Below are 72089 nucleotides of genomic sequence, written 5' to 3' on the forward strand. Positions count from 1 at the left end.
TACCGTCCCATTTAGTTAACGGGACCAAACTTAGATCCCAGTCCTGATTACTAGCGGGACGGGACGGTACCATTTTTTAATTGGTTCTTGGCACTGCAGAAAAAGGGGGAAGAAGTTTAATTGTTTCTAACAAGGCGGGTTTATTAGTGTTGTGGAATATTTTCACCATCATGAAATCTAAGTTGTCTACTACTTTTTATAAAACAACTTAAATTATGAAATCATAGTTTTACTTCTTCAAACTCCCTAAGATCACATATAATAAGCTTCTCATTTTTTTAAATTTAGAGAAGTCCTACAAAATGGAAGAATCCCGTTGTGTTTCCTCTTTGATTTTCCCAAACAAAACTCTATTTATCACACATGTCACATGGTAGTATAGTACAAAGTACGAAGTGCAAAAAGGAAGAACCTGGTAGATGTAATTGGTCGAGGGAGGAGGGAGTAGCACTGTAGCAGGTTCTGTGAGGAGAGACTTCAAGCTACGACTGTTGATATGTTGTTCATCTTCGTATTCAAAAGGCAATTAGTGAAACCCTAACGAGCCGTAATTCTTATACCCTTTTTTTTATTTTTTATTTATTTAAAAGATCTTATATACTCTTTCTTTTTAAATGGTAGTAGTAGTTTCGGTACCATCCGGTACCTAATTGGTATTTCGGTATTAGTACCGTTGGGAATTCCATCTCAAAACCGTCCCGTCCCATTTATCATTTGGTACCAAAATCAGATACCAGTACCGTCCCATATACTAATGGGATAGTCTGGTACCGGGTTTTAGCGAGACGGTATTGGGACGGTTCCTGGTTCCAATCCCAAATTGACACCCTTAAATACAGGGTCTATCACATTCAATTCCAACTTCTCTTAAATTGTCCATTATTTTTATGGTTGTTTGTTATTTATTTTTGTGATATGGTTGTTTGAACCAAAAGAATGAGAAATGATTTCAAATTGGGAAGACATATTGGTTTTAAGTGTTCATGAATGCATAAGAAGATTGGAATTTAGTTGCAAAAAAATCAGTTTGCTCCTTGATTTTTTTAAGATAAACCCATATTTTTGCTTCCGCACTATTTCAGAGCAACCATATTAAAACACATATCGTATAATTGTCGTACACGTTTTATTGCGCTGAATTTTAAAAAACGAATTGTTGCCATGTGGCCCTATTAATTGTCGTACGTATCCATTCCCGTATCATTGCCATACTTGAACTTACTAACTATGATCTTACGTTAATATAAACTGAACTTGCAATTGCTTATTTGCCACATGATCCAAAAAAAAAAAATAAAGATCAATTTCTACATGCTTGGTGCTTAGCTGTGAACATTTTTGCACTTAGCTTAGACTAAACCAAACCTATTGCCACATCTAGGACTAAGAAATATCTCACAAAAACTGTAGCTTTTCCTCTCTCATTTTCATGGAGTATATATATCTTTGTGGGCCAATTTAGACATTTTTCAGGTTGGCATTTTTGTCATGTGATAGTATCAATTAGTTTTCATAATTTTTAGACGTTTGTTCATATTGTCAATAATGTAGAACTTTGAAGTGACTCCATTTGTTTCAACAATAGGCAATGTTAAAAGGAAGAAGTCTCGTACATGCATGATTTTAGTGCACGGTATCAAAATTTTATGATATCGATACGGTATCGGCTTGGATCGACTGTATCAGATAAAAATACCCTTGAATCTTTTTGAAAAATAAATTTTCTAACCATTTTACCCCTTGTCCGTACCGTGCTACCGATATGGTATCAGTATCGATGATTAGCAAAGCCGATACGTATCGCTCAATACAAACGATACGATACCGAGAACCATGCATACATGGTAATCAAGTGTGGGTCATACAATTGGGATAGATTGTCATATGCAAGCTGTAGTCAATCCGAGTAAGTCTCCCTGGTCCTTTGAATGGTTGGAATGACAAAGATTGTTGCCATGTTCCACATGGTAGAGAAAATCAACAAAAGGCACAATGCTTACCACCACAAGTAGAAGATAACTCGTTTTTTGTTAATTGTGTAAGCCAAAGATTTTGTCATTTCCTTCATCCATGTTGATTTGACACAATATTTAGGCTTCCTTGTCATTCAAGTATTCTATTTGGCTAACTTCTTAGGAATCCCTTATACATTAACAACGTAGTAGAGTACTTAAAGAGTTTGATAGTTACAAATAACTTTTAGGCCAAATGTTCTCTGTGGAGCAGCGCTGGCTGCACTTAGACACATGAGGGTGGATAAAATGACCACTCTACCCCCTTGAATGGACAGCCCGTGTCTGGACGTAGCCTGCGTTGCTGCACAGAGAACTTCCGCCCTAACTTTTATAAGTCTAAATTTTCTTTACCACATTTTACAATTCATAGTTCCATACAATTCTTGTTGAATGGGCAAGCGTGCCAAAGTCGTAGAGACTCAAGGAGTGTAGTTTGGCCGAAAACACCAGTCTAACTTCCTCTAAGCGAAAGTGAAGTGTTCTAGTGCCTCGATTGCTCCAAAGACTTTTCAATTGATATAGATTAACAAGGAGAAAATAAAAGGAAATGAAGTAGATGAGTAAAGATGACTAGAATTAATCTAATCGTTCTTTCGAAAGAATAAATACATAAGGATAATTCTTGAAAGAGATGATAACACTAAAGGGACTAAGAACTAAGGCTAAATTATAACTCCATGTTCTCCACTAGCGGTTGTAACTTCCACTCTTAACTGATTATGACTGCCAGTATTGGGATTTTGAAGACCGGCTGTAATCGTTTTAGTCATATCACAATAACTACCTTATCTCAACACAATTGAATCGCCCCATTTATTTCAAATTCCTCGACTTGGCCCGAATGGACCAACCAACCTATTCTGACCTCTCTTAACCTATGCTGCTTTGGGCTCAGTTTTACTGGCCCTACCTCTTGACCGAAATAGGGTACAAACAGACCTCTATAGAATTCAAAGAAAAAGGAGGAAGGAAAATAACTTTTTACATAGCAATAGCCCTGAGAATTAACCTTCGCGACCAGTGTTATGGCATGGCTGGTTCAAGTCCAAGGCTACACTACCAATTTATCCATATCTCCCCACTAGATAGAAAATAGCATATCCTAACCAAACCCTTTGCATGGGCTCGCCGTGCACTTGTATGGTCTGGGGAGGCTTACTTGTCTTATAGTTTAGGTGCTTTATTTGTCTTTGGTTTCATCGCTTGTTGCTTTGTACCAATTATTTAGATATCTACCCTTTAAACAAAGCATGATCCCCCAAATAGCTTGGCAAGCGAAGCGATTGATCGTGTAGCCGGCATTCAAGCCAGTGATAAAGAGGGAGCGGGCTGCCTGCCCGTGATCCTCTTATTCTTATCAACCTAGCTCAGAGGGCCGGGATCAAGTAGCTGAAGGATCTGAGCTAACCTGCCCGCAAATTCCGATTAAGTATTGGATAAGGGCAGCCTATTGAATGTTGAATGCACGAAACAGCTAGTCTTCCTGCCTTAAGTTCCTTGCTGAACTGAGAAAGGGCAGTCGTACTCTGAGCTATGAGCTAGTGAGCTAATCTTCCAGCTATTCTTGACTTCGAGGAAGGAATTTCCACATATACAGCCTTGGTTAATAAAGATTGGTCCGCCAAACCAAAGCTCATATTGATGAGTCGTAGAATTCCCATCCAACCATGAAGTGCCACGTGGAGGTACTGAGGCCGAACCCGAGGACCGAGCCAAGCCACCGAAAGTCAATCCAAACCGGTCAGCCGGTAGGTCACCATCGCCGTAATTCTCCATATGGCCAAGCATTGTGGCTGAGAACTAAGGCCACCGAGCACTGAGCCGTGTCCATCTAGATCGGGTATGCTGCCAAACTTCCCCGAGGATGGGTCAGCCAAGCCTGGCACCAGGACGTAGCAATGCTCGCCATCTGGGCCAAGCACAGAGCCGAGCACCAAGGGCACGGCCGTCCAAGGCCGAGCCCTCTCAAGAAGCAACAAAAATGGTTCACCGGGGATCGCGGAGCCATGTCAGTGTGTCCCGAGAATCATGGGATACGAATAGGGCCGCAATCAAATTACACTCCAATAAGGACTCTTACATCAACAAGAGCCCGACTCCGAAAATAACTCTCCACTTCGCTTTACGTGGAAGAGCCCTACCAATAGAGGACTCTTACCATACAAGGACTCTTCCAACCGCCTCATCTCATCCTATAAATACCCAGGTATGGAGCTCAAATGCTCATCTCACTTTTACTAAGCTGTTACACTATTGCACTCGAGACCTAACTTGAGCGTCGGAGAGTCCTTGGCCGGAGCCACACCAGCTCTCTTGCACTCACTCAGTTTTTGCAGGCTCATCTGTGGGCGAACCGGGCGACGGAGGTTTTCACACGCAACAGATTTGGCGCCGTCTGTGGGAACAACTTCAGCTAGCTATCGTCGTTTCTACCAATCAACAAAGCAAAGACAATGGTTGTGCAAACAAGATCGGGACAGCACAGCTCCGCCTCCAGTGGGGATGAGCCGTAACCCGATAGGCAGGCAAGACATTCGCCGCCCTCTAAAATGTCGCTGCAAGGTGCATCCAGAAGACCCCCTCGAGGGAGAGGAACTCAACACGGCGCAAGCGTCACTGCCAACCCCATTCCACCACTGAAGGGTGGAAATGGTGGAAGTGTGCTAGACACGACCGCAGCAGAAGGTCGGCCCTGGACCGAGCAGAACCCGAACGGGTTAAATTTATCGCCACCACTACCCATGTCGAAAAACTTGGATCCCAAAGCCCTGGCGAACAATTGGCAATTCATGGACCTTTAGCTTCAACTGCTGCACACTAACGAGATGTTGCGAACTTTCATAGGACAGATGGCCCAGGGCAGGTTGCTGGGTCAGCTGCCGGTGGCACCCCCCTTGGCATCAATACTCATCGAGGGAAATTTGCAGTAGAATCATGGCTAGCATCGGGCCGAGACGAGTCGAGTCGAGCAGCATCGTCTCATCCGTCCCATCAGAAAACTCCTCCACCGCGTCTTAATAGGAGCGCTCAGCGGGATGAGCTAGAGCATTGTCGGAGCCCGAGGGCAGGGTGAAAGATTGAACCAGCCGTGTTGGCCGCTAGAAGATCGGTATTTTTTGGCCGGCTCAGAGAGGACGGGCAGCAGGGAGGGCGTCGAGAACCACTGGAGGAGCCCAATGGGAGACGCGTCCTGAGGGATGGAGAAAGACCTCGCCATAGCCCCCGACGCCAAAGCCCGCCTCTCGGAGAAGAGCAGTCGAGAAGCCCCTGCGGGTCATACTTCCAAGGGGAAAGAAGAAAAAGAAGAAGTGAGGCTAACCGAGCCGACCATAATGGCCGACCTCGTCGAGACGACAGCCCGAGCCGAGGGTTAGAATGGCCGACCTCGGCCAAATGGGCAGGACGACCTGCACCAAGCTGACGATATGAACGGCCGAGCACCCGAAACTAAGTTGGAAAAGAGGCTACGAGAGTTGGCCGAGCAGGTTACAGGATTGAAGAAGCAGGCGACCCCGGACGCCTACTCACTGGTCGGATGGCACCCTTATCCTCCTGAGATTATGACAGCACCTCTACCGGTCGGGTTCAAGCTGCCTCCCTTCGACCAGTATGATGGAACAACTGACCCGACGGACCACATTAATTACTTCAATGTGATGATGACTATGTACGGGGGAACAAAAATCGTCTCATGCCAAGCTTTCCCTTCGTCTCTCAAGGGCGTGGCGACCTCGTGGTTCTCTTGGTTGCCGCCGAACTCCATCACAAGCTTTGCTCAGCTCTGCCGAGCCTTTGTCATGCATTTCTAAAGTAGCATGAAGCACAAGAAGACGAAGGTCAACCTCCTGAGCATGAAGTAAAGACCCGATGAGTCGATCCAAGCGTTCGTCTCACGTTTCAACAAAGAATCCTTAAAAATCAAGGATTTAAATGAGGCCACGGCCCATACGGCAATGACCAATGGACTTACAGACATGGACCTCATCAAGGACTTGGCTAAAAAATCGACCAAAAATATGGCAGAACTATTGGAGAGGTGCAACGAGTTCGCAAACATAGAGGAGGTGCTCTAAGCTCGGAAGGCGAGCGAAGGCAAGACCGAGAAGAAAAGGCCGACAACTGACGACCGCAAAGATGAAAAGCAGACCAAGACTGACCGCTGAGCCGAGAGGTCAAACCGAGCTTGGAGTCCCGAGTACACCCCTTTGAACATGTCGCGAAAGGAAATTCTGATGCAAATTCAAGACGATGAGTACATCCGTCGACCGCGGCCAATGCAAGTCGGGTCATCTCGGAACCCCAACAAGTATTGTCAATTCCACAAGGACACCGGTCATGACACCGAAGATTGTTATCAGCTGAAAAGAGAAATTGAAGAGCTGATCAAGGCAGGGCACTTGAAAGCGGTATGTCAAAGGAAACCGAGAAGAACGTGGAGGTCGGTGATCGGAGGACTAAGACCGAAAAAAGGCTGAGCCAAGGGCAGAAGGCCGAAGGGTCGAGCATGATGAACCTAAGGCCCGAACTGAGAAGAAACATGATGAATCAGGGCCGAGCAATGACAAGGGAGCGCCCATATACACCATCCTTGGAGGACCCGGGCAAGAATCTACTCGGAAGGCCAAGACGAATGCGCGCTTCATGGGAGTTGTGGAAATGCCAAGCAAGAGGCCAAAGTCCTAGGCGACAATCTCCTTCTCCGAAGCTGATCTCAAAGGTATAAGTTTTCCTCATGATGATGCTTCGGTGGTACAGGTAGAAATCGCGAAGAGACCCGTTCACTGGGTATTGGTTGACATAAGGGCATCAGTGGATCTTATGTTACTCGATGCGTATCAACAATTTGGCATCGGCGATGACGCACTCAAGCCTAAAAGAACCTCCCTCCACGGATTCTCAGGAGCCTCGGCTACAATCAAAGGGTCGATAGACCTACTGGTTACATTTTGAAAAGCTCCATGCCAAGCGACGATCCAAGTTAAATTCATGGTGGTACGGTCGGTGGTGGCCTTCAATGCCACACTTGGTCGACCATCACTCACCGCCCTCCAAGCTATCATCTCGTCGATGCATTTAAAAATGAAGTTCCCCACGAAGAACGGGATTGGAGAAATCCGAGGCGACCAAAAGAAGGCCCGAGAGTGCTACGCTACATTCGTCGAGCAGAACAAAGGAAATGTCCGAGGAATGGCTATGTGCATTGAACTCCTCCCCGAAGACCAGCGGGATGAGTTCACTGAGAGGCGTGGAAGGCTCGTGGAAGACCTCCGCCCATTCTCCCTCAGCGATGAAGATCCAACGAAGACAATCTAGCTCGGATCATTGTTGAGCGAAGAACAAAGAAATCGGCTTGGAAACTTCTTGAAGTTGAATGCCGATGTCTTCACCTGGTCGACTGCCGACATGCCCGGTATACCAAGGCACATAACCGACCATAGACTCTACATTGATCCAAGCCGAAAGCAAGTTCAACAGAAGAGAAGGAATTACGCCATTGATCGGCAAGCCGCGATCAAAGAGAAAGTGGAGAAACTCCAGCGATCCGGATTCATCGGAGAGGAAAAGTTCCCGACATGGTTGGCGAACGTTATCATGGTTCCCAAGCTGAACAGAAAGTGGAGAATGTGCGACGATTATACTGACCTCAACAAGGCGCGCCCAAAAGATGAGTATCTGCTACCGCGGATAGACCTACTGATAGAAGCCACGGCAGGGCACGAGATGCTGAGCTTCATAGATGCATACTCCGGGTATAATCAGATCCTGATGCACGAAGAGGATGAGTCCTACACGGCCTTTCAAACTGACCAAGAAAATTTTTTCTACAGGGTCATGCCGTTCGGGTTGAAGAACGTCGGAGCGACGTACCAACGATTGGTAAACCACATATTCTGTGATTAGATCGGTAGAAACATGAAAGTCTATGTGGACGACATGTTAATGAAAAGCTTGAAGGCCGAGCATCACTTGGCCTACCTAGAAGAGGCCTTCGGCGTACTGAGGAAGAACCAAATGAAGCTGAACCCCGCCAAGTGCGCTTTCGGCATAATCTCAGGAAAATTCTTGGCTTCATGGTCTTCATACGAGGTATCGAGGCCAATCCGACAAAAATCAAGACAATTCAAGAGATGAGCTCTCCAAGGACGATCCGAGAAGTGCAAAGGCTGAACGGAAGAGTCGCGGCGTTAGCACGATTCATATCAAAATCGGGCGACAAATGTCTCCCATTCTTCAAAACTTTGAAGAACATTCGAAGCCCGAAGGATTTTAAATGGATCGAAGAATGCCAGCAAGCTTTTGAAGACTTAAAGAAGTACTTGGAGAATCCGCCTCTCCTCTCCTGACTCGAGCCTAAAGAAGAGCTCCAAATTTACCTCGCGGCGACCCCAGTTGCGGTCAGTGCGGTATTGATCAGGGAGGAAGGCTGAGCACAAAAGCCCATATACTATATTAGCCATGTTCTCGTCGATGCCGAGACGAGATACTCTAAGTTTGAGAAGGTAGCATTTGCCTTGTCACGGCTACAAGGAAGCTGAGGCCATATTTTCAAGCTCATCCAATCACGGTGTTAACCGATCAACCCCTCAAGAAGATACTACACAAGACGAATGTGTTGGGTCGGTTAATCACGTGGGCAGTTGAGCGAATACGATGTAAGCTACCGCCCGAGGATGGCGATAAAGGGACAAGCTCTGGTAGATTTCATCACGGAATGCACTATACCCGACCCCGATTTGTAGGATGTCGAATCAACGGGGGAGACCGAAGCTGAGCTCGAGGCCGAACAGTCATGGGTCATGAACGTTGACAGCTTGAGCAATTCCGACGGGTGTGGAGCGGGCTTGATGTTGGTTAGCCCCGAGGAGTTTCGCATCCAATACGCCCTAAGATTCAAGTTCCTAGCCTCCAATAACGAGGTCGAATATGAAGCCCTCCTAGTCGGACTCCGAGTCAGCAGAGCCATAGGGGTCAACCGACTGAAAATACGGAGCAACTCGTAACTTGTGGTCAACCAAATCAATGGTTAGTATAAGGCCAAGGATGAAAGGATGATAGCATACTTGAGCTGAGCCCGAGCACTGATCTCTGAGCTCGAGCACTTTGAGATGGTCCGAGTACCAAGATAAGAGAATGCTGTGGCTGACTCCCTCTCACGGCTAGCAGAAGCCGACCTCCCAAATCTAAGCTGATCAGTCTACATTGAAAGTCTGTAAAGGCCATCCCCACAAGAAGAAAGCGTCAAGCAAATTGAAGAAGACGGGCCGACCTGGATGGACCCGATCGTCAATTATCTGGAGAACGATAAACTCCCAGAGAATCGAGATGAAGCAAGGAAAGTCAAGATCCAAGCCATAAAGTACACGATGATCAATGGCGTATTGTACAAGAGAGCTATCTCGGCTCCTCTCCTCCGATGTCTCGGGCCAAAAGGCGCCGAGTACACGATGGCAGAAGTACACGAAGGAATATGTGGGAGCCACATGGGGGGCCGAGCATTGACATATAAGATACTTTGGCAAGGATTCTATTGGTCAAGAATGCAAGAAGAGGCCATGAAATATGTGAAGACATACGAGAAGTATCACCTGTTCGCGCCAGTTCCGAGCCTACCAGCGACGAAGCTGACCCCGATGCTGAGCCTCATTCCATTTGCCATGTGGGGGATGGATATTCTTGGAGATTTGACCCCGTCGTATGGAAATCGAAAGTATTTGGTGGTTGCCATCGACTATTTCACCAAGTGGGTCAAAGCCGAGTCCTTGGCTACTATTACAGAGAAGCACATGGAGAAATTCTTCCGAGATAAGGTCATCTATCGATTCGGGCTACCCAAAGTGCTCATCACAAATAATGATGCGCAATTCAACAACCCGAGCTTTTGAGATTTTTGTAAGCACTTCTATATAGACTGTCGCCCGATGTTAGTAGCTCATCCACAAGCCAATGGGCAAGTGGAAGTGTCGAATCGAACACTGCTGGCGGGAATTAAAAGAAGATTGGATGAAGCCATAGGAAGATGGGTGGAAGAGCTCCCGAGTGTCCTATGGGCCTATAGGATGACAGTGAGAGTGCCAACAGGAGAAAGCCCGTTTCGACTGGCATAAGGAACGGAAGCCCTCACTCCCGTGGAGGTTAAGGCCTCATCGTATTGGATGCTCAATTTCGATGAGAAGACCTATAAAGATGGATTGAGAGTTAACCTTGACTTCCTCGACGAAATTAGGGAGAACGCGCTACTGAAGAACACGACATACCAGCATAAGATAGCAAGGTACTACGACTCAAGGGTGAAGGAACGACACTTTCACCAAGGAGACCTCGTCCTCAGAAAACTCAGTGCATCTCAGCCAAGGTAACAAGGAAAATTAGCACCAAATTGGGAAGGACCGTATATAGTCTCCAAGCAAATTCTCCTAGGGACGTATCGGTTGCAGACTCTAGGGGCAAGAAGGTATCGAGGCCTTGGAACTCAGAGATTTTGAAGAAATTTTTTCAATAAGTATTCTGTTAAGCTCGGCTCAGTCCTAACACCTATGTTTTTGGCTTCGGCCTCGACTTTGTATGGTTCAGCTCAGATGTTCTTTTTAGTTTGAAAGTCAATAAATTGAGATTCTCCTCCATTCTTTAGTTTGTTTTGAGTCTAAAACATGCCGATTTATAAGACTAGTCTTCATAGACTGGCCGACGTTGAAGATCGACCCCATAGGTCAACAGCCGAGTCACAAGACCAATCCTCATAGACTGGCCGACGTTGAAGACCGACCCTCATAGGTCGGCATCCGAGTCGTAAGACCAGTCCTCATAGACTGGCCGATGTCAAAGATCGATCCTCATAGATCGACAACCAAGTTGTAAGACCAATCCTCATAGGTTGGCTAACCACAAAGACCGATCCTCATAGGTAGACAACTAGGTCATAGGACCAGCCCTCATAGGCTGACAGACAGACCAAACCAACCTTCACCACGGTCGGGCAAAATGGAGGCTGAAATCAAACAAACAACCTCTAAGTCATGGAGCTCGGCCAAACGGACGGCTCGGTTACATAGCCCAACATAGTAATTGACTCGAGCTGGTAACTAAAACTAACGAACTGGCTAAGGGCTCGAGGGCGGACGAGAGCTCGACCTCAGTCCTCCATTACACTGCACGACCAAATGCCAAGGCCAAGCCGACAGCCAAGGATGAAGGTTGTTAAAAATCACCAAGTCCCTAACCTCGGCTGAGAGGGCAGACCGAATGCTAGCCTCGGCGCTCGCACACAAGAGCAGCGTTGACCAAATAACAAAAGGAGAACGACTGAATGCAAACACTTTGACAAAATTTGGAAGAAAAAGACATTTCATTCATTTAAAGCCGAAAGCTCAGCACAGTACAAAAAGCCATTCGGCTAGGTACATGCAAAAGAGAAAAAGAAAAACCCGATAGCTCGGCACAGTACAAAAGAGAAAAGAAAAATGATCAAAACCCTAAGCACAGGGGCATGTACATCAGAAACAGAAAGAGATAAAAAGTTTTAAAGTTCAGGGGCGTCGATGGGATCCTTGGCGGCTAGGTCCTCGATAGTGTCCTCGACGACGTCCTTAGAAGGTGATGTCTACGAGTCCTAGACAAAGGTGGACGGCTAGCCCCGGGGGGTGACCTCAGTCGGGACGGCTTACTCAACCTCCACCCCATCCTCCTCGCCTAACTCCTCAACCACTGTGGTTGCATCGTCGTCAAACTAAGAGAGGTTGAGGTGGGGGTAAGCTGCCCTGAATTCAGCCAGAAGATCGGTTCGGCCCTCGTTGTACCCAGACTTGTACGAGGGCTTTCGCAGATCGTGGCATAGCTCATCAAACTCCTTCGACCTGAGATACTCGTCCACTGCCTCGGCGCGAGCGTTAGCCAGATCGGCCTCGGTCTTCTTCTTCACCTGCTCCAGCTCGCCCTTCAAGGCTTGCATCTCCTTCCTATGCCAGGACCTAAGAGAGCTCGCCTCGTCTTGAGCGGCTTGGAGGTCAGACGTGGCCTTCTTAAGCTTCCCCTGTACCTCTCAGTGCGCTGGCCTCCTTCCCGGCTTACTCGCACTGAGCCTCCAGGGAAGCATTGTCATTGAGAGTTCGCTCGAGTCGGAGGGTCGCCTCGACTGCCTTGGCAAAACCCTGAAATGACGAGCCGAATGTGAGTAAAGCCTAGCCCGAAAAGAAATTACTCGGCAAGAAATGAGAAGAGACTCACCATCGCGAAGTCCTGGAAGAGGGTGTAGAGGAGCTCGGGATCGGACAGCTCCTCCAACATAGCCTTGTCTTTGGGAAGCTGACTCATGTCGAGCCACTCCTTGGCATGAGCCACGGAGATCAGAGCTGAGTCCCTCGAAAAAAGCCACCATTGGGGTCAGATCGGGACGTTGCTGGCCGAGGCCCTCCCCAAAGCCAGTCGAGTAATCCTTTGGCTCAAGGCGACCGTAGGAGGATTGCCACCCGTGGTGTTGAAGGAGAGCTTTTCTCGCTTAATCTCCCTCAGGGGGCTCCGTTCGCCTTGGTCCCTCTTAGACTTGTCCCTCTTTGTGGGGCTGAGGTCGCCCTTATTCTTCCCGGCCTCGAGGCTGACCACTGTCTCCATGGGGCTCAGCAGGACTGCCTTGCCCTTTTCGGTCTTGGAGGCCCTAGCCTAGGACTTGCCCTTCTCGGCAGCTCGCCTCTTTCTATCTGCAAGGAGCTCGGCCTTTAACCAAGCCGAGTCCATCTGAGGGATGTTGTCAACCATTGCAAAACAGGAGAGTAGAGTCAGAAAACGATGAGAAAAATTACAAGTAACGAGCTTGGCTCGGATTCCCTACCAGGGGTCAGCCTCCACACCTGCGGAAACTCCTCCTCCAGGAGTTGCATGATGTTGAACCGTGGGTGCTGCCGAATCAGACCGTATGAGGTCTGTTCATTCTTATTTAGAGGCAGCACTCGGTTGACGTACCTAAGCTTTATCTCCTTCTACTCGATTCAGAAGGGACAGTTAGGAATGGAAGCGTAGAAGAACCGAGGCTTCCAGTGCTTGTTGGAGGTTGGCACCCCGATTAGATACTTGTGGGTATTTAACGTCAAGCCCTTCAGTGTTCGGCGGGTGAAATAATACCACCCCTTCTCCGAGGACTTCTTCAGGTACCAGAGCCGAGAGAAAAGACACACGCTCGCGGCTCGGCCCATCTGGCAGAAGAAGATGTGGAAGCCGTATAGCAGCAACCACGCGTTCGGCGTCAGCTGGGCCGGGGAGAGGTGGAAGTGATCCAAAATTTGGTCCACCAGCCCGAGCACTAGGAACCTAAAGGCATACTTGAACGCGATCTCGTACAAGGCCACCTCGCCGGGCAGAATAAAACAGGCCATCTCCCCAGGGTTGGGAGCTCGGAGCTTGATCGCCTCGAGAATGGCATAAATCTCCCTTAACCGCCAGAGGTTGGCCTCGGTGACTGTGCTCTCCACCGTGTCGATGCTCCCATCGGCAGGTTCTAGGACGTCAGAAGATTTCTCTTCGCCCGATTCTTCGTCGTCTGTTGAGGACAATCCCGGGATCTCGGCTCGGTCTTCAGCAATAGGTTGAGGCTCATGGTCGGACTCTGAGGGCAAGGGGACTTCGGCAACGTCGCCCCAACGGGGTTCCACTGTGGCGGGCTCGTCCGAGGTTGAGCCCAACAAGTCTATGAGTGGAGAGTGTCTAAAGAGCTCTCAGCTCGAACTCATACCCTCACCCACCCTGGCGAGCACTTCGTCCTCGTAACCACTACCAACTGACATGCTGAGAAGAGAAGACTTACTGGTTGAAGGAGAGAAGAGTTGAGCATGAGATGAGCTAAAAGACTGGAGGACGCCGAGCGCTTGAAGAGCTGAAGACTCTGAGCTAGCCGAGCACTCCAAAGATTCGAAACAGTGAGAAATGAGGGAAGAGCCTTTGCCTATTTATAGCCACCGAGTGGCCCAGATCCAACGGCCGAGGAGAGTTCAGGGAAGGAGATCCAACAATTCTGATCCACCGACGGTTCGAATTCCTGAGCACCATTATTACACCGGGTGATGTGGCACTGACACCCAACTGTCTGAAGCCGTACAACGTCAAATCACCGCAGATATCGAGCTCGAACTAGATCTCGGGATGGAATAATTTGCACACCAAAAGACTATACTCATCAAGGATGAGCCGAGCCTTGATGAGTGGGGGGCCTGTGATGAGTCGTAGAATTCCCATCCAACCATGAAGTGCCATGTAGAGGTACTGAGGCCAAAAGCGAGGACCGAGCCGAGCCACTGCAAGCCGATCCAAACCGGTTAGTCGACGGGTCACCATCGTAGTAATTCTCCATATGGCCGAGCACTGTGGCCGAGAACTAAGGCCACCGAGCACTGAGCCGTGTCTGTCTAGATCGGGTACGCTGCCAAACTTCCCCGAGGATGATCGTCGAGCGGAGCATCCGCGTAGTCAGAGGACGGCTCAGCACAGCAATGCTCGCCACCTGGGCCAAGCATAGAGCCGAGCACCAAGGGCACGACCGTCCGAGGCCGAGCCCTCTCCAGAAGCAACAAAAACGGTTCACCGGGGATCGCAGAGCCACGTCAGCGTGTCCCGAGAATCATGGGATACGAATCGGGCCGTAATCCCGCGACAGAATTGAATTACACTCCAATAAGGACTCTTACCTCAACAAGAGCCAGACTCCAAAAATAACTCTCCACTCCGCTCTGCGTGGAAGAGCCCTACCAATAGAGGACTCATACCATACAAGGACTCCTCCAACCACCTCATCTCATCCTATAAATACCCAGGTATGGAGCTCAAACGCTCATCTCACTTTTACTAAGCTATTACGCTGTTGCACTGGAGACCTAACTTGAGCGTCGGAGAGTCCTTGGCCGGAGCCACACCGGCTCTCTTGCACTCACTCGGTTTTTGCAGGCTCATCCGTAGGCGAACTGAACAACGGAGGTTTTCACACGCAACACATATCAACTAAGAAAAACTTCTGTTTGCCTGACGTGCTCAAGCCTCTTACTCTGAGCCTCAGTTTTAGATTTTAGTGTTTAAAGTCCGAGTTTATATAAAGATACCTTGTGAACTTTTAGGATCAAATTCTCTCTTTGTATTTCCACTTTGTCAATATACATATCAAGCTATGTCAAGTAGCTTATTGATTTTGATCAATCACTGAAAGTAAGGGTGTCAAATTGCAACGGAAAACCTAAATCGGAACTGGACTGAATAAGTAAAATTGAATCGATTTAAACTGAATAAAATTTGGTTAGGTTTGAATATCAGATTGCAGAATTGATTCGGTTTTTGTTTTGATTCCAGGTTTAGTATAGGAAATGAATTCCAGAACCGAAACCAAAACCAAATTTCGATACTAGTGTATTATAGTATATTATTATATAACAATATGAATATATAATAGCATTATGATACTAATATATTATAGTATATATTACTACAGTTAGTATTAGATTTTATAAAATTGGTATACTATACTATTAACATTATAGTATAATAGTGTATTACCCTCTATATTGTATGATATAGTATATGAACCAATAACAAGAACTAGAACCGAGCCATGTAAGAACCGAGTTTCGTAACCGAAATCTAGTAGGTACGGTTTGAGTATCGAGTTTTAGAACCGATTTGATGTTCGGTTCGATTTCGGATCACATCAACCTTTTGGAACTGAACCGAAACCCAATCGAATAACCGATTCCAAAGTGATTTAGTGATTTACACCCCTTTTGATAAACCCCTTACCTTACCTCGAACAAATCTCTCTTTCACCTAAAATCTTTATTTTGTCCAGCCGCCTCTTGATATCTCCCCATAAAATCATAACCTCACTATACGAATAATTATCACCTCCAATTCACGGGCACCTCCAATTCCTCTAATAGGAGGGGGTGGACCCCACCTTGGGAGGATATATATCCTCTATTTTCTGCTTGCCTAGTACTGTCGTGCGCCCCTCGTACAAGCACAGTGGAAAATACCACCTTACCCCCACTCGGGCAAGGGTAAGGCGGTATTTTCCGCCTTGCTTGTGTGTGGGGCACACACGACAGTAGAGGCAGGCGGAAGTAGATGATCTCGATTGACCTTGGACAGTATTTTTTTTTTGGGAGGCAGGGGGGAAGTGGTAATTTCCGTCCTCATGTGAGATTGGAAGAATTGAAGGAGAAAACGATTCCTCACTATACATATTCAAAGAAGAACAATCTTTTACCATGTTACAGAAAGTTTGCACGTTTCTTTTAGGTATGTATTCAAAGCATGCTCCAACCGTCCAAAGTTTTGGTCTTCCAGAAAAAGAAAACTAAAGAATCAATTTGACCTTTTTTATGTCCATTTCACTTTTATCCATCAAACAAACACTGCCTTAGTACATAGATTTGCAAGGATGGATAGAACCGTAGAACTAAAGGACTTTATAAAAAAAAAAAAAAAAAAAAAAAAAGGTAGGACTATATATTACGGTGGATGTAAATATGTTTCGGGTCGTACCAAAAAAAAATGTTTCAGGGAAGTGTTTGCTGTCTAGTCATGTGGCCCTTGCACCAGCATGGATCCAATGAGGAGATACGAAGGGGCATCCAATAGGAGGGGTGGAATTGTCATTTCACCCCATAATATCTAGCAGCTGGGAACACTACTACACAATGTGTTTTTTTTTTTTCTTTTCCCATATGTTTCTTTTCTCTTAATATAATGTTTTTTCTCATAAATAAATCCATAATCCATCGTTTTGGCCTCGCAGAAAAAGTAAATTTGATAATCAATTCCATACTTCCACTGCTTGTATCGTTAAACAAACACTGCCTTGATTTTTTTTTTGTTTGGTAAAGACTTTGCCTTGATCTTCAAATGACATAGATTCACAAGGTTGGCTAGGACTGAAGGAAAAAAATACGATGGATGTAAATACATTTCGGGAAAGGGTTTGCTGTCTGCTCACGTGGCCCATGCACCAACACAGGGGCCAATGAAGGTGCACATAGGGGATCCAATACAAGGGGTAGAGTGGTAATTTCACCCTTTTGTGTGTAGGAGCAGGTGAACACTATACAATATGTTTTTTTTCTACCATATGTTTTTTTCCCCTTTTAATATAATATGGGAAAGAGAGCGCTACCTGGATGCTTGCGGTGTATTACCCCTCCTTCCCTCAAACACAAAGACGCACAAAATGACTGTTGCAACCCCATAGAAATGCAGAAAATCCCAAAGGTACGGTGGTCATTTTGTGTGCCCTTGTTTTTGGGTGTAGGGGCAATGCACCACACGGGCCCAGGTAGCTTTATTTCTCTTGTATAATATTTGTTTTTTCACAAAATAAATCCCTCTCCCATAAAAATAAAAAAATAACAAAGAAAAAAAATTCTCTGAGCAAACGGCAAAACACATCAATGAGATGCAATAAAAGCAATATCATGCATGGGCGGTAGAAAAGTCTTTTTTTTTTTTTTATGGGAAAGAAACAAAATATATTACTTCGAAACTGAAAAGATCAGATACCAGGGATTGATACCCTGTACACCCCTTTGGAATCATAGCCCAAACTCAGGCTCGAGAGACCTTTGATTGAGATACGGAGAGCAGTCGACTTGGCAGCCACCCTTTGCTCTTTCTTTGAACTCTCACTCACGGGTTCTTATCGGGGGATCAACTAGGCTGAGAGACCTGAGTGAGTTTGTTGAGTGCCTGTCCACAATAAACACTGTTTTTAAACTGAGCATATCTAGCTAGGTTGGTAGCTAAGGCTATACAAAAAGAATCTCCTTGTTTGTCAAAACATATATCATGAGATATATCAGTAATATAGATTAAGTCCTTTATAAGGTACCAAGGCCAACAAGAATTGATTGGAGATGGAAGAACATCAGTGATCTGTTGATTGGAACACCACACTTCTTTAATCTTCAACTCCATACTATTTGCATGATTCAGGACAGTACGTATGCTAAACAGTTCGGGTACCATAGATATATTAGATGTTATGTGTCCTGCAGCCAAAAAGCTAAACTTGCCATGTACCAAAAAAATGTAGGACCATCCTGCCAAACTTAATCCAGGTATATGGTATCCTGCACAAATTAAAATAGGAAAATCTAAGATTGGTAAGGCCAGCGAAGGGTTTATAAATAAAGCTTCCTCAGTACTAGGATACACATGAGGTGACGAAGTTGACCGGGGGGGGATAAATTTAAATCTACTAACCACTGATTGATTTGAGTCATTATCCATATTGGATTTGGATTTTCAGACCCAATGACCACTTTGTTTTTGACAGTCCAAATGAAATAACAAGTAATAATGAAAACACTAAAAAACCAGACTAATAAACGTTTGTCAAGTTTAAGATTGAAAAAAGTTGCTAAGCAGAAATCTTTCAGATTTGTATGGACCAGGTGTTCGGTTCTCATCCCCAGAGGTCCAGCCATCTAAATATGTTTAACCCAATCACAAGATATGAATAAGTGCTAGAAGGATTTGACATAATTTCCACATAGAGCACATGAAGGATCGATCTGAAGCCATTTTGAAAGAGTAGCCTTGATTGGGAGTCTTGCATTTAGCACACGCTAGAAGAAAATTTTAAATTAGGGTAGAAAAGTCATTTTACTTTGGAAGAGAGAGATCAAAGAAATGCTAGTGTATCCTACTCCAATGGTTTAGAGAACCTTTTCCAAAAAAAAGGAGCGTTCTCTGTGGAGGAGTGTGGCCTTTGCACGGGCTAATGAGATTGCACACAGAAGTATTAGGGGGCGGTATTTCCACCTTTCATAGGGGTGGGGTGGTCATGCGACCCCACTGTGTGGAATAGTTATCGTCTACGGTTCCCTGACCGGTGCGGTTCCCTAGTGCCTCTCACAAGAGGGGAGTGGGACCCACTCAGGGCACCTGCCCGAACACTTTGCCCAGGTGGGGTCCACCCTCCTCTTGTGAGAGACACTAGGGAACCGCACCGGTCAGGAACCGCATCCGATAAAAATTCCATTGTGTGTGGGCATGGGCGTGGGCGGTACACTTCCTTATACAGAAATTCTCCAATTTAAAAAAAAAAAAAAAAAAAAAAAAAAGAAAAGAAAAATAGAAACCTTCTCTTTGAGTCCTTTCTGCATTCTGCCTACACTGCTACACACTCTAGCACATTCAGAAGAAGACGAAGAAGCGCTCGATTTCGATTTTTCGCGGTGAAACAGGTAGTTTTTGTTCCTATTAACTGAAATGTATTGTTATTTTATACCCATTTTGGATCTATCTAAAGGATTAGAACTCGAAAATGGCAGGTTTCATTGTTGTCAGCTGGAGATTTTGATTATTGGAAGAAAAAAAAAGTTAAAATTTTGTTTGTTTGGGATAAAATTTAATGAGAACTTAAACGAAAGGACTATGAGTTGTTCATTTTAAGTTCAGTATCGATTCAATGAATACTCTCCATCAGAAACACTTGAAATGTGGATTCATCATCGCCGTTTTAAGGTGTGAGAAGTGAATTTGGTACTTCTGATCTATTTTAAGTTCCTATTGGCAAAATTCTTGACTTCAAATATTCTTTTGTTGATAATTTAATTAATTAATATGAGTTTAGGTTTTTCTACGAGGAGGGAATTTTACAGACTTTTAATTTGAAGAAAAAAAAATGAGAACAAGTTAATTAGAATTATGCAGAGACCCTAAAACAACCCAGATATTGAATCCACCGTGTGTATTGGTCTGGGAAATTATTTTACATTTATGTAGTAATTTGTTATATCTGGCCAACCATAAACCAATCCATAAATTAATTAATCTCATCAGGGTATGAATGGAATGGTGGATCTTTCAATACCTTCTCTAGTAGTTACATCGTGAGAGGTGATTATCTCATTTTATTTTATTGTTTCGAATAAATTTTCTGCTTTTTGCCCTAGAAGCAATGGATGCATGAACAATATAGATATTACAGTGGCATTGTTGTTTTAGTGCATTCAACAATCAGACTCAATTACTCAGATAGGAGTGGCATGGCATTACAAGCTTTAGAATGTACCTAAAATCATTAATTGAATTACACAGCACATTGTTCATGATACAAAGGATTTAACAATATTTAAACTGAAGAATTTCCTTTTTTTTTCGGGATCAGGTCTATATGACAACCCTTAGGAATCTGAAAATAAAAACGGGCACTTGCAAGTGCATCATTAAAGAACTGCGCTCTTATGAAAAAGAGGTTGAAAGAGAAGCAGCTAGAACTGCCAGCATGAAACAGAAAGGAGCTGATCCATATGATCTTAAGCAGCAGGTATTGTTGTCATTGCTTCAATCATTCCCTGTACATCATCATTAACTTGATCATACATCACTAATCCCCACTTCAAGTATCCAAAAGTGAGTCCTGTGCTTGAGAGAATCTGGTTTTGTACTTGTTCTGGAAATGCTGATGTTTGTTAAGTATATTAACATATCCTTGTCTGCTATGTATTTCTATGTTATTTTATCCAACTTGGCGTATTTAAGTTATTTCCGTTAGTGATATTGGTTGAGGCTCCATGCATTAATTGCTAGAATTATTAGTCAATCTATGCTTGTAAATTTTGCTTATGTAGTTTGCCCCTTCTAACATTTAGCAAAATAAATCTTCCTTTTCCTATCAGTAATAAAAATCAAAAGAAGTTGTAAATATGAACCACTAATAATAAGAAGCTGTGATGTTGAATAGATACTAGTATATGAAAGAGAGAGTGCTCATTTGGGAGGCAATATGGAAATTTCTCATACAAGATTATTTTGTCACATGGTAAAGCAACTAGAAAATATAGATTGAGGTCTATGACCCAAAATATTCATTAGATTAAAGGTCAATACATTATGGGCAAGATGAGAATCACCTGAGAAAAAGTTTGCGGCATTCGGGGTACCATCTCAACATATGACCCATCCCTTGTGATTCCAGTGGTCCAAAAATTTTCAAGAAAATTGACTCCTCAATCAATTTTCTCTCATTGACATGTTTAGAAGTTTAATCAGGCTGAACTTGACACTCAAGTAGATTGACGTGGACAAGCTGTTCCCAAAGTCTGAGTGCCAGCCAAGCTGCCACATTCCATATTTATACTACAGGTCAAAGAGGAGTATCATTCCCCTCTCTATAATATGATAGTCATGTTTCAAGAGGAGAACAACTAAAAATGCTATTTCTACTAGAGTAAACGAGCACATAACCTTTAACAACACTACCTATCCTTAACCTTTTTTAAATTAGTAATAAAAATGAGTAACTTTAAATAGATTTAGGAAATGTACACCAGATCCTAGTGGCCCTTCAAGAGTAGACCAAATGATCATTGACTCCTTAAACTTTGCTGTTTAATGTGGAGGTCGATGAAATGTAGCAAATGATGTGAATGGTAGCTGGTTGCTCCAACTGCTCCCACATGAACATGTATGTCACATCTCCATGCCCCTACATCAGATCTGGGGTTCAGAATTTTCATCTTCAAACTTGGAAGTACTTTGATAGTTCTCCTTTTGATAGGGAGGTTATCATTGCTCGGCCAGAAGTCCTGTTCCTGTGAATTTTTGTCTGTAATTTAATTAACTCAGTTCATCACCATAAGGGTGGAGATTCATTTGGCATGAGAAGAACCTCAGTCTTATTTCAAGTTAGTGGAAGCCTTATATGGTAGAGATATGGCCTCAGTTGTGTCTCTTCCACTAATGGTGTGTGAAGAGGTCCTGTATACATACCAACAAGCATTCTAGGTCAACAAACACCATTGAGTTTTCTGTATACAAAGGGTTCTATCTCTGGGTAGGACTAGAAACAGTACTTTCATGAATTATTGCTGGCAGAAGTAACTAAAATTTGATTTTCAGTAATTGGTTATAGCCACAAGACTCCAATGGGTTATCTTAAAAACATTAGAAAAAGGAGGAAAGGAGAAATGAATCCAAATATTCATTGAAAGATTTAAACTCTAAAATCAAGTTTTAGCATGTTTTGGATGAGTTTTGGTGGAGAAGTGGCATGTCTGTGATGTGGACGTCTGCCATATATCATGGTGGTAGTCTGGTAGATGATCTATGTCCTCCAACATGATTTTGTCATGTTATAATCACATTTTTCTGCGAGCTAACCAATTCTCTTTCTAGGATCAGAGTCTTTTAACAGGATAAAGATATTAGATTACCTTTTCACTCTTTTTGTATCTCTATGATTGCTTTTGTTGTTTCCATTTTGAACCTCCCTGAGGGCCTTTCTCTGTCTTCTCTGTTTCTTTCTGATATGACATTTTGTGAGGCCCTTTCTCTGTTTTCTCTCTTCTTTCTAACCAGAGTATGGTGATATGAAATGATGTACAACTAGGAACAGGAAATAGCAGTTATCCAAATAGCCCCACCAATAATGTGCTTTGCATGTTTGGCTTCCGAAGTAGATCCAACCTTGGAATTAATCAAAAGTTGGTATATGCATTATGCTCCGTCCCCTCCACCATTCCCCACCCCAGCAGCCACATTTCCTTTGTATACATGTAAATCCCACGTTCATTGAAGATGCATTTGAAAAAACCTATGATACTTTATTAAGTTAACAAATAACCCTCACTCTAATGTCCTATGATTGAGCCTAAATGAATTAACAAGTAGCATATCAAGCAACTTCAAGTAAAGTTTGGAAATGGATTCTAAACCCTCTTGAACTTTTCAAACATGATTGAAGAATGATCTTTAATCTGTTAACATCTCCCCCTTTTTGTCAAGGTTGATATAATGTGACCATAGTTGTCACGTCGTCACGGCGATCCAAGTCAGTGGAGGGGTGTCATGTCGATATATCGACATGTCGCTCGCCATGGCGATCATATTGACCATGTTTTATTTTTTATTTTCTCTATTTTTAATGTCATTTAGTATGCTATAATATATACCCTATAACATAAAAAATTAACATGAAAGTGTACTACTAATCTACTATGATTTAATTCATGAAAGTGTAATATCCATTAGTGTATATGAAATCATGGATTATCAAATAATTGATAGCAATAGTCTTGCTGATAATAAAGTTGAAAAATCATGAGAGTTGAGATATGATTCATATGAAATCATATGAAAGTGACTACAAAAGTAACAAAACAAAAAAACAATTACAAGAACGTAATTTATATTGAGGGAATAAAGCTAATAAACAACCCATCTAAATAAAAAAAAATTTGCTGATGTGATTGTGTATTAGTCAATAGTGTATTAGTGTTTTCTGTTTGATGTTTTTTTAATTTTTTTTATGTTAAGGAAAAAGCATTAAAATGAAAAATGGTTAAAAAAATTATCGTTAAAAAATTATGTTTTATGATTTGAAACAACCATGTCACCCGATATGGCCATATGTCGTGGTATGGCGTCCATGGCGACGACATGGAGGCCATATCGGTGGTCGATATGCCCACTTCTCCAGCGATATGCCGCCATGGCGTCGATATGGCGACGCCATGACAACTATGAATGTGACAGTATTGTATAGTATCCAGCTGTAACGGTGTGACTACTGCTCCCATGTAAACCTATCTCTCTGTCATTACTGCCAGTCTTGCTTCATTATTCATTTATCTTCTATTCAAGTTCTGTTTCCTAGTTCATTTCCTGTTGTTCTCTCTTCTAACTGATGGTACTCTAGCTTTACTTGCTCCTGAATGTTCTGTGTGAAACTGGACTTCCAGCTGACTCCATCAATCTTATCCACCTTTAATTTTCATCTTCTGCTAGTGATTTAACCAGGAAATCCTTGTAATGCACGTTGCGCCTTGCGTGCGAGGGCGATAGTTTCTTGTGTTGAATCAAATAGCAGTCCTTTTTCTCAGTGAATGAAACAAGAAATAGTCCTCATTGGAGTGTCGCTGCCCTTACATGTTAGCATCTCTTCTTTTCAAAGATAGGCTCTTGTTTTTATGGAATCATCCCTTTGATGTAGATCAAATTGATGGAAGATGATCTACTGGTGGTGGGTTACAAATCTAAAAATCAGAAAAAGAATGTGGAGATCGATTGGAAGAAAATATAGAGGAAAAGAGGGGGAACCTGTTAGCGATGGAGCCACAAGAATGAGGGGAAAAAGACAATCGTTAGGGGGGGGGGGGGGCAGAGAAAGAGAAGAGAGGGGATTGTGGGGAGCAGAGAAAGGTGAAACCATGGGGGGAGGGGGAAGAGGAGGAAGAAGTGATGCAGGGAGAAATTGGCTCACAAGTTTCTTTTCCAGAACCTGGTCCACATGTTGGTCCAAGACCACCACCGAGTCAACCCCAGACCTTGTGGATAGGCTGGCCAAGACCTGACCCTGATGAGTTTTTTTTATTTGGTTTTTTTTTTTTTTGTCCACTTGGGTCCATTATTTTGAAACAGTTGCTGGAGAAGACTTTTGGTATTCTTAAGTGTCTTTTAGAATTCCAAGAGTTAGTTAATGTTCTTAGTGTCTTTTAGAATTCCAAGATTTAGTTAATTTTCTTGGTTTATGTTTCCTATGTATTGGGGGTGGGGTTAAATGTTTTGGGTTTTGTTTTCTCTGTCTTGGGGGCAGATATCTATGTTTAGGATTTTTTATCTATGTATGGGAATTCCAAAAGGGTTTTGGAATTCTAAGGGTCTCTTTAATGTTATTTTGTTGTATTCAAGATTTTCCAAAATCTTCTTGTGAGAACCCTTGTGAGAAGCAAGAGCTGTGAGACTCAGGAACCTAGGTGGGACTCCTATGGCTTGTAGACTGAAGGGACTCCAGCTCTACAATGTAGCTATCTATTTTCATACCTACCTATTCTCTTCTAGGTTCGATCTTGGCTTGCTTACCCATTCGGGTTTGCATCAAGAAGAGGGGAGAGATCTTGGGGAGGGAAGAGGAGAGAGACAACCCCAAATCGGGGGGGGGGGGGGAAGAGAGAAGGGAGAGTGATAACAATCCCTTTCAAACGAACTAATTCAGGCTCTCTTTGGTTGAATTTCGATTTCAATTTCTGGGAGTATTTCAACTTTTGAGAGAGTTTGGTATGATTTTTGCACCTTATTTTTTTAAAACAGAAACCAATTTAAGTAGAAATCTTGAAATAGCTGGGGAGCTATTTTGAGATTTCTGTTATTATTTCTATAAAGGACAGGCCTCCCTTCTCTCTTCCCCCATTGCGACCTAGTGGTTGCGGGTTCGAGTCGAGAAACAGCCTCTCCATGAAGCAGGGTTAAGGCTGCGTACATTATGATCCTCCCAGACCTCGCAGTGTCGGGAGCCTCGTGCACTGGGTATGTCCCCCCTTGTGCTCGCAATGGCTCAATTTTATGGTAAAAAATGTAAGACCGAGGGATTGATGCACCCACCGCCTTCTCTGTGCAACCACCACCCCCATCCCCTTCTCTGTAACCCCTCCCCACTTCTCTGCAACATGTCACCTCAGCCCTTTCTCTACAATCAATCTGCTGCCGTAACCTCACTCACCTCAAGCTCTGGGCTTGAGACGAGTTGACTGATGCAGGCATGGCCATTGTCACTGTCAACTGCAAGGGTTTGAAGAAGCTCTCTTCTGGTTCCTGCAACTTTGGTGCCAAGGGCATGTCCTCGATCATGAAGAGCTCTCCATAAAGCGTCTTTGCAGCTTTACTGACGGTTCCACTGCCACGCCTGTTGGACCAGGTAGTGTTGTGTCTTGACTTAAGACCATCTGCATCAAGGAGCTCAACAATGGCCAGTACTTCAGACCCCTGATTATTGGCTCTAAGAATCTCAGTACCTTGAAGCGCTTCTGCTACTCTAGAGATTGGGATAAGCTCCTCAAAGCCATACGACTCGAGAAGGCACCCACTCGACATGGCTCGAGAAGGCGGACCAGCAAAAAGGCAAACCAAGGCTTCACAACCGAGGAGGCCATGTAAAATAATTTTCATTTTTTGGGCCTAAAACTACTTGAGTTCATTTATAAATTATAATAGAAGGTCACAAATCAATCTGTTGCTGCCCTCCGCTAACTTTTATTATCTCTTTCGGCTCAATCTTCCCCATTTTTTCTGACTTCATTTCTCGAATCTCAATTGCGCTGGACACTTCTCTTGCAATACTGACTGAGTACTGGATGGAATACAAAGCTGGCGAGCAATTCTTTGGGCATTGCCAACACACCTCAAAGATCATCAAATGTAAGAGTCATGCCCATACCGAGCATGGTGAGGGTAATGCCAAGGATTGTTCACTTGGGTCAAACCCAGTCAAAGGTGCTTGGTCTGAGGAAACCCAATAAGCATCCCAATGCTACCTAGACAGGAAATGTCGTCGACAACACTTCCCCCACCAATTCAATCCATCTCCAAAAGCCACGATAGCCGCCACCATCACATCAACACTGTGTTGGTGACGGTAATGCCGATGATGGTTCACTTGGGTCAAACCCAATCAAAGGAGCTTGGTCTGAGGAAACCCAATAAGCATCCCAGCACTAGCCAGATGGGAAATGCCGTCGGTAACACTTCTCCCACCAATTCAATCCATCTCCAAAAGCCACGATGACCACCACCATCACCATCAACACTGCGCTGGTTGAATTGGACAAGTGAGGAGAGAGTAAAAATGTTTTTACCTTTCTTGTTCCTGAGATGAGTCCACTCGTAGGGATCACAGAAATCTCTTGGTAGCTGCTCAAAGGTTATCTGAGAAAGCATGAAGCAGAGGAATGGAAAGAACGAGAGTAAAAGATCCGAGTAAAGCAGGATTTAGAACAGGAGGAAATTGGTAAAGGCATAATAATATTTGTAGAATTGGTTTTGATGGAGTTGGGATTTGGTTCAAGCGTGACAATGCTTCTCTTTGCAGTTCACAAAAGGGTGTGAGAGCCAAGCCTGCTCCATCTTTTGCCCTCTGTTCCTTCTTCAAGCATTTGTAGATTTGCTGACCTCTTGGGCTGTCACTAACTCAGACTTTAGTCGAGGAGTTTGCTAAACTCAATGGAGAGAGTTTATTTTGAAAATTGAACTACCAATTCAATTGGTGCAAGCAAACAATTTCAATTTTTTGACCAAAAAACTATTTTTTTTTGGACTTATTTTAAGAAATCAATCTAAAATCAAAACTGAAATCCAACCAAAGAGAGCCTCAATCCATTGCTCAAAATGTGGGTGAAGGCTAGCCTCATACAGTTATTTATAAAATAGAAGTCTAACTAACCTAAGCTTTCTACTTGATTCAAACAGTTAAATTATAAAAGAAATAACAATCTAAACCAAATCTAAGCACTTCCTCCCAGCTGTACTTATAAAAGAAATAAGGGAAATTATCAGCGCCACCCCCTGACGTTTGCCTATATATTAAAGCACACCCACTAACTACCATAATATCAACCGTTACCCATTTTTGAACGGTGTTAACCTATGAAATTACTTTGACCAAAATGCCCTTAACACTAAAACATAAAAAACCTATTCCTAAATCATTTCTTACCGTTGGAGACTTAAAAACCAGCTACCTGAGCTTCTCTCCCCCACCCCTTGCTGTCCAGCTACTTGAGCTTCTCTCCCCCACTCCTTGCTGTCCGACTACCTGAACTTCTCTCCCCCATCCCTTGCTGTCCGACTACCTGAGCTTCTCTCCCGCACCCCTTGTTGTCCAGCTACCTGAGCTTCTCTCCCCCACCCCTTGCTGTCTGACTACCTGAGCTTCTCTCCCCCACCCCTTCCCCTGCTATCTCTCCCCCACCCATTTCTGGCCACTGCTACCTGAGCTTCTCTCCCCCCGCCCATTTCCGGTCACTGTAAATAATTCTATACTCTCCATTCTATCTAGTACTGCAGTAGTAGGATACTTACAAGGAGCGTCGGTTATTCACTGGGAAATATGGAGTAACCAAACAGAAAAATAGGTGAAATAGGCTCAACCAGGAGCACTTCGATTTCAGTCCAAGAGAGCATGTACCGCAGATCGATTTTAGGCTAAGAGAGCAGGTGTCACAAATCAATTTCAAGGTATCTTAGCACAATTTCAGGTGTTGCAGCTCGATTTCAGGAATTCGATGGTAAAGCAGAGAAAGAGAGAGAGAGAGATTCTAGCCTTTAGATCGCCAGGTGGAACTTCCTCAAATGTTGCCATTGTTCCTCACAAACTTAGGGTTTGGACTCCTTCAATTCCACAGTTTTGAGAACCAGAGTTTTCTAGAGAAGAAATATAGGAATCACCTGCGATTAGATAAGAAAGAGAAGGAGTTGTAGAGTAGAGAAGATGAGTTGAAGAGGTACTGGTTGTCGAGGTATCTTCGGGGTAGTTGTGAATGCACGTAATGCATCGAGTAAAATTTACTAAGTTTTGTCGAGCAACGGTGGTGGGTTGATGCTGGGTTGCTTTAACTCTGGAGTAGGTTTCTTCAAGATGGTAGGTTGTAGTGGATTCTCCAAGGTTGTCGGTGAGTGTGAGGAAGAAGGTTTGTGGGTGTTTTAATTGAAAGGGTAGCTTAGGTACATCGGCCACTAAGAAGGGCAGAATTGTCATTTAAAGGATATTAAACTGCTGACATCACCACTTAACAGCTCTTAACTAATGGTAGAGGGTCAGGGTGGAATTAGTTTGGTAAAGCAGGGGAGACGGTTGATATTATTGTAGTTAGTGGGTGTGCTTTAAAATATAGGCAAACGTCAGGGGGTGGAGCTGATAATTTTCCAAGAAATAAAGGCGAACTAAAAACAAAACTTCTCTCTATCATATCGCAAACTTAAATGGGAGGACTCCTAAACTAAATAAATAACTATTCTACGTGTGTAATCTACATTATTACAATAAATACAAGTTAGTACAAACCAATGGCTCAAATAAAAGATCAAACCATATCCAGTGGTGATGATCATGCTCTTACATTACCCCTTTTTCAATTGAATGATTTATACCCTTACAAAAGCAAGTATGAAAAAGCAACTTGCATGCAATATATGTTTCACAATTTTGCAGGTAGGGTTGTTATAATGATTTATGAGCAAAGGTTGGTCTTACCAAAAGACCCTCCTTTGAATATATATATATATATAGTGTGCAGGTGGACCATAGTTTTTACAAGTAGTACCATACCTCATTTGAGTGCTGAAATTTTTGTAACAACCAAAAGGTTTGGTACAATGAGAGGAATGCTGCATATCACTACTACACAACTCTAGTGATTGAATCACCTTAGCTGTAATTCTCCTTGTGCATACATATCTGATAACTAATATTATTTTCTAAAGCTAACTTGGAATATATATAACTGGAATTTAATTATCCAAAAAAGGCTTGGAACATATCTGCTAACTGGTGTAGCACCACCTTTTATCCCATGAACCAATATGACACCTAAATGAACACAACCAGATAGTCACTTATTACGTACTCCAATTGTTTGAACAGGAAAATGGTTTGGCTGAGTCAAGGATGATCCATGATTCTGGATTGCCACGAGCGCCTGGAGACCTCACTAACTGACCTAAAAGGAACTCTGGTATGGTTTGTTTGTTTTACCTTTTATCACATAAATATAGACCAATGCATGGTTTGTTGTTTCTGTAGATGCTGGATGTACTAGCCATGCATGGGATGCACTACCAAATGTTGTGCAAATTTTTGAATCCCACAATCAAGTTGTTGCACGCTAGAAACATGTTGATTTTGGCAATAAATTAAGTAGTTGCTAAGATTAGCAACTTCCAACTCCATTGGTTTGGGGATTCACACTGTTTGGGTGCAGGACCCACATAGATATGCACTTAATAGAGAAACAGTAGGGATCAATGGTTCATGGGGGATGATAGGAATCAGTTTAAAAAGGGATGCCTCACATGGGGCTCCAATTCTAAAACTCATAATCACTTGAATCTTATCGATTCAAAACAACTTGCCATGCATGACACACAAAAGAAAAGAAATTTGGCCAATCAAATACAACAATAAATAGTGAAAGATTTGAAGAAATGCAAGAGAGCTATAAATGCAATATATATATATACACTAATAAATATGCACGTGTGACTGTATGTGGGTGTAGAGAAGAGATATTAGAGAGGGGAAGGTCACTTGTAAAGAAAGGGAGTTAAGAAAATAATTTGTAAGCATAGTAAGAGCTTTCCACGTATGAAATAGCAACTCAAATATGGTATTCAAAGCCCGGACTTATATTCCAACAAAATCTTGGAAAATATGGACGGGCGAAGCAAAGGCTTTGGTTTTAGGCCAAAGTTAACCCCTGCGATCAATTAAGAATGGATAAAATCCCAAAAAATAATGATAAAAGCCAAATACAGTCCCATTCAACATCAACCTTAGTGGGTGGCTGCAGTCCTTCAACATAAACCCTATTCACATATTATAGTATTAAGGGGAAGAAATATTCAAAAAAAGGATTTAGCTGAGATTCCCCTGATTTTGCAGGGTTATGCCCCTCGCTCTCTCTCTCTCTCTCTCTCCTCATCTCATTTCCCATTCCTCACTTTCACTTTTCAGGTTTTACCTTAACCCCATTAAGTTGGGATAAGGTTGAGTTTGTTGTTGAATATTCAAAAAATGGATATCCAAAAAACTATCAAAATCCATTCGGAAGCTAATCTGATGCAATTAGGGATAGTGATATATTTGATCAAGGATTTAGACCGGGTATCAATATCCGCATCGGTCTCTGCCAATATCGATCTGATACAAATCTAGATCAGCCGGTATTGGCCTGGATCGGTCAATTTTATACCTCATTTCATTTAAAATTAAGATTTTTTACGATCTTACCCTTGGCCTGATATAGATACCCGACCCAGGATTTGCCAGGTATCGATATCGGCCTCGACCGATGCCGATATGAGCCAGCCAATCCGATATTGATGCCTCAATCCATGTTAGCCCGAATCCTATGCAATCAATTTACATCTCTAATATTTAGACTTATTAAATGCATTGACCCGAATATTATTTCATGCATTAAACTCACAGGAATAAAAAGCTCGTAGGAAGTAATAAATAAGATTTGATTCTGAGTTGAAAAATTAGGGAACTTCAATTATTCACATAGCCCAAGAATTATATACAAAGTTCCAACAGTAATCACAAAGTGCATGTCACTACATAAAATTTAATTTAAGTTATTTATGCTCGTCTGTAGGCATTGCAAAGCGACATAAGGGGCATAAATTCTTGTGTTCCAACTACTTGACGATGCATTCACTGTGGAAAATGTTAGCAAGCTTGAAGAGGTAGCCATAGCTCGCAGGTAGTAGTTATCATTTTCACGAGAAAGCTTCTAAGGTCTCCCCATCAGAATCAGAAGAGGAGATGGGTAGATGCGGTTAGGGTTTTGCAGAAGAGGAGATGGCGAAAATAGGGGTTAATTAGGGTCACTTTGAAGAGTGAAAGGACTTGAAGAGGCTAAGGCCAAGTGGGGGCCAAAGACTAAGGACTCAAGGTTCTTGAATAGGGGACCTAACTTTTAAGCATGCAAGCACTAAACTAGCATAGAAAAATCCAAGGACCCTCCTCAATGTGAGAGGGGGTGTATTTATAGATGTAGAGGGGTGTGTACACTCCCAAATTCGTGTAGAGATACTTGGTTTGATCCGGATGTCGATGCTTATTTTCTGAATTTCAAGTCAAGTTAGACAGTAGGGATGTTTTGCCCAACAGTCAATGGTATGGCTCGATGTCGATGGAAGGTGGGGTCGATGTCGACTCGGGGTCTTTGAGTGTCGACCTAGGCTTTAATGTCGACAGACATGTTTAGGCCAGGTTCTGTGTTAGGTCAAGCCGGTTCCAAGGGGTCTAGGGTCAGGACTGACCTTTCTAGGGGATCTTGGAGGGCTTGGAGGCTTTGGTTTGGGCTCCAGCAAAGGGAATCGATGATCGATACATGCATTTGGGTAGTGCACACTAACGTTACATCCACAGATACACCAACTCTAGGCCTTGAGAGGTGCTCATCATCGTCATGAGGATCCTCCAAGGAGGAAAAGACAAAATGAGGTGTCTATAGGGTGCTAACTGTGCTTAACGTCGGAGGGAATGTTAATATTTTGATAGTTTTTTGGCTGTCTGTTATATTTGATAAACTTATAAGGGAGTGTCCGTGAAATTTTCCCTAATATATTTGTTATTTTTATGCAATACTTATTATATAATACCGTATATTTTTTTATTCTAAATCAATACATTAGATTTATGTGTGGTGCAAAAGATACAAATCAAAAGTTTCCTATATGAGGTGAACCGACCAAAAAACCCCAATCCATAAATTAAAGGTAATTTTGGCATAGACTAAGACTCTATGAGAGGTACTTGCGCTTTTTGCACTTGTGAATATTTATGATGTTAAAACTCACTGAAAAACACAAATAATAAAACATAAACTTGTCGACTCAATTTGTTATAATAAATAAAGATAAATGAAACAATGTGAGTTGATATATTAGGGAGTTTTTTTTTTATTAGGATAGTTTACTTATAAGTTTTCAATGTATTATATTATTAGAGTTACAATAGGAGACGTGGAAGAGGAAAGAAGGATAGATGGTAAATATGGGGATAGATTTATAGATAGGAGATAAAATTGGAATTAGAATTAGATTTGGAAAATATTTACAAAACAAAAACCAAAACCCTACTCTCCCGTATTCTCGAGTCTTGTTTCTTGTTTCTATTAAATTTCTATTTCATGCACTCATCTCTCTTTCTCTCTCTTCCCTAAAACCTCCTCTTCAACTCTCTCTCTCTCTCTCTCCCTGTATATTTTAAATTTGTATTTAATACCTTGTATCTCCATTTTGTGAACTGATATCTATTAGGTAATTTCCTAATTTTGGTGTTTATTAAGGTTTTGTGTATTAATTCCTACTAGTTCGTAGATTTACAAAAGGAAACGTGAAAAGATAGGTTCCCTGCAGGTTCCTCTCATAGGGAGGTGGAAATGACGATCTAACCCCACCCTGGTAGTGTGTTCGGGCAGGGGAATTAAACCTGAGAGGAGTATGATTCGGAAAGATAGACGGACCTTCATAACGGTATTTGGGTTTGAGCTTTAAAAGTAGTAATTATAATGATAATGATAATTACAATGAAATGATAATGATGATAATGATAATGATAACGATAATGTGATATGATAATCAGGATTCGGTCATTTTCTTGGGTTCCAAGAAAGTAGTAATTAAAAAACCAACCAGAACGAACCTTTTATTCTCCATTATTATTCCTCCTCTACCGCTTCTGCTATTATATATTCGTTTTCGTTTCGCTCTTCCCCTTTGTTCCATCCATCAATCGATTTTTGATTTTTGATTTTTGATTTTTGATTTTTGATTTTCGAATTAATATGATAAAAAAAATGGCTTCATCGTTGGCATTATTACGGAGGAGAGCTTCTTCTACTTGGGTGGTACTCCTCAACAAAAACCAAAAAAAATTGTTTTTCAATCCATTAATCCTCTGCTCTGACGTCGCAGTAGTAGTAGTAGAACCACCGTTGTTTTTTCCTATTCGTGGTTGTCGTCGTGCCTTCAACACCAATTCATCATCTCACTTTGATGATTTTGAGAGCAACGTCAACGTGGTCCGCCTCTCCTCTAATAGATCATCATCCTCTCCTATCTTGTTGGGTAGGTAGTTCTTTGTTGTACGGGGAACGAACTTATAATAATAAATAATGAGTATATAGTTCCAAATTTACGTCTATTTTTTTCTAATTTCTCACATTTCCTTTCCTTCCTACCATGCATTAATTATATTATATTAATCGATGATGATGATGATGATGCATGATATGTAATTGGTTATGATTTACTAATAATTCTCATTAAATTCTTCGATGGATGGATGCGTACGTACAGATGTGATCCATACATCCTCACTGACTAGGAGGGCCTTCAACATGAATCATCAGATGATGATGGAGAGTGGAATAATGCGAATAGTAGATATGAAATATGTGGAGAATGGTGGTGGGGTGTACATAAGTACCAAACTGCCTGGCGTAGAGAAGGAGGACGTGAAGGTTATGGTTTCGGTGGAAAAGAATACGATGTACATCACAGGAGGAGGCTACAAGGAGGAGGAGGAGGAAACTGGAAGATGGGGAGTAAGGTATTTTAGCAGGATTCTAATTCTTGAGAAGCTTTACAGGCTGTACAAGATGGATGATCAGATTGAGGCAGAGATGAAGAATGGAGTGCTCAGGACGATTATTCTCAAAAAAGTCAAAGAGGCCGGAGGAGGAGGAGGAGAGGAAGGACGTCCGGGGCCACCACCATGTCCAGCAGATCACTCTCTCTCTCTCTCTCTCTCTCTGTCTCTCATCATCTTTAATATGTACTTACTGAAAGAAGAGTTTCTCTGTTTCTGTTTGCTTGCTAGTATTATATCTATATGGCACATTCCATTTCATATGTGTGTAGTAGGGATCGAGTTTAGTTAATTTTCTCCCTTTCTTCTTCTTACCTACCTCCTCAAACCATTATTCTTATTTACAAAAAAAAAAATTAAAATTTTAATTGAATCATTCTGCTTAGATTTACCTTTCATTCATTTATGTATTTATTGTTTAATAATTCTCTCTTATTTTCTGGCAAGGAATTTTTTTTTAAAGGTATTTTCAGGCTAGAGAATGTGATGTAGCTGGAAATGATCGAGTTATATCTAGAAAGCCAGTTAATTTGTACCAGCAGGGGACTGTTCTAAACAGATCCTTCCATTTCAGGCAGAGTTAGAGGAAACAAATCAACAAGGCCCTGAAATGGATGAAGCTCGAAGCACTATTGCCGAGGTCAAAGCTTTGTTTCAAAAGGAGGAGGATGCTTAATATTGCTGGCCTAAATCAGTTATTTAGTTGAGATTTTTCTCCACCTCCACCTTACCTTTCCCTCTTGATAGTTGATACCCCCTCACCTTTCTGTTAGGGTTTGTATGATATACTCTGCTTTTCATGATGTGGCTTGGTATCATGATGAATTTATTAAGCCTTTTTCATTTCTGGTGCTGGAATTGCATCTCCTCCTGCCTGCTGTATTATTTTATCTCTGTGAAGCATTCAGGTCCAAGAGTGACCCAAATGCAATGGTCTCATCCTTCACTTCAATCGATTGATACCTGGATGAGCTACTCAAGACAGGTAAAGATCGATCTCAGGCAGTACAGAAACGTGAAGAAAACGATATTCCAACACGCCGGTGACCTTAAGACACTTGTGAGTGCTGCAATGACGAATCAGGAGTTGTGTTTGGACGGGTTCTCCCATAATGGAGCGGATAAGGAGGTGAAAGCAGTGCTGGAGGCAGGTCAGGTTTACGTTTATAAGATGTGTAGTAACGCATTAGCCATGATCAAGAACATGACCGACACACATGGCTGAGGAGAGGAAGGAGAGGCGGTTGATGATGGGTGACGACATTGAAACCAATGAGAGAGGGAGTGAGTTTCTGGAGTGGTTTTCGGCGAGTGACCAGAGGCTGCTTCAGGCAATGACGGTGACGGTGGATGTGACGATAGCGGCGGACGGGAGTAGGAACTTTAAGACGGTGGCGGCAGCACCGGAGAAGAGTAGTAAGAGGTATGTGATTATTGTAAGTTCACCGTAAGGGTAACGGGTAGTGAGTCTTTGAGCGAACGAAAGAGAGCGAGAGGAACTGAAGAGAACACAACAAAAGAGACACTGAGAGAGTAAGGGTATTATAGGGAGTTCACCCTGTGGTAAGGGTAATTTCGCCATTATAAAAGAATTAACAGCAACTTAACTGCACAATGGACTGAGTTGAAATAAAAACATAAAGAAAAGGTAGTCTATGATATTTTTTCAAAGTTTGGTATGTCCGTGATATTTCATATACTTACCGGGGGTGTCCGTAAAATTTGCCCTTGTCAAAAATTAATTTCAATTTATTAGCTAGTAATTTTGAAATAAATTTATACGAAATTGTACATACACTAATAGATCTAAAATCTTGTACAGACATTGTTTTACCTTTTTTAGAGATCTGAGTTAGGAGATAAAAAAAAATCATTGTAGGAATTCAATTTTATCTGGCCGAACCTCATCCTATTATTTTTGGGAAAAAAAAAGTTGGTATTTCATCATGACCTGGGGCTTTGTATGCACCAAAAAACATCTTTGATTTCTATTTCACACGAAATGCCCATAAAGAAGATTATCGGTATCAGAACTTACTCCAGAAAAAAAATTCTATAAAATTGGAATCCAGAGGCCTAGCGATAGAAGGTGTCTCTGTCACTGAAGCACTAACATCATCTAATAATGAAGAGATTGTTGTTTTCTAAAGGTGATGCTTGGCCATCAAATGATAATTTGGTGTTTGATCACCATTTGAAATATAATTTTAGACTTTTTTTTTAAACCAAACCAATTCTTCTACCGGGTCTTGGTGCAATGGTAAATTTGTTCCATTTTGTTCAAGTGGTCACGGGTTCGAGTTTAGAAATAGCCTCTTTGCGAAAGCCAAGGGTAAAACTGCGTACATTCTAACCCTTCCTAGACCCCTTAGTGGCAGGAACCCTTTTTCTACTAGAGACTACAGTTTGAAGAATCTCAAATTATACTTTGATTATCTTCTAAACTGAATTTGTCGAAAACAGTTTATTTCAAGTATGATTCTGAGTCTCAATATGGTAGATCCAGAAATGTTTCAAAGAGCTTTCTCTTTTGTGGTGTTGTTGCCGGGAGGGGAATTTGGGGGGAGGGGGGAAGAGGGTTTGGTATTTGGTAATTGAAGTAGGTTTCATTCATAGTTGACTTCGGTTGTGAGAGGTAGAGATGTAAACAGTGCTTCAAATCTGGATCCCAACTCTTAATTTGTATCATATAGGAGACCCCGTCGATTTCAAATGAAGCAGCCCATTCTCTTATCACAAGAAATAGTTAATATAAGCAAATGCCAACCCAACAGAGAAAATGGTCAAATTTCATCCTTCGAATCCTGAATTTTAGCTTGCAAGACCAGTTGTCAGGTGCTTTACAAGATTACACTCCCATCAAGAATGTCATTTTTACCCGGAAAACCAAATTACAAGCAAAAGGTAGATAGATTTTGTAGCAAATGGTCAATCTTGAGAAATGATCATTGGCAAGGCAAGAGACTTCTACTCCTTTCTGATGGCTATTTGAAGAAAAAACTAACTAGCTTCCTATTCTTTACAATTCACTGATGCTGCTAACAGTAACTCATCACATGACACACTTTTGCAAACCAAGCGAGAGCTGTCAATCAAAAAACCATAAAACCTCACATGAAATTTTTACCAAACATATGCCAAAAAGTACCCCTTCTCCAACTCTTATCATTCCTTGGTTGGAAAGGTAGGATTGAGCTTGCTACCTCAGCATACCCTTCCAAACTAACTGCCTGAGCGGCAGCGCCTTTTTTTTTTGGGGGGGGACCTCTCCACAGAGTTCGAGTCAAACTACAACATTCTTGGCTGGGTGGAATGCAAGCCCTCATCCTACTGAGCTTCTTTAAAACTAAAAAGAGTTGCACAAGAATTTGGCACACTGCTTTCTAATTGGAGAGATGCCTGGTCATATGGTGAGGTACAAATTCATGTAGCGATCTCGTCTACTTCTGAATGAAACACAAAACTAGGAAATGTTGTTGTTATGTCCCTGCATTTTTTTAGGGGGTGGGAGGGGGGATGTAATCAAATCAGGATATGCTTTACTCACAGTACACTAGCCAAAACAAAAATGAAGAGAACAGAAAAGTAGAAGTTTAGAAGATTACCTGAGATAAGGAAGAGTCATAATCTTCATTAAGGATGGATTACGTGAAACAAAATCTTGCCATTCAGCTTTATCAATTTTTCCATCCTGATTCACATCTGCCTCCAAAAATGTCTATTCACAAAGTCAAAGAAATTAGTTAATAAAGAGGTCAATAGGAATCTCCTTTAAAATGAAGATGCAGGTTCCAACCGCTGAAATGGTACAGTATGCAACTCAGAAAAGGAGAGAGAGGACCCTAAAATAAATTTTGTTTAACTGATCTCCAGGCAGTTGTGAAAGACTGACAGCCTAGGGGTCTACTAGAAATAAAATGATTTATGACTCTTTATAGTTAGTGTGCTAGGAGGGTGGGCCTTGGTGCAACAGTAAAGGTTGCTCCATTGTGACCAAGTGGTCACGGGTTCTAGTCTGGAAACAGTCTCTCTGCGAAAGCAGGGGTAAGGCTGCGTACATTATGACCCTCCTCAGATCCCACAATGGCTGGAACCTCGTGCACTGGGTACGCCCTATAGTTAGTGGGCTAGATTCCGTAATTTAATACTGTTTTGGGGATGGAATTAGGCTGTGGCTGTGCTGATCATGATCCAGATCAGCCGATCAGGCTTGATACCACCTGATCCTTGGCTGATACTGTAAGGTATCAGCAAGTATAGAATGAATTAGTGTTGACCAATCCTGATCTGGTGCAGCTAATGTGTCCCATCCGATCCCAATATTTGAAACCTTGGCTGGAACATGCCCATTTACCTATTCCATTCACAGTGCAGATAACCTTAAACATCAGTTCAAGAGACATTGGCATAACATGTTTGCTTAACAAGGACATTTTGAAGATTCCAATATGGTATTATCCTGTGAGGTCCATCAATTGCATGGCCCTAATAAATGAGCATGTGGACTGAATTTTCTGGTAGAAAATGGGTTATTAACACCCAGAGAACTATATCTCTGGTGTTTCTTCATTCATAATTATTTACCTTATCCAGGATTATTTCGACAGTTTCATCCGCCAATCTCAGTTCTGATTCGCAAAGAAGTGCAATTAGCATTTGCTTGACCTGTTAAAACAGTACTAAAAGTATCATTGCAATTGAAAATAAATGAATTAAAAAGGAATCACAAAGATGAGCCAGAATCTTCTCTTCACCCAAGATTTATTTTTGAAGTTAAGAAGTGACACCCAGTGATAACTAGCTGCTTCAACTCAAATAAATAATTAAAATTGGCCGGTTTGAACTTCAAGAAACGACTAGAGAATGGCTGTAGTTAGATGGTCTACAACTTTTCCAAATAGAATGGGAACAGCAGGACGATTACAAGGGGACAACAAGAGAGAGAGAGAGAGAGAGAGATGGTATGGTGCATCCATTGCTTTGATCTAATGTCGGGAGGAAAAATTTTAATATTTTGGAAATTGTAAAAGCAAATATAAGACCGGAAAAAAAAAGTGAGGCCCAATTATATGATAGGACAGAGTGTGTGTGTGTGTGTGTGTGCTCGCACACGTGGGCAAATATATAAAAGCAATATTACTATTCAAAAAGATGATGCACTGCACTAGTAGGAAGCAGTTCTAATCATCATCAATGTTCCCATTGAGGATTGAACCATTGGTTGATTTTTCATACAATAAAAAGGTTGGGCTCCCATTTCACACATTTCATGAGAAAACACTAAGTAAAATTAAATAACAGGGAGTGAGGGAGGGAGGGAGGGAGAGAGAGAGAGATACCTCATGTCGCTCTATGAATCCCGTACCATCCAAATCATAAAGCTTAAATGAAACTGCAAATGCATTTTAGATTTAAGAAGTGCACTAAAGCACTAGTATTCTTCTATTAACCCAAGGTCTTAACAGCTTTGGTCAACTTACAGTCGATCTTGTCCTCTAATGGGACATTTGGATGAAAGACATTGAGTGCTCGAACAAAGTCACCAAAATCAATGACCCCCTTTCGCTTAACATCAAACAGGTCAAAGATCTGTGCATGTAAAATAATTGTTCAGTTCAAAACAAATGCAACAGGATCATTATTTCAAAAAATATAAACAACTGCAATAGTCTCAGAAACTCTAATTTCTTTCAACAGGTGAACACATCAAAGGAAGAAACTTGGTTATTTCAAGCAATAATTCAGCTTAGCTCAAGATTCCAATCCAAACGACTTCTATATGTTGTCCTGTTTCCATTTTCTATAATCCTATATAGCAAATATTCCACAAGACTTTCGGATGCAATTCCCACTACAACCATAACCTACCATCCAACAATACCTATTGCCATAGTTAACAACCAGACTTTTAATATATGCCTCTAGTTCTCCTATTTACCCTCCAGGACTCTTCATACCTCGTCAACGTTTCTCCTGGAGCTTACTGTGCATTTCCCAAGAGAGTACAGGATATTTTAATTGCTAAAGATTTCTATTACTCATGACATCTGTTTGCCACACATTATTTGAATTAATAAAGAGTCTAGATACCACATCAGCCGAAACTTATTGGCAGTTCAAACATAATAGGGCCATCCACAAATATGGACTGATGGACTTTGATTTCCCAGCTTGGAGGCCTCAAACCTGTTTGATTCAATGCAGACAGGAAAATACTGATTCCTATTATGAGAATCTCTAACAGACTTTTAAGTCAATTTTTCCAACTTACTTAAGAGTGGTCATCACCATCCTAAGCATCTTTTTAAATGGAACAATGTGCTAAATAAACCAACATTCCCATGTTGGAATACCATTTCACGAGGAATTGGACCCATCAAGTTTCTCAAAGCCTTAGGCAAAGCCCACTGGGCTTCCAGCAAACAGCAACCTAGAAGTCGACTGGAATAATACTACTAATTAGTTCCCTCTCAAAATAACAAATTTGTTATCTATTTCAATAGATCCTCTTTCCATCATAAACACATAGGATCCTAGGATCATTCTGCACATGGATGACAGCCTGGATCCTCAACATCTTTGGAAAGTTCATAAAGACTTTAAGAAAGCTTATCTTATGATGTTCTTGGAGTGCTTCAGCTAAATAAGAATATTATGACAATTCACTCGAAGTGATCAATTCCCTCACTCCACCGCAAACTAACCAGCGCTGGTTCACCCAACGAGTGGTTTGTGTAAGAGAATGAAGAGATCACTTACTAAACTGGGAAGATGAACAGAGGTGGAAATTTTGTTCAACCATTGAATGGATGCATAAACATCACAGTGATATTTCATTTTAACAAAATGCTGGTTTTGTTTTAACAATTAAAGAGTGCATCAGAAGTTTTCATTTAAACACGTCTTCAAATTTCAGATCTTCCTGAAAGCACAATCCTGAATCAAACGGCAGTACAATCTATTGCGAAATTTCAGCATGATCATCAGGTCCCATACAGATTGCACTCTGATAAAGTGTAACTACAAATAGATCTAGTTCTGTTTTAACAATTAAAGAATCCATCAAAAGCATTCATATTAACATTCCTTAAAATACACCCAACTGCTGTCCACAGTCTATAGTTTCAACTTCAATATCACCCAGACAAAATACATATTTCACTCTGAGAAAATATAACTATGGATAGATCTGACTCTCCATTAACAATAGAATGCAAAAGTATATAACATAATACCCGATTAGCAAAAAGGTTCTCCTTCTTTTTGTTCTTAAATAGAGCTAACTGAAACTCTTCCTGCATATAAATTAGAAACAAGAAATAATATCATGCACTAATTAAGTTCTCAAATAACATTGTTCAGATTCCTGAATTTATTCCTGAATACTCAAAAGCACAAATAGATTTCTAAAAGAAAATTAATAAATGAACACTGAAAAGCTCATACCATATTAGTATTAGTACATCTTAATTTGGAAAACACCATCAGAGCTTCTATTAATGTCAAGAGTTGTACTGCACCATTCATAATCATGCACTTAAGCTATTCCATCCTAATTCATTTATAGCAAGGGGCCTGGCCTGTGATTTTACAACTCATTATAGCCATCTCTCCTGCACCACATAACTACAAGTTAATGGACCATATCACTGCTAGAGAGGATGGTACCTACAACCATAGTTGTCATGGCATCTAGGTGATCCTAGACGTTGGAGAAGGGGAAAAATCAAGACGACACCAACAAGGCGTCAAGGTGTTGCCTAGCCAAGTAAGGTACCCTTCCAGCAAAGGTCGCCTGGACTCCTTGACAACTATGCCCACAACTGTTTTTTTTTCCGCTTACAACAGAAAATTATCTGGTTTATTTTTAGTATTACATGCTCTTTGTATTTGACTATTTCGCTATCAGCAATTTGTGCCCCCCCCCCCCCCCCACCCTAAAAAAAAACCCATTTTAATTAATGCTAAGTTCGATTGTATTATTTAAGCTGTCATCGTGACAATCAACATATTTTTCAATGTCCAAAACGATTTTTGCTCAATAATATCCCCACCATATTTTCCCATCCCTAGATTGCAAACCATGGAGGCTTTCTTGTTTTTTTTTTTTTCCTTTTGTTGGTGTGTGTGAGACACATGGGTTGTGCGTAAATATACATTAAACAAGGTGCACACATACACAATCACACACAAATGATGAGTTGATCATCTTAAAATGTTCTATGAGTTTCCTTCCAAATTCCCATCACAAGAAGCCATGGAAGATGCAAAAACGTCATACAGGTTTAGGGAGCACACATGTAACATCCTAAACAAAGTTGTGAAATACTCAAATACCCATCAAATAGAAGACACAAACCCCACAAAAGAGCCAAAAGATGCAAGTTGACACACATTTATTAGTCGACAGTTCCACTTTTCTTCAGTTATCTAATGTCAAACACCCTGTTCAAAGAAGCCAGTCATGGACATCGCCATTAGGAGCCCTGAAAGATGATGCTACTTAGAATTTTCCACCTTTACCCACTCTTCAAAGGATGTCATTCCACATACAACTTAATTTCAATTATTTAACAGACCTACAAGTTCTTCAAGTTCCCTGTATTGGAGATTTCTTCAAAAAAGAAAAGAAAAAATATTTTCTTGCCATTTTGAATTGCAAAAAACTGATTTTCTCCAATCTGATAGCCTTTAAAGTCTAGGGCAGACCTCATAAAGTCTTCCATATTCACACTATACATTCTCCCTAGCAGAACCGTGTCTCCATTTTGCACCACAGACCAAATCTCTCCATAAATTCAATATAAAGTTGCATTGCTCCTCTCCATACCCCACCCCAAAGAGTCCCACCCTAATCTCATATTTTGCCCACACCAACTTTCTCTAAATGGCCTAATCCTCCTCAAAAATCTCCACAACCATTACCCAAGAGATAGCTTACTCTTTAGTCTCAAGTCTCAGCAATGAAGACCCAAGCTCTTTCCACAGCTGCTGACCTTTCTCAGTGCCAGACTCTCAGTCCTTCTCTTCTTAGTTATTCCATATACTAGAACCAATTAGAGAATAAAGTAGACTGACAGTGCAGTTGAATCAAAACTTATCAGTCAAACATGGAAAACATTTAGTTGTTTGCTTAGTTTGTAGCTTCAACATTGGGAAAGATTTCTTCCTTACACAGGATGGTTAATGCAGAATCTCACTACAAGTAAGACTAGTTTTGTGAAGTATCGTGTCAAGTTTGTCTTTTAATTAGGAGTCTGTTTCTCTTCTTCATAAATGAATCTTCACAATATCGTGTTGAAGCGTTAAGCTGAATAATTTGAAATAAATAAATCATTGATAGATTCTTTTAGTTCTCTTGAGTTTGGATCTGAGATTTTGAGTTCTTGAGAGATTGGATGATAGGCCAGCCAGTGGGTTCGGAAAAAAACCATTGACTGAACCTGTTTCTAGCTCAACAAAGCTGACTTGCCAGTTTGTGGATTGAATTATTGAGCAGACAATTCAACCCTCCTTCCCCCCCCCCCTCCCTCCTCTGAGATTTTTCACTGTCCTAAAATGTTTGTCGATCTTAAAACCCAAGTTATGAAGTTTAGTTGGGTTCCCCATAATGCCCCTATTTAATCATCCACACATTTATTGTATTCAATTTTAATTACACAAACCAAACTAACAGGATAAAGGTGGAAACAGGATTTGTATTAGTGGTTGATTAATGCATTAACTACAACTTCCTTAAAATGTGGGTTTATTCAAACAAGAGTCTTTTTGGGACAGAGGGAGAACATGGTAGGCTGTTGAATTTGAGAATTTTAAACCAGCAATAAAATAATTGGGAATTACAAGGAAATTGGATAACCTCTTGTTATTTATCAACGGAAGGATAAGCTTTTGTCAGGATTCAGGCAGTTTTTGAGGGATAATACAAATTAACTATGATTTCAATTTGAGAAGAAATACAGGGTTTTTCTGTTCAAGTGGACTGACGTATAAATTTATTTACGGGCTAAAAAAAGTGCGGAAATTATTAAGTCTAGAAGATTAGTTGAGACATAATAAGTCCTCAGCAATCAGTCCCCTTGATATGCGTCCACTGTGATTCTTCTCGATGGGAAGGTCAAAAGCAAGGGCCAAGATGACTGTGTGTATTATTGAGAGACAAGAGAGCAAGAATAATGCCCCATTATTGACAACACATACACAATTACTGCAGCCAACAACAGAATAGCGAATATGGGACAAACCTAAATGCATAAACAACAGCTTATGGACCAGCTAAGTAGCAAACCACAATAAATATTAGGACACAATTTCTTTTCTTTCTTTACTTTCCGCAAGACATAACAACATGACCTCTGACAATGGCGGATCACTTGGTTCAACAGAATATATGGTTAGCAAATAATGTGTGGCCTGGTGGCCTGGACGAAAAAGAAATCAATAAACAAAATATCAGAGAATATATTACCTTGTTTATTAGCCCATCATCAATCACAGAACTGCTAATACTCTTGAACAGCTCAAATAGTGCTTCAACTTCACTGACAGTGACTGCAAAATTAAGATAAAGGTAAACAGTTGCCTGTATTTCTGTAAAGCATTAATAGGAGAACAAGAGATAGCATGGTTTTCTACCTTAGATGTGATTGTGAATTGCTTGCTAGGAAAATCACAAACTACGTCAAACCTATCCCAGTTTCTCATTTACAGTCTTGAAGTCAATTGAATCGTGAATGTTTATGTACATGAGAGATACGGATTATGTTCACCACTTATTTTTATATTTTCAATTTAAGCATGTGATCGTGAGTTTCTCTCTTTTCAAACTCTGGTCTTTTAGAGCGATAGTTACATCCCTCATTGCTAAGGCTGGGAGTTGGAATTCAATAGCCTAAACTACACATGTAACAAATAATGAAAAGTGAATTCAGCTGAATAAAGCGGTGCATTTGGTCAAAAAAAATAAGAAAAATTATAAACCATGCCAAGTCAGCATAAGAGGTTGCATCTAATTCATGATTTCACAATCTTTTGGCTCCCCAAGGTGAAAAATTAAAAGACCACACAGTTGGGTATATTCAATTTGAATGGCAAAAATTCCTGTTCATTCATCTGGGATGTATTCTTGATTTTGTTGTACAAAGACACCGTCTTGCCTGTTAAAGTATGCTAAGGGCCATGTGGGAAGCCATTTTCCCATTTAATGCGATATATCTTTCATCACACTCCACTAACACCCCCTTCCCCAAAAAAAAAGTGTGTAGTCTGACTGGGAGCCCACTTCGAAAGATTGCAAGGCAATGAACAGACTCAATCTGAGTACTAAAGGATGCTACAATGAGTTTAACAATCCAAACAGGACATAAAATTGAGTGAGAAGAATCCGGATGATAGGCAAATCAATAACTCTGACATTTCTGTCAAGAGATGGTCCAAAACATAGTTATCAAGGCGGCAAGGTGACCATGGCGCTGGAGAGGGTCTAAAAGCAAGGCGACACCAACAAGGCGGAAAGGTGGGCGACCAAGGAGGCGACTCCTTGATAACTATGGTCCAAAATATATCAAGATGCATGTGAGTTGTCATCACTCATCAGGAGATGATGAGTATCCCATCAGAAGATGTCTTTACTCCTATGCCTCCAAGAGGACTCAACAATCAACATAAGTATAAGTTTGAAAAGCTTTATAACACAATTGATCTCAACTCCAAAAAAAAGGGGGGGGGGGGTGGGGGTTGGGATGTGTCGGGAGGAAGAAAGCAGACTGTATCGTTGGATTTGTTATAGGTTTAGAATGAATATCAATGTAAGACTCAGCTATCTTGTGATAAGAATTAACAATGCAGCAGAACAGAGATTTGCAAAAAAAAAAAGGAAGAAGAAATCACACAAACACAGGACACAGATTTACGTGGTTCACCCAAGATGAGCTACGTCCACAGCCGAGCAATAATCAGAGCTTCCACTATTCCTATGAAGAAATTACAAAACCCTCACTACCACCTCCTTACGAGATAAACCCTATATATAGCGTCTCGCACAGTACAATATAGAGAAAACCTAATCCCCGAAAGTGCAAAATTGCCGATATTGGGGAAGAATCACCAGTACTTCTTGGATTAAATTGAGATCAGGCTTCACCAATAACATCTTGCACCCCCATTTCAATTGCAAATCCCACAACTGAAAATGAGATGAGGTCCAAAGTAGCTTATGCCTTGATTCTCCCAACTAGTGTATGCTTTTTTGCTTTTCCTTGCCTTAAAAGGAAAAGGTCTTTTGTCTCATAAAAAAGGTCTTTTATCTCATAATTCTCAGCATATCTATTAGTAAAAATAAAAAGAAACACATGACTCTCCATATGATTCCAAAGATGATGATGGCATGATAATCTGAAAATCAAGTAGTAGATATGATTCCAAAGGTATCATTAGCCTTGATCCTGAGAACTTATGGTTGTGTCTTTTCATTTGTTATCATTAGCCGTGATCCTGAAAACTTATGGTTGTTTCTTTTCATATTTGTTCCCTTAAATAATAAGGTTTTTTTCGACCCATTATTAGGGTGAGATTCCTGAAATGAGATTTCTCTGGCTTCAATAAAACCAAACTATATGAACAACCTCATTAATATGGTTATCAAGTCATTAAACTTGAGTAAAGCTTGCCACATTCTGCGTTAAAAAATCTAGAAAGTGCTAACCATAGTTCATGTATACCAGTGTCAGAATAAGGTTTAAAATGCCAATAATTGCCAATCTCTGCATATAGAAAGAAATTTTCCATCAACCCCAATTCCTACTACCATATTTAATTACATCTCAACTACACTTGTCGAATCTAAAAGCAATGCAAGTATGCAATCAAATGTGTAAAAGCAATAAAATAAGAGAATCATTATCTATCATCACAAAAAAAAAAAAAAAATAAAATAAAATCTTTCACCAGAGAAGATGAGAAAAAAAAGAACCAGACTTACAAGCTGTCTGTGAAGCGAGAATAACAGGGTCCTCACGTCCTGGGAACTGCCTTCTAGCTTTGGACGAGAAGCAGCCCATTTACCAAAAAGAAGAAAGCCAACCACCAGACTACAGCCTAGGCTTTACCTCTGTTCATCGACAAGCATCCCAACCTAACAAAATAAACCCCCCACAAGGAATTCAAAAATCAATCATTATAACAGAATATTCCTATAGCATAATTCAATAATCGCTTTTGTAAGAGATAGCAAATTTTTTATATCTCCACTCCACCTACAACTTCCTTAAAAAGAAAGACAACAGAATCGTGATTTGCTTCCAAAACCTCTTAAATTCAAAGCTACATTTTCCTTAAATTCCTTCGTAAACTATCTTTACAAAGATCGAGAAAAACACACAATAAGATTTTTTCTTTAAAAATATTCTCAATTGAAAGACCGATCAAGATTCGAAGAGTTGAGACTTACAGGAAGGGAAACTCGGCGACGGAATGCCGTGTTCCGATGAGACGAAGAGAGACAGAGAGAGGTAAGGTTAATCAACAACTAGGTCTATTGTGATCGCTCCCGGCGGAGACGCTTAGGCGTAGCAATCGGATGAATTAGATTCGTCGATGCACTGACATTCCATGAATTCTGCGAACTCTTGTCAGAAAAAAGGAAACTTCCAATTAACTAGGGACTCTCCCTCTCTTTAAAGCTGCGGACAAACCCCTCTCTCTCTCTCTCTCTCTCTCTCTCTCTCTCTCTGGGAGTTTTTGTGTGTGTTAAGCTGCGCACTATGCGTACCGACTCATACGATTAAACGAACGTTTTTTCCCGTTATAGAAGGTCAAGCGTCGAAGGGGTGAAGAGAGTGACTGGCTAGCTAGCACGAGCTACGAACCGGCCAAGTGGGCTCCACTTTATTCGCTCGTGCGTCACGATAGTATTTTTTTTTATTTTTTATGGAAACATACTTATATTACTATTAGAGTGAGAAAAACATATTTACATCATATAGTAAGGGGGGCATAAAAGTGGTTAGGGAACGTTGTCTACGAGTCCATATGTTATTTTTATGTTTAAACTGTACATTTGTAAAGTTTGAAGTTTGTTCAGCTAGCTCAAAAAAACTGGGTATAATTTGCCAAGGAATGGTTGCGTTTTGCTTGGCAATCAAAAAGTTATATAGACTCTGGTTGGTGATCCAAATTTCCTTTAATTGGAGTCCATCCTTTGCAGCATGCTTCCACCCCTGTAAGATTCCAGTTAGTTCTGCCTTCATGTCATCAGTTGAAGATGCAAATCCTGTCGATGTTAAAACACTCTGGTTGTCTAGCAAAATGCAGTAAGCCCATCCTACTAGGCCTACATTTGGTTGAGAAAGACTTGCACAACACAGGAAAGGTGAGTTCATTGTATGGCTGATATTATTAGATGTGTCTAATTCATTGTGTATATGCACAATGTTTTCAAAAGTGTGGTTGTGCATCAATGGTGGTTTTAATTGAAGATCATTAATCCATTTGGTAATAAGTTTGAGTACAGGGATAGGGTTGGGTGTTTCCAACTGGTGTATTACTTTGTTTCTTACATTCCAAATGAAATAGCAGGTAATAATAAAAACTGAAAAGAACCAACTGGCTGTTGGTTTATCAATGGTCTTGGATTGGAGGAGGGTAGCACAAAGCTGTGCCAAACAAGAACTTCTTAGGTGCTCAGTTCTGAGTCTGAGGGGTCCGCAGGCCCAGATACGCTTAGTCCATTCACAAGATAGAAAGAGGTGCCAGTGGGATTCATCATGAGCACCACAGAAAACACATGTAGGCTCGATCGATGTCCATTTTGAGAGAGTAGTCTTGACAGGTAAACCTGCATACAATACACGCCAAAAAAACATTTTAAATTTCGGATGAATATTTAGTTTCCAGAAAAAGCGCCACCACTTGGACTCAAGGGGCCTCGGCTGATAATGTGGATTTAAAAGGTTTGCAGCAATCCGGGTAGAGAAGCTACCATCTTTTGTTAGAGAGCATCTCCATTGGTCCCCAGAATCAGAAAGATTTAATTTAGAAATTTCAAAATTCAGGTAATTGGGTAGAATTCATGCAAGGATATCATGGTTGATGGTTCCATCTTTGATTGAGAGTGAGATCCTTCACCATACAGTAGGATTGGTTGTGAGAAATTGGAGGTATACAATGGCCTGGTATAGTAGGTATGCACGGGTCAAACAAACAATTGGTGGTCATACCATTCCCAATTCTTCTCCATACCATTTTTTTGAGGTCAGGTAGCACCAAAGCAATATTGTTCCAAGTCCACGTTCCTTTCTTCTTTGCTACCATTGGGTTAAAAATGGAAGTATTGGAGAAATATTTTGCTTTGATAACTCTGGTCCAAAGAGAAGTATTTTCGTTTATGAGTCGCCATTGTAGTTTAGTGATGAGGGCCTTATTGTGGATGTGGGATTTACAAATCCCCAATCCTCCCAAGGTTTTGGGGATACAAATTTTATCCCAACCAATTAGGTTGGCTTTGTGTTTATTTGGTGGGTTGTTGTTCTAGAAGTTCAAAGAGATTGAGTCTAGGGAGGCACATATTCTTTGTGGGAACAAGAAACAAATCATTTGGTAAGTTGGTATGGATGCCAGGACTGATTGAATTAACACACTCCTTCCAGCATAGGACATGCAATTTGCTTTCCAAAGGCTTAATTTGGATTTAATACGCTGGATAAGGGGTTCCAATTCTTTCACCTTGGATCTGTGGTGAAAAAGCTTGGCGCCTAGGTAAAGGGAGTTAGAATCCATCTCCTTCATGCCCAGCAGTTTACAGGTTCTTCTCTTTTCTTCAGGGCTAGTGTTTTTACTGAAGAAGAGCTCACTCTTAGAGAAATTTATTTCCTGGCCAGTCAGGTCGGAGAAAGTTCAAGAGTGGCTTGAACTTAGAACCCAATCCTCTAACTGTTTTAAAGAGGATTGAACTTTAGTTGAAAGATCTTTCTATTGCCCCTCCCCTCCATTAATCCCATTGTTGTATTGTCTAATAATCAGGATCTGTTTGTGCATACTATGCCTCATTTACCTACTTTGGATTTTCTTGTTTTGGTTTGTGCAGGGCTTGATCCCACGGACATAGACTGTTCTGGAGGGACCCTTGGCATCCTATTAGATGGGAATTTCATTTTGTTAAATGTAGGAAGAGTTAAAAGTCAACATGTGTTGGAACTAGAACTGTTAGCTATTCTCAATGGTTTTGATCTAGCTAAATCGAGAGGTTTGAAGTTGAAAGGAGTTTGGTGCTCCAACAAGGTGCTACCTGGACTTCTTCCAACTCCATCCCTTTCTCCTTGGCCGTTAGAAGTTTTGGACTATTTTTTGAAGATTTTGGATCGTTCCTTAGGCATCTTGTTCAAATATATATCTGACCCCTCTCTCTTTTCTTGGTTTAAGTCCCTAGCCCAGCAAACTCTTCTTACAAATGTTACTTGATTAGATGATAGTTGTACATCTTTTTCCTCTTAATATACATACTTCTTTCTTTCATAAAAAAAAAATATATATATATAACTTAGAACCTAGAACGTGTATAAGTGTGGTGCGGCCAAGAGCATGCATGAGCCACGGAGTCCCCATCGAAAAAAAAACTAGCCCTTTTGGTGTTTTTTTTTTCCTTTTTTGTAAGGATGGTGGGAGGTGAGGGTTGTAAAACTAGCCATATTTTTTTTTGGGTAGAAAATGGACTATTCATTCATGCGCGCCCAACGCCAAACAAAGGAAAACAAGATACATAAAGCTGATAGAGAACATGATAAACGCAGGGTTTGGATATACGGTATCCAAAACCAATGAGTGGGAATGGACCCAGTCTCACATGCCATTGACTGGGTCATCCAGACTAGGGGATGGGTCACAACCACTTCCCTAGATAAAAGGCTGTGGATACAGCTAAAATTTAACGCATGCACATGTGTGCTAATAGAGGGGGCCCCATACGGGCCAAAAAGTCCAACACCACACTGCCCATGCGTGTTGACACGCTGCCACAACCTACTTTCAAACAGACTTGCTGGATCGGCAAAGGTCTGCTAGATCAACAAGTGGAGCTTCGACCATCGACAAGAAGACCAATGAAGTCGCTGCCATAGCCTACTACTTTCGAACAGGCTTGGTGAGTGGAGCTTCGTCCAGCGACAAGAGAGGGTTGGTGAAGACTGAAAGGCGGTTGAAGTTTCGGAGCCGACAAATATCTCGGTGCCACGAGCACCTAAGTCGGCTTCACCTACAAACACACAAACAAAGCAAAAAAGATAGTGTCGTCATAGGGTGCGCTCAACTCGTTGAGCATCCACAACAACCGTTGACCGAGGCCTCTGTTCATGTTGGCGAAGGCTTTGGCCGTTTCCATGAGCAGGAGAACTACGAAATGCCCGGGACCAAGAAGGTCGGCAACGAAGACGACAAATATGGTGCAAATCTTGTGGACAATCCATTCGGTGATGGAGCCGAAGCCGCAAAACTAGCCATATTTGACTAATGAATGAAGTAGTGATCTAAAGGATGATGAAATCATGATAGTTTAGATATTTCATTTGAGCTTATCTTCCTCCAATGTCAATATCTCTCAATCGGGGCCCTTGAACTTGCCACATGTCATATGATGAGAGGTTTTTGCGAAATACCCAATTTAGATAAATTAAAATAAGTTAAAAAAATAGCATTATTTTGGATCAAATGGTTGTATCATGGTTCTAATCTAAAAGCCGTACTGCTACGTATATTATGATCCTTTTCAAATCCCACAGTGTGACTATAGTATGAGAATCATTCTTGTACGGCCTAAGCTGTTTAGATAGAATCCAAGATAGGTGGGACCCCCACCCCCTTAGATGCCATTTCTGCAGTTCAGACCTGTACGAGAATGGTTCTCATATAAGAACCTAAGCCAGCCTCCCACAATGGTGGGAGCCTAGTGCCCTAGATATGCCTTTTTTTTCTTAATCATGATTCTTGTGTGTGTAACATATTGTTGACAAGTTACTAGGCTTGCTTACAAGTGAGTCTCTATCATTTTAGATCCAAGGTGTGCGTACCCAACTAATTTTTTGGATAATTTAGACCCAAGTTTTTGAGTTTGAGGATAGTTTCAGATATTTGTAAACAAGGAGATAATGACGAGTAATGATGGGTGAATCACATGACTACAGAAGAAATCTATTTTGCACCACCAATCAACAACAAACTTTTCTCTTCTTTTTTGCCTTTTCTTTTTGAAGATGATGCATGTTCCTCAAGTCACTGGAATTCCTTCACCGATGAACATCATTATTAATCTTGGATAGATGCGCAGAATAGTAGAGGGCATTTCAAGCCTTCAACAAATAAAGGAAGGAAGTAATACTAATTCAAGATTGGTGGGTTTGTTTTTTAATTGTGAGTAAAGAAAAACTTTTTTTGTCTTTCTTCTTTCTATTCCTTTCTTGTATCATGCTTGCACTCAGGAATCAAGAAACCCCAATGTCACAATCTCCATGAGAGCATCATTTCAAACTATGTAGGGGGTAGGCTTGTAAATATATAAAAAATTCTATATTTTTCAACTCATCCCTATAGAAGCGTAGATGCTTTTTTGACTCCTATCACACACATGAGGAGAAATAAGCTAGAGCAGGAAAGACAAGCACGCAAAGAATCTTCTATTATAATTTTTGAGGTCTTAATTTTGAAATGGTTGGAATGGAATTAGTAGGAGGAATGGTAGTTAGTGTTAGGCTTGACCAGAATTTACTTAACACTCTTCTAATGTCTGGCTGATTTAGTTAGCCAACTAGCATCCAATTTCATATGCTACAATTTGATAGTTCTCAATTAAAACAGTCATAGCAAGTGACAGAAGTAATTCTTTCTTTTTGGTTCTTATGAATTCAAAAGCAACTTTTAGGTAATTTAAAATAGAAACTTTAGAAGAGTTAAGTAAATTCTGGACCATTGAATTTGGTTTTAATTAATTAAGGTATAAAATTTGGCATGAATAGGATGTTAAGTATCTATCATCCAACTGTCCAATGTTATTTTTTATAAACCTGACCAACCAATCTATGTGGTTCAAATCAAGCTATCCTTCCTCTTATGAAACAAGTAATTCAAATATAGTGTTGCATGCCACATTCTAAGGGAGGCATAGGGTATCATTAGGGGTGTTTTGTGCTGTCTTGTCACTGGCAGGTCCTGGACTTGGATCTGATCTGTTTGGATCTCCCCCACCCATATTGTAGTGCTGGTTGCCACTGCGCTTGCCCCAAAGTTGGGCCACCCCTTTGGTGCCCACCTAATGGTGTGTGGGCCCTCAATAGGATTAAACAAAAAAAAAAAAAAAGCATCATAGAAGTGTTTTGGTCAATTTACATATATTGAATATGATTGATAAAAGTTTGTTTTCATTATTTTTTTTTTCTCAAGATTGGGGTATGCAGGGATTACCCCAAGAATGAGTGATGTCATCAACTCCCCCCCCCCCCCCTCCCTTTTGTTTGAGGAAGAGAAAAATAAATTAGATGAGGTCAAGATTTACACTGTTGCCTAATATTACAAACTTACTATGGTCTGTCATAGTCCTTTGAGCAAGGCGCTTAAAATTAACAAAAGTCCCAGAATCCTTTAGACAAAATAATATTTTCAAAAAGAGAGTTTAATTTGGGAAGGTTAGGAATTAGATGCCACGGCCATGCGCTATGAGCGGGGGGTTGGGATAATGTCCTACAGATCTTGATTTATGCTTCACACTTCCGTAATCTGTCAACTGCTCATCTTAGCATGGACAAACTTGGAAATAATTCCTTATACATCTGCCTCAAGATGTTGTCCTGTATCTAAAAACTCTACAGTAACCAAAACAAACTTTCCTTCTAACAAAATGTAAGCTGAAGCCCAATCAAAGGTATTTAGAATTGGGTTAGAGAAAAAAAACAAAAAGGTCATACCCAGTGCACAAAGCTCCCGCGTTTAGCAGGGTCTGGGAAGGTCAAATGTTCACAGCCTTACCCCTATTTCCAGAGAGGTAGTTTCCAGAACTTGAACCCGTGACCAAGCATTCAACATGTGAGCATTTGACCAACGCGCCAAGCACGACCTTCATATAAAAGTAATACCATAGAGATGAGTAAATTTGTGACTAGAAAATTAAAAGATTAACTTCAGTTAAACCAAGAAATTTTTTGTATTGTGCATCCCCTACTCATATCTAAAATATTTGTATGAGTATATGATTTTTTTAGAACAAGTAAATATGACACGGCATGCAATGTAGAACATTCATAATAATTCTAGTCATCTACTTAAGATAAGTTAAGAGGGGGTGTAATTCATATCATAGATCCAACAAAAGATTTTATGGAGAACTAAAGCGGGATTAGGATCAGCTAATCCTCGACAGACTTTGTTCCATAATTCCCAAATGAAGTAGAAAGTTACAATAAAAACAGGAAAAAAAAAATGATGGAATGGTTGTCAAGAGAACTATCAGTGAAAAGAGAAACACATAAAGCAGTGACAAAAATATTAGAGAGAATCTCAGTTCTCAGCCCTAGAGGACTTGCAGCCCAAACTCGCTTTGACCAATCACAAGAAAGAATGATATGCCAAAGGAATTCAGCACATGATCCACATAGAAAACAGGTACAATCAATCAAGATCCGCCTCGAGAAAACATCCTTGACCAGTATTCCTGCATGTAAGATGCGCCATAAAAATATTTTAAATTTCTGTCAAGAAACCTTCAGTTGATCCTTCCTAGGTAGAACCTGCAAAAAGGAATAGATGAGCAAGGGAGAGTAGGTCTTCTTAGGCGGGGGACTCTCTGATGCCTAGGTCAGGTCTCTTTAGCAGCAGACGATTCAAGAGAAATTGAGAATGATGAGTTAGATAGTTTACCTGACTAAGAGACAATGAGTCTTACACTCCACACTGAGCTTATTAACTTAAGAGTCTTGTTAGGAGAGTGATAGTTGAAGAGTCCATCAAATATGGGAGTTTCCTTATTGATCGGTAGAGGATTTTGTTTCCTTGTTGGACTGTGTTCATTGGCTGGCAGCGTTATAAGCGTTATAGTGGAATTTGGATATGCGTGTTGTTATTATATGGAGATTGTATTCTCATGTAACTAGGTTTCCCAGTCATCACTCGGTCGGGTACAATCCGAGTATAACCTGGCGGGTTGAGGCTTGCTCTATATGGTCCTAGTGGTGCCACGTGTTGGCTTAGTATTGGCGAGCCATATTTAGGTATGTCATAAGCTCCACTCATGCGGAGCCGTGAGGGTTTGGTGGAGTAAATCAGAATTACTTGCGAACGGTAACATATTTTCACACGAGCGACAGTGGGCTTCATGCTCTCGATCGAGCGGTGGTGGACTTCATGCTCTCAACCAAACGATAGTGTACTCCATGCTCTCAATCAAGCAGTAGATGTTGTATCAGACCTTTCGCTTAGTAGCCCCCAGTCCCGATCGAGGGGTAACTAGGTTCGCGATCCTTTCTAACTGAGGCATGTGGGACTCTGTTTAACGTTTTATTCTTTTGGCAGGAAAGATTTGTACCATTGGGGTGTTGTAGTTTGGTCAGTCCAGGTGGCTAAGCATGAATGGGTCTTATTACTTCAACACTGTCTGACAAGATGTCACTCGGATAGATGCGCAAGTAGCTTTATGTCACGTCATTGCGATTGTCATTCGGTTCTTAGGGGAGACAAAAAGATGTCCCTCCATTTCAAATTGGTGCCACTTTAGTTGCAGGCGTGACTTTTGGGGTGCATTTATTGCTCCCTGTTCATGATGAGTTGGGGGTGTCTTTTAAAACCTCCTTATCGTTCGCTTTTTCCTTTTTCACCATCATCTTCAACCTTTGAGCTCTGAACTTCTACAAGTGTGTTGCCTGCAAGTGCCTTCTTCTGCAAGTGTGTGGTTTAGTGCTTTCTGGGTTCTCGTGTTCTCTTCCTGGCTGTTCCAATGCTTTCGTCTTTGCCATTTCATCACTTCCTTTCGCGAGCCCTTTGCACCCAGTAAGGATTCTTTCTCTCTATCGGTTTTTTTTATTTCCTTTTCTCTTTTCTTCTTTTCTACAATTGCCCATGGCATTTTTTGGCCAAAATGCAGTGGCGGAAACAGAGGCTATCGCCGCTGCCAACAGACTAGTATTTTCTTTTGGGGGTTAATCCCTCCCCGGGTTTCTGAATCTAAGGGTCCTTCTGTCCAGATAGAGATTCCCCTAGTCCCAATACCAGAACCCTTAGATCTGGCTGGCGTACCAGATTTGATCGTGCCTGGAGCTGTTTGGGAATTGGACATGCATTTGTCGACCGATAGATAGAATTAGGCTTTGAAGCCCTTAAATGTTATAGCACGGTGGAGGAGGAGGAATTAGAGTCGATTAGGGTTAAGTATCATATCCCCAACACTGTAATTCTTCGAGCTCCGGGGTAGAATGACTTCTCATACGATCCGCTCTGGGAGGAGGTCTGTTTATACGAGGAATTCTTTGTGGCAAGTCTATTCAGCACTTGATAACCAAAGTCTTTGACTATTTCCACATCTCACCCACTCAACTCATTCCCAACTCTTGGTGAAACATGCTAGAATTTATCACCTTAGTGACTGGGCTTGGTCGACAGGCCTCCGTTGACCTATTCCTCCACTGCTTTCACCTTGATTCCCTCTACAGTCTTCGAAGTTTCTATTGTTTGAACCAATGCTCATTGATCAAGTTCATCACCGAGCACCCCTCCTCCATTAAAGGCTGGAAGAACAGGATTTTTTTTTGCCAAGGGTGTAGAGGGGCTCCCGCTTGGTAACGTCTAGTATGAGTCGGATACCAGACATTTGAACACTAGGTCTAGCTCGACTAGGACAGGGAGACGTTGAAGAGGTTGATGGAAGCCCTTCCCCCGGATACCATCAACCTTGGCGACGAGGGATTTCTCTCTTGGCACGGGCTTAGCCTTGGTGAGCAATCTTTTTTTTTTTTTCTAGAACTTACCTTTGATCACGATCGGTTCTAACTAACTCCATCTGTGTTTCTTTTTCAATGTCGCTCGACAGGAGCATGCTCAAAGCTGCCTTCGTTGCTCGATAGGTGCAACATTAGCCTAGAGTGGAGTAGGCTGAGGATGTTGGGTCGGGCTCTGAGCACCGACCCAAAGATAAGTGCCCCAAAAAGAAGAGGAAGATTGTTGCTCCTCTTGCAACCTCTTCTGTTGTCCGTCTAGTAGAGCAGACGATCAACCAGCCGAGCAGTGTGGACGCAAATGTGGTTGTGGTGGATGCCAATGTCTTTGCAACTGAAGCTATAGATCCTTGATTTTTTCACCCCTGGCAAAGATGACAACCAAACGTGAATTGAAAAAGTTTCTCTCTCAAGAAGGGCTAGACCCCAAAATCAACCCCACTATGACCCCGATAAGGTTTAGGTAAGTGTTTTTTAAAAATGCAAAACGTTCACTGCTAGCCAAGGTGCAGGAGCATTATTCAAAAAGGCTGTCAGGAATTCCCCCGGCACTAAATTAGGGTTTATCTTTGTTCTAAATCTTGTACCATAGGATAGTGCTCGAAAAACGATTCCAACGGTATATTACTTGTCAATTTTTTACACCCGAGCGTGAAACTATGGCCAAAATAGGAAAAATGCGCATTTTCGGACCAAATTGGGAGGTTTGGGCCCACCTCAGAGGTTGAGGCGTTTGCCCAAACACGTGGGGAGTTAAACAAATCTATGGAACATTCAACGGATCCGTGGAACACTCCACGGATCCGTGGAGTGGTGAGTCATTCCCCACATGTGGAATGACTCACCTCCTCATTTTGCCTATAAAAGGAGAGCTTTTCTCTCTCCTAAAGATAACCTTTGGAGAGATTTTTCACCCCAAAATTCAACTTCTTCACCCTCTTTGAATGCACTTTCACCTCTAGAGAGGATTTTTTACTCCAAAAAATTATATTTTGGATTTTCTCTCTACTAATTTTTTGCTTTTTTATCCTGTCTGAATTATCTTAACATAAACTAATCCCCTCTTTGTGCGGAAAGTCCGTTGACAAGTCCCTTAATGTCTCAAATCCACAAGAGTGGGATTACCCCAGTTTTGGTCTTAGAAGTGCATGTGTGATCTACTTCTAAACCGACCCTACCCTACCTAGGAGGTATAATTTTTCAAGTGAGAGAGAAGCAGTCTTTTCCCTCCATCTGAGTCGGAGTACTGTCTGATTTTCGATGAAGTTCTTCTGAAACGTCGAAGCTCTGTCGGGATTCCAACTAAATCCTCTTAATACGTTGAAGCTCTGCCCGATTTTCGTAAACAAAAGTTCGTTTGATAAGCGGGGGTTCTGCCCACATCTCATCAACGAATCCTGTCTAATAAAGCGGAAGCGCCACTGAAATTTCTGTACGGAATTTCTCTCCATTTATCCTTATGGAAGGTCGAATCCAGGTATTTTCACCTCTTTACATTTGGCATAATGTAATCCATTAAGGTAACATGCTATGTTGTGCATATTAATGTTAGTTAGGGTGTTTTAAATGGTTTCCATGAATATACATACCTATTGTACATCATAATTGCACATAAAATATTGATTCCCATTTTTTGAGGTTTTAGTGATGTGTGTGTGTTATTTTCACTAACGATCTGATTGGTGAACGTAAGGCTGAGCCTACCCTCAGTCATTATTGATTTCCAAGGATTTAGTGATGTGTGTGTGTGTGTTATTTTCACTAATGATCTGACTGGCAGACGTAAGGCTTAGCCTACCCTCAGTCATTATTGCTTTCCGAGGTTTTAGTGACGTGTGCGTGCATTATTTTACTAACGATCTGACTGGTGGACATAAGGCTGAGCCTACCCTTAGTCGTTATTTTTTTTCTTGAATCTCCAATGATGGGAGTGTGCATTGTTTTTACTAACGATCTGACTGACGGACATATGGTTGAGCCTACCCTCAGTCATTATTGCTTTCCGAGGTTTTAATGATGTGTGTATGTGTTATTTTCACTAATGATCTAACCGAAAGATATAAAGCTCTGCCCATCAGCAGTCATTATTACTTTTCGGGATTTTAGCTTTTCGGCCCCTATGCCGTTACGTTTTTTTAAAAGAAAACCTATCGATCCATGCATTGTCATGGTACCCATTTTCATAAAAATATGTTCACCGCTTTTTTCAGGTCCGGAATGTGATAACATGCATGCATTAATGGTTTTGGTCATATTTTAATCAATGGTGATAATTAAATATGATTTTATACACATAAAATATCAACTTTGCCCTCCATGGGTATTTGAGTAAATATGATCATTTTATGCTAAATCGCATTTTGGACATTAGGAATGTCTCACATTTATGATATTAATGCATTTAGTCATGTTTTTATCAATGGTGATATTTAAATATGACTTTTGATGCATTTCATGCATTTTTGCCTTCTAGTGGCATTTTGGTAAATATGCTATTTTATGCTTGTTTGCATTTATACATTTAGAATGCCTTACATACATGGTATTAATGTATTTAGTCATGTTTAAATCCATGGTGATGTTCAAATATGACTTTTAATTCATTTTTTGCATTTATACCCTTCAGGGGGTGTTTGTGCAATTTTAGCATATTTAATTTCTCATGGTGCATAATATATCATATACTAACCTTGCATGTTGTTATAACTTATAAGAGTATATTTTGAGAGAATCTTTGAACCCAAACATCTAATACGAAGGACTGGCTCCTCCAAATGGAGTGGGGTGCCTAAAACCTTCACATCTCTGTAACCTGACATTTTATCCATTCTCTGGCCAGATCATATGGAATTAATCGTAGCCCTATCCTTTAACTGAGATTTGGGCTACACCGTCAGGGTTCTAGGCCCTTCACAACTAAGGTGGTGACTCCCTTTCTTTTATTTTAAATTGTGCATTCCCCCATCACCGGTTAGTAGAACCACATTCAATTTGAGTCGCTAGAAAGGGATATCAGTCTCTAGTAAATCCTATGTCGAAATCACCCTACTAGGATGAATAAAAAATAGATTGGCGCACGATGTACCTACAGATGCCTGGTCCATTCAATTGAGGCAGACCCAACCAAACGAGGCGTGGAGCATAGCGAGCCTCCCTCCCCTGGCAAGGAGGCGAAACGATCTACTGCAGAGCCCCACTTGGTGAAGGGCAAGCCGAACAATTAGTCGGGGGGGTCATCTTTATCCCCGCTTGATGCCTAGCAAGAAGTGGAGGGTCCCTTCCCAGAAGTCTATCCTTAGTGGGGTCTGACTACTAACTACTCGGTGCTCCAAGGCAATATAATAGCTAACACCTGCGTTGATGGAGTCAGGCTTCCCCGAGACAAGGCTGGACTTCAGGTGGAGTTTCGCAAGGAATTGACGACCAAGGGGAGGACTGCCCCCGCTCGGGTAAATCCTATATTTGGCTTTTTTCTTGTTATTAGTTTTCGTAAGCCTTGGTTTGGATTTATTCTTGTACTTTTGCAGTACTTTTTGTTTGCGGTTGAGGCGTACGACTGGGTCAATTCCCTCTCCAAGGATCTTGCAAAGAAGAATACCCATCTAAAGGGTATGGAGGAAGAGAAGCAGGTCCTCACTATCGAGTGGGACAGTGCAGATACTGCCCTTAAGGAGGTCCAAGAACGTATGAAGATGTATAAGGAGTAGGTGACTAACGCCGTTCAACAACATCAACTAAAGAAAACTGGCTTGGGAAATCGAGAAAAGACTCTTCTAGGGCATACCAGTGTGCTTGAAGGCTAGCTAAGTTCCAATCAATCTCGAGTCACTGAGCTGGAAGGCCTTCTGAAAGCTGAGCAAGAGGCCAGAGGAGCTACTGATTGGCAGTGACCAACCTAGAGGGCAAGTTGAAGGCTGCAAAGGATGGGTAGGTCATGATGATCTCCCGGGCGGTGGAGGACTATAAAAGTTCTCCTGACTTTGACAGGGACACGGCCGTACATTACATGGATGTATACATTTTTGGTGAGCGGGAGGTTCGTGACTTCATCTAGAAGACCATGCCAAACTTTGATTTCAATGGGTGTCCTATAGCCAATATCCTTACTTCTATTGAGAAGCTGGTCGAGCTTACTGCTGCCCTTGCCAAGGAGCTAGGTGTCCCAGAGTCGTCCGGGGGAAGATGTTAATGATGAAGAGCTTGACAAGACAGAGTAATGACTCCTTAATTTCACGAAGATCAGGTCGTCTGGCAACTACTCGGACTTCTGCCTTCTCAGTTCTTTTCTGTTGGATCACCTCATCCCTTGGTGGTCGCTTGAGCTTCAGTTCTTTTCTCTTGGATCACCTCATCCTTCAACGGTCGCTTGGGGTTCAATTCTTTTTTCCTGGATCACCTCATCCTTCGGCAGTCTCTCGGGCTTCAATCCTTCTTTCTCATTTCTTTATTTACTAGTCAACCATGTATTTATTATAACTTTGCATAACTTGTAATTTCTAGAATTCAGCTTGAGCTTAATGAAAAATTCAGCACTATTTTTATGTTATAGTCTATGCTTTTGCTTTCTTTTTGTTCATTTTTTTGTGTCGACCATTGTCGGTTGGTCTTTTGATGCCTCTAGAGAAGGGCCTTTTGTATCTTTTATGCCAACTGAAAGTTGGTCTTTCATGCTGGCCTAGGCTGGTCGGTCTTTCGTGCTAACCTAGGTTGGTCAGTTTTTTGTGCCAATTGGGAGTTGGTCTTCATGCCAAATAAGAGTTGGCCTTAGTGCCAACTGAAACTTGATCTTTCATGCTATCCTAGGTTGGTCGGTCTTTTATGTATTGTACTTAGTGTCATACGGTGTGTTTGATTTGAGTGTTATTATTGATGAAGATGAACACTAGTTTAGGCAAGCTCTTCGAATTAGAAATCTAAAACATATTGGGGAAAATTTATACATAATGACGGCTAACTTTTAACTACTATGCTCTGCTTGGCTCAGGCCGGCTGACACCTATTGGTAAAATTTTTTGAGATTCTCATAATTTCAGGGTCTTGGTACCTTGTTACCCCCTGAAGTTTTCAAGTGATACGTGTCTGATCGGATCTGCTTGAAAAATATGTATGAGCCTTCCTAGTTGGGTGACAGCTTTCCTTCTTTTCTTGGCTAAGACGCATTAGATTTTTTAAGTACTAGATCTCTCGGTCAGAATAACCTTTCTTTCACCTTTGAGTTGTAATATCGGTCATTCTCTGTTGATATGCGACATTCCTTAAGAGGGCATTTTCTCTGATTTCATTAAGGAAGTCCAAATTTGCTAGGAGGCCATCCTCATACGTTCTCATTGAAGGCAAGCACCTTATGAGACGATGCAACCACTTCAATTGGGACCAAGGCTTTTGTCTCGTATGCTAGGAAGAACGGACTTTCTCCTGTGGGTGTTCAGACAGTAGTCTTGTATGCCCATAGGACACTCAGTAGCTCGTCGACCCACTTTCCCTTGGCTGCCATGAGTCTCTTTGTTATCCTAACCAGCAGCTTTCAGCTGGCAACCTCAACTTGACTGTTAGCTTGTGGGAATGCTACTAATATTGGATGGAAGTCTATGTGGTACCTAGCGCAAAACTCTCGAAAGGCTGGACTGTCAAATTGTTTCCCATTACTCGTTACTAGTATGCAAGGCAGTCCTAGACGATCTTGCCCCTAAAGAACTTTTCCATCTGCTTCTCAGTTATCTTGGCCTCAACCCATTTTGTGAAGTAGTCGATGGCTACTACCACATATTTTCTATTCCCTGAGGATAACATGAAGTCTCCAAGGATGTCCATTCCTGACATGGCAAAGGGTATGGAGTTGAGCACCGAGTTTAACTGGGTCGCTGGTTGGTGTGTGATGGGGGTGAACAGCTGATACTGTTCGCACGCCTTAACATATTTCATTGCATCCTCCTATATCTTTGGCTAATAGAATCCTTAATGAAGTATTTTATATGCTAGGTGTGAGGACAATGCGACATGGTAAGGGGGGATCGCCACGAGTCCTCCACCTCATCCCTTATTGGAGGAGAAGAGAAGGTGGATTGAATATTGGGAGTCGCAACCTAGAGGAGGGTCTAGGACCTAAGAATTGTTATGTAATGACTCTCATGCAATGCCCTCTTGGGGACAAATGGTCTGTTGGTCTAGGCACAGGTCAATTTATGGTATGGGGAAGGTATTAGGCACCCCAGTCTGCCTGGACTTGCAGGTATTTCTATTGCTAAGCAGGCTAAGGTCATAACATGCTTTTGGGGAGAAAATGCAACGTACTAAAAACTATAATAAAATAAAATGCTAGGGAGGTGAAGAGACACATACCCGAAGGTTTGACTGCATGGCAAAGGTAAGTATACAGGAAAGTTAAATAGAGGACTCAAAACCTACGTGACCTAAGCATGATCAACTCAAGCTAGAATGGTTAAATGAATATATGCATGGAAACAAAAGGTGGCGATTCAACATGTGTGCATGGAGAGCATGGAAATAAAAGTTAAAATTGAGATTAAAAAGGGCATGTGCATGGCATTGAATATACATGAATGACCCATAATGTGAATGCAAGCATGAGGGAGCCTTAGACTACAAGGGATGAGGATTATGGATCTATGTATGCATGTAAAGGATTCACAACATGAAAAGAGAAAAAGAAAACAAAGAGAGAGATAAGAAAGAGGTGAGATCATCATCTGAAGAGATGGGACCACACTTATCAAGAGATGCAAAACGAAATAAGTGATAAAAGGAAACATAGACTTGAAAGTGAAGAACCACCTACCTAGTTAGAATATAACTCAAAACAGAGAATGTGGAGGTTTCCCTTTGTAACTCAGGAGTTTTGTACGTGGAGCAAGTATCGCCGCTTGTTATGGCTTCTCTTGTCTTCTTGTAAGCAACGCTTCGTGGTCAAGCCGAAATCACTGGGTGAATGTCTTTGGGCTTTGAATCTTGAAGCATCAAGGGGGTATAGTAACACTCAAAGACAGGGGAAGTAGTAGACTACGGCCAAGTGAGAGCCAAAGCTAAGACTTCAAAGGCTCTTGAATGGGGGGGCTGAATTGGACCAAGCAAGCACCAAAAGCATAAAGAATTAAACTAGGGACCCTCCTCAACGTGAGAGGGGGTGTATTTATATATGTAGAGGGGTGTGTGCACTCCCAAATTTGTGTAGGGATGCTAGGTGTGATCTGGATCATCGAAAAGAGGGGTCTTTGTATTGACGGTGGGTGTTTGGTCAAGGTAAGAGTCAATGGGGGTTTGGGCATGTGTTTAGTTGCCTTAGGGAAGGTTTCTTGGGGCCTAAGGAAGCTAATATACGCATCTAATGTGCCAAAAATAGGCTTGATTATGAAAGAAATTGAAATCAAAGCTAAACATGGCAAGTTTGGGCTTCTCGGATTTGCACAGATTTGACAGTGAACTGGGGTCGAGTCAACATCGAGGAGGGGTGAGGTCAACATCGAGTGGTTGTCCATGAACAACACTCAACATCAAGAGAAATGGCTCAACCATCGATGTTTAAATTCTGAATGTCGAGCCAAGTTAAACAGTAGAGATGTTCTGCCCGACAGTGGAATGGGATATGTCGATGTCGATGGAAGGTGGGGTCGATGTCGACTCGGGATCTTTGAGTGTCGACAATGATGGATTGGGCTATTTGGCATATGATAGGGCTAGCCTTTTTCAGGGGTCTTTGAGTGTTGACCAGGGTCTATGCTAGGCCAGGCTGGTTCCAAGGGGTCTGGATCAAGGCTAGCCTTTTTCAGGGGATCTTGGAGGGCTTAGAGGCTCTGATTTGGGCTCTGACAAGGGGAATCAATGATCGATAAATGGATTCGGGCAGTGCACACTGACACTACATCTAAAGATACAACGGCTCTATGCTTTGGAGGGTGCTCATCATCTTCATGAGAAACCTCTGAGGGAAAGATAAATGAGGTATCTACACTAGGGCCCGTCCACCCATGTGGCTGCCACATATTCCTTCATATACCTCTGCTAGGGCATATTGAGCTCACTTCGAGCCGAAGCACTTTAGCAAAGACGAGGTGAGCGACCTCTTATACAGATGTCCATCAATCAACGTGTAGTTTCTTCTCGCCCTTCTAGTATCTTCGCTTCTACTCAGTCGCTCGGTAGTAGGTCATCCCTTAGGTAGCTGATTATGGGATCCATCCAGCTTGGCTCTTCTGTAATATGGGTGACCAATTTTCCTCATGTGACAGCTCGTCTAGTACCTCTATGTATACTATACTACTCAAATGTTGGAACTCAGACATGGCCAGCCTCGACAGTGCATCGGCTTCCATGTTCTCTGCTCGGGGTACCCTTTGCATTTCAAATCCTATAAATTGGCAGATCATGTCTTGAGCCTTCACTAGATATGTTGCCATTCACTCGTCCTTGGCTTTGTAATCTCCTTTCACCTGGTTTACCATGAACTGTGAGTCACCTTGAACTTATTAGTCGCTCGGCTTGAATAGCTCAGGCCATTCTAAGACCTGCCAGTAGGGCTTTGTACTCGGCCTCGTTGTTCGAGGCAAGAAAGTTGAATCTCAACATGTACTATATCTTGAAGCCCTCAGGGCTGGTCAACATAAGGCATGCCTTGCTCTGTGCCGAACTACTTGGGCCATCCACGAACATCGTCCATGGGGCCCGATCCTGACCCCCTCTCTTAGATTCTTGCTTTGGTTCATCCTCTAAAAACATGCACTTGACAATGAAGTCTGCAAGTGCTTGCCCCTTTATACCCATAGGTGGTCGATAATCGATGTGATACTCGCTCAATTCGACCAACCAAGTAATGAGCCGACCAAAAATGTCTGACTTATGTAGGACCTTCTTTAGCGGCTGGTCGGTCAGAACCATGACAACATAGCTCTGGAAATATGGTCTCAGTTTCCTGGTTGCAATCACTTGTGCAAATGCCAATTTTTCTATCTTAGTGTACCTTTTCTCGACGTTGAGCAATACGCGGCTGACATAATAGATTGACCTTTGATGTTTTTCATCTTCTCTTAGCAGGACAACGCTAACCGCTACTGCAGAGGTCGCCAAGTAGATAAGTAGCTCGTTGTTTGGCTCGGGCTGAACGAGTAGTGGTGGGCTTGCTACATACTTCTTTAGCTCTTCAAAGGCATGTTTTTTATCTTCGATCTAGGTAAAGTCTTTTGGGTTCCTTAGGATTTTCAGCTTCTTGAAGAAAGGCAAGCATTTGTCCCCTGCCCGTGACATGAAGCGGTTTAGGGTTGCTACTCTTCCATTCAACCTTTGCACCTCCCTCGCCATCCTGGGTAGTGCCATATCCTGTATTGCTTAAATTTTGGAGGGGTTTGCCTTGATTCCTCGCCTGGAGACCATGAATCCCAAGAATTTTCCTGATGTAACCCCAAAGGCACACTTGGTCAGGTTCAACTTCATATAGTTCTTCCTCAGGACTTGAAAAACTTCACCCAGGTCAGTCAGATGTTGATTGGCTTGAAAGCTCTTGACGAGCTTATCGTCCACGTATACTTCCATATTGTGGCTTATCTGGTCCTTGAACATTTTATTGACTATCCTCTGATAGGTTGCCCCATCATTTTTCAACCCGAACGATATTAGCTTGTAGCAGTAATTTTCTTGTCGTCCTAAACGCCGTATAAAACTCATCTTCTTCCTTCATCAGAATCTAGTTGTAACCCGAATAGGCGTCCATGAATGACATGAATGTGTTCCATAAGGTTTAATTTAAGAACCAAAATGAGTCATTTTATATGACCCTTAGTTAAAGTGTATCTAATAGACCTTAATGTGGGTAAAAAAAAAATAAGGGTATTTTAATTGATTATTATTAATATTATTTTTTGGAGGGTGGGGGGGTTCTTTTGATGGTCATCTTGATAGGCTTAGCAAGATTGATTGCCTGACTGATCTGATTCAAGCCACATTAAGGGCTAATATAGGTAGCCTAAAAACCTTTCAAACTAATATTTAAAGGGGAAAGGTTCTTTAAATAGTTGTCTTGATGACATCACACCCCTTGCAATGCACATTCTCGGGGTAATCCCTCCATACCTCAAGTTTGAGAAAAAATAATGAAAATAGATTTTAATCAATTATATTCAAAATGTAAATTGACCAAAACACCCCAATGATGCCCTTTTTTCTTCCTAACTAGGGCCCACAGGCCGTTAGGTGGGTGCTCAAGGGGGCAGTGGCAACCAGCATGATAATTATCACCTCCAATTCGTGAGCACCTCCAATTCCTCCAATTCCTCTAATAGGGGGGAGTGGACCCCACCTTGGTCAGTGTTTTCAGGCAGGGGGTAGGGTGGTCATTTCCGCCCCCATGTGAGGAATTGGAGAAATTGGAGGGGATAACGATTCCAACTAGCTCTACAATATGTGGTGGGGGTGGGAATCGAAACAGATCAAACCAAAGCCCGGACCTACCAGTGACAAATCAGGCGCAAAACACCCCTATAATGCCCTTTGCATCCCTTAGAATGTGGCATGCCCTTGGCTATACCTGAATTGCTTCTTTCAAATGAGAAATGATAGCTTTACTTGAACCACATAGAGGGTTCATTTGGTTAATATAAAACATGGGACAACTAAGATGAGAGATACTTAACATCCTATTCATGCCAAATTTTAGGCCTTAAAGCCAAACACAATGGTCCAAAATTTAATTAGCTCTTCTAAAGTGAGTTTTTTTAAAGTACCTAAAAGATGCTTTTGAGTTCATAAGAACTATAAGAACCTGAAATACCTAAATACGACTCGCCAATACTAAGCTGGCACGTGGCACCACTACGACCATATGGAGCAAGCCTCAACGTGTCAGGTTATACTCGCACAGCATCCGATTGAGTTATGATTGGGAAACCTAGTCACGTGAGGATACAATCTTCACATAAAAGGCAACACGCGTATCCAAATCCCACTATAACGCTTATCATGCTGCCAACCAGTGACAGTCCAACAATGAAACAAAATCCTCTACCGATTAATAAGGAAACTCCCGTATTTGGTGGACTCTCTAGCCATCACTCTCCTAACAGGACTCTTACCTTAATAAACTCAGCGTGGAGCACAAGACTCATTGTCTCCTATTAAAGTACAACCTTTGCCTAGTCTGGCATACAAATAGGGGGCCCACGAGTCAGGTAAACTATCTAACTCCTCACTCTCAAATTCTCTTGAGTCGTCTACTGTTAAAGAGACCTGACTTAGGCATCGGAGAAGACCGACTCTCTCTTACTCATCTATTCCTTTTTGTAGGTTCTACCTAGGAAGGATCAACTATAGGTTTCTTGACTCAATAGATTGGTGTTGTCTATGGGAACGATCAATCCAATCTAGCCCACTCGAATTCTCTACCAATGGTTGGAACACCTCCAGGATCACCACCTCACCATGGAGTGGGTCACCCTCCTCGCCGAGGCAACCGTCACTCTTAGGGATGTCCAAATAGGGCCATCGCATTGCCTGAACACCAGGTAGAGCTAGAAGAGCAAGTAAAAGGCGGAAACAATGAGTCTTCCCTTCCTATTGTCGAGCGGCTGCCACCGCCGCCACCTCTCCCAGCAACTCTGCCTCTATCCTTTGACCATAATGCACCAGCAACGAATGGTCAAACCGTGATTTGCAACTTCAGGTGTTGCAAACCAACACGTTATTCAAGGACTTTTTAAGGTAGGCCAACCCGCCAGGGGTCACAGCACAACAACAGGCACTCCCGCAACAACAACATGCACCCTATAAGCTCTATAGCAACAGGTGCCCCCACCACAGCCACCAATGGAACAAAGGTCTGAAAGTCATGCGGCATCCCCGACCGAGGTAGCATGGGACCGGAGCAAACTTGGTCCTTAGCACAGGGAACTTACCTACCCGAGCTCGAACTAGATCTTACAGGAGTCACATGCCAATACCCATTCGATCTAGGGAAAGAACTCCAACCTCAGACCCATGCGAAGGAAGTTTACCGACCAAAACTAGCCCGGTCCAACCGATCTATAGAGGCACGAGCCATTCATAGTATGGACCGCTCCCAGTGGATGAGTGGAGAGCAAACAGGGATCGTGGTTGGCGATTTGCCAAGTGGCTATCTCCAACTGATTGACCAATAGACCAAGACCTGGATCGGATTCTGAGAGAGCTCGATGAAAGACTTAAAAATCTTGATGAGAAGACCGCACCCGATGCACATTCGTTGCCTGGGCAGCACCCTTCACGACTGACATCATGAATGCTCCCCTCCCTAGAGGATTCAAGCTCCCAAGCTTTGAGATGTACGACGGAAAGGCTGATCCGAATGACTATATCAACTACTTCAACACGGTGATGACGATCTATGGGGCGTCGAACATAGTCTCATGTTGAGCCTTCCCCGCATCGTTAAAATGACTCATTTTGGTTCTTAAATTAAACCTTGTGCAAAACATACAAGAGAAAGTACTAGGCTACCATGTTTTGGCTTATTTTTTGAAATGAGTTGCTTTTATTTATTTATTTTTTTTACAACAAAATAACACTATTAAACCAAATCAAAGGAGGAAAACCTCCTACTAAAGAAAGCTAAGTTTACAAGAAAAGGAGGGAGAATCCACTATATCTGGGATCATTATCCTCTTAGGTTCCCTATCTGGTACAGTTGTCCGGTTCCTCTCATAGGGGGCGGAAATGACAATCTAACCCCCTGCCTGAACACACTGCCTGGGTGTGGTTAAGTCATCATTTCTGCCCCCCTATGAGAGGAACTGGACAACCGGACAGGACAGGGAACCTGACTAGAAAAAAATTCAACTTAACAACCCCTTTGACTAAGAAATGGTCTTATCTGTTATAAGTAGAGAAATAAACATAGGAACAACTATTAACGTACAAATATGTATCATGTTCCCATACACACCATCCTGGTGTGTCTTGTCTCTTGTGATACATTTGGTATTAATAAACAAACAAAACCCAGGGCCTGATGTAGGGATCATCAGAACTATGAAATTTCCAAATCTCAATGCTTAAGTGATACTTAAAAACCTTATCTTATAACCCCCAATTTCTCTTATCTTTATATAGGTGACATCTTCGATCACGTTCCTCTCCACCCAACTTTTTAGTTTTGAAAAGTCCAAGTGGTCTCAATGATTTGCAAGACTTGAGGCTAAAACTTTTTTCTCCCCCTTCTCATTGCCATGAGGCAAAAATCTATGGAACTACTACCTAAGAGAGCTCATAAGCCTTCTTCTTAAGTTAAAGCCAAATCTGCTGGCAACTTATTGGTAAAGACTCTCATCTCCCCCCCCCCCCCCCCCCAACTTGTTGGTCTGGAGATTTCTTATTGTTGACCTTCATTCACACTTCCAACTTCTTAAGTCTAGCTACTAGAGAAAAAGGTTAAAAAAAAAAAAATTTCTCTAAGTCACAAAATCAAGATATTCTCTTGTTGACTTAAAAATATCAATAAAATTGATAAATGATTAATTTAATTTTTTTTTAAAAATATATAAAATAAGATAAACATTAGACAGAAACCTAGCAAATTGGATCATATAAGAGAGATGGGTTATATGATACTAATTAACAAAAGAAAGTCGGAGGCCTATAGTGCTAGATTAGTCTCATGCAAAAAAAAAAAGGGGGTGGGGTGGGATATCTTTTTTTTTATTTATGAAAAGAAGAAATCCGTATTACTAAAAAGATGACAAATTAGTACACTGTTCATACATACAAGGAAGAGATTGTCTAGCAGTTAATTTAGCCTTGAATTTTAGCCAGGTTAGAATCCTATCATTTGTTATATTTCGGAAAGAAATATTCTTAGACATGTCCAAAATCTGCAAAAAAACAAGTTAGAAGCTCGTAGGGCCAAGGAGATCAAGTGGGGGTGGGATATCTTGTTAATAATCATTTTAACAAGATATCAAAACAGTTGAAGAGTCAATGATACCACACATATGCATCCAAATATATATCTATTAATAGGGATGCAGGTTTGGCCCGGCACGTCCGAAGCCTGCCCTGAGCGGGACAATGTCTAAGCTAGGTATTTCAACCCAAGGCCTAGGCCATGGTCAGGCTGGGCCAGGCCGGGCTAGGGCTGAGGTGTATGTTGTAGATTTAATTTTTAATAAAAATTTCCAAATGATAATTGATTGTCCGAGAATCAAATTTGGAACTACTCAGATGAAGGAGATAAGGAAAAAAACTATGTAACCTGTGTTTCCATTTTTCATTGTATACGACTTTCTCTATGCATGTATATATTTAAAACTTAGTTTCCAAGACGAAACTATAAAAAAATTGAATACTCAATTGATTCAACCATTATTACTACATGAGCATTTTAGAATTGTGTGTGTGTGTTTAATAATATCGTTCATTAATATGTAAATATATAAATATTTTTTAAATTATCTTTGTGTACATAACGTAAAAATTACATAAACTAGGCCCAAGTCTTCAAAATCCAAACCCATAGCAACTAAGTTGCACCCCTATCCTTTAAAAGGTTGGAATAGATGATTTCAAAAGGCCCGTTCATAAATATTTTTTCTCTCTTTTCTTGATGCATGCTAGGCAAATTCCCATTTCATAACCACTTGCACTTCATCCCATGGCAACCTAAGAAAACACAATTAAGTGTAAAGAATTGAATTTAAAATAATACTCCATTGTCTTAGATGAAAAATCTTACAATTTTTTTTTTACCTTCTTTTACTTTAACCACTAAACATATTTTTCAATGAGAACTAATTCAAAAAGAAAGTAAACAAGCTCTATCAAAGATGTTGACTACTAAATGTGGATCAAATCGATAGTCTCATATGTGTGTATTGATTCCCTTCAAATTATAATCAAACTATTCACAGTTCAAAGTTCTGATAAGACTTATTAATCCTTGTTATAGATTAATTAATTTCAATCATACAAATTGAAAGCAAAGAGATCTAGATATATATAAATTGTCCATATCCTTTTGCTTAT

The 72089-nt window shown here is 41.4% G+C and overlaps 1 protein-coding gene and 1 pseudogene across 1 annotated transcript; one reads left to right on the forward strand and one right to left on the reverse strand.

Annotated features, from left to right (window-relative positions):
- The first annotated feature begins 20157 nt into the window (after window positions 1–20157).
- Window positions 20158–35000, forward strand: LOC122648807 (annotated as a pseudogene).
- Window positions 35001–37233: 2233 nt separating this feature from the next.
- Window positions 37234–47806, reverse strand: LOC122648806 (calcineurin B-like protein 1). Its single transcript, XM_043842037.1, has 9 exons — window positions 47585–47806; window positions 47117–47269; window positions 44606–44688; window positions 41373–41432; window positions 39618–39726; window positions 39477–39529; window positions 38722–38802; window positions 37743–37855; window positions 37234–37624 (listed from the first exon to the last, which is right to left on the reverse strand). Exons 2-9 carry the CDS (start codon window positions 47193–47195, stop codon window positions 37561–37563), a joined length of 642 nt encoding a protein of 213 aa, XP_043697972.1. The 5' UTR covers window positions 47196–47269; window positions 47585–47806; the 3' UTR covers window positions 37234–37560.
- Window positions 47807–72089: the final 24283 nt, after the last annotated feature.

Source organism: Telopea speciosissima, chromosome 1, assembly GCF_018873765.1.
Source record: "Telopea speciosissima isolate NSW1024214 ecotype Mountain lineage chromosome 1, Tspe_v1, whole genome shotgun sequence".
Taxonomy (NCBI): Eukaryota; Viridiplantae; Streptophyta; class Magnoliopsida; order Proteales; family Proteaceae; genus Telopea; species Telopea speciosissima.

Excerpts from the sequence above, each read along its gene's own strand:
- LOC122648806 (XM_043842037.1), bottom strand. The coding sequence starts at position 47,195 with ATGGGCTGCTTCTCGTCCAAAGCTAGAAGGCAGTTCCCAGGACGTGAG. Across the intron at positions 39,530-39,617 it reads ATTAGAGGACAAGATCGACT|TTTCATTTAAGCTTTATGAT; the intron begins GTAAGTTGACCA and ends ATGCATTTGCAG. Across the intron at positions 38,803-39,476 it reads GATTCATAGAGCGACATGAG|GTCAAGCAAATGCTAATTGC; the intron begins GTATCTCTCTCT and ends CTGTTTTAACAG.